Source organism: Myodes glareolus, chromosome 14 (assembly GCF_982192425.1).
Source record: "Myodes glareolus chromosome 14, mMyoGla1.1, whole genome shotgun sequence".
Taxonomy (NCBI): domain Eukaryota; kingdom Metazoa; phylum Chordata; class Mammalia; order Rodentia; family Cricetidae; genus Myodes; species Myodes glareolus.
This window is the reverse complement of record NC_142039.1, coordinates 58,270,353-58,342,441: the sequence shown is the minus strand read 5'-3', so window position 1 is coordinate 58,342,441 and position 72,089 is coordinate 58,270,353. Positions and strand designations below refer to the sequence as shown.

At 42.3% G+C, this 72,089-nt stretch overlaps 1 long non-coding RNA gene across 1 annotated transcript; it reads right to left on the bottom strand.

Annotated features, from left to right (window-relative positions):
• Positions 1-30,864: 30,864 nt before the first annotated feature.
• On the bottom strand, positions 30,865-62,746 carry LOC146892048 (uncharacterized). The gene is made up of 4 exons (XR_015734885.1): positions 62,277-62,746; positions 61,921-62,069; positions 34,689-34,750; positions 30,865-31,747 (listed from the first exon to the last, which is right to left on the bottom strand). It is a non-coding gene; the product is annotated as an uncharacterized LOC146892048 (long non-coding RNA).
• Between the last annotated feature and the right edge of the window lie 9,343 nt (positions 62,747-72,089).

Sequence of the window (72,089 nt, the reverse complement as noted above, 5' to 3'; positions counted from 1 at the left end):
CACCACCATTTTCTATCTCGTCTTTCTCATTAGCTCACCATTGCACCTGAGACATTTGCCATAGGAGCACAGGGCTGCTCATTGACAAACTGAGGGACCAATAACAGTTTTTAGACATGATATTTTGTTGTTGGTAGTGGGTAGAGTGACCCCCTTCATACTCTTGTCACCATTCTCTTCCGTTATTTTCATCCCTAGGATGAGATGAATTCACAGACATCTCCCACATGAGGGTTTTCTGACAGACAATTTGGATGAGCACCTGAGCCCGTTATACAGCATAATTCTTACCTGATGTAAAGTGACAGAAGAGAGGAAATCACATCAATATTCCCTTAGAGATGACAGTTGCTCAACAAGAATCATTCCGAATCAATTAACCCCGCCACAGTTTGGCTTTGATGCAGTGACACTCTGCCACCAAGGGAAAGGATCTGCTTGCGTATTCAGGGCGATATTGTTACCTGAGAAGGCTTACATTGCTGATCTCATTAAAGTTGTTAGGCGCCTGGCAGGATTCTTATCCATCTAACTCCCTTGGTATTCTGTAATGCATAGAGAGAAGAGTGGCTCTTTTCCTATGTCTTCTCACTTCTGCAAAGGGCATGGCAAATTAAATACACATATATTAATATATTATGAAAATTGAATTTTAGCAGGATTGTAAAAGTAGAAAGGAATGACAATAATTTGAGCAAAGGAGATGAACAAGAATCCCAGTTCAATGGATTCTGTCTTCTTTCATGTTATTTTCAGCTCTTGATAATGAACTTTGCTTCAGCAATCTTAGAAATACTCTTTATGATGTCTATTGAGCCCACTTATACCAGTGATTCCATACCAATGTCTGTATTGCTTCCCGGGAGACACCAGACTCATCCTTCTGGAGTGTGGACTAGATGGTGGTGTTTTTCAAGATGCTAACATGAGACCAAGATTAAGAAAGTTTGATTAAAGAAAAACATTCAAGAAACAAAGAAAGAAAAACGTTCAAAATGAATAGTAAAGTACAGAGTGTTTTTTGAAACTCCTTTACTTTCCCCCATGGCTTGTTCAATGCCAACGAGGGGAAATGCAGTTACCTACATGACTTTTACATTTACAAGTAGCTATGTGACCCATAAATTAGGAAAATAAATTTTTCAGGGCTAGAAAACATTATGTGAATAATTTCCGGGATGCTACTACTAGTAGGTGTTGTGAGGAGGCCATCTGGCTCCTTGTTCATTTCAGACCCCAGATACAGAAACCATATTATTTCCAATACTGTTCGGCCAATAGTTCAAACTTATTTCTGGCTATCTAATATCCTAAACTAACACATCTCTATTAATTTATGCATCACCACGAGATCATGGCCTACCAGCAAATTTTCAGCGCGTCTGTCTCCAGTGGCAGCTCCATGGCTTCTCCTTGACTCTGCCCTTCTTTCTTCCAGCATTCGGTTTAGTTTTCCCTGCCTAGCTAAATTCTGCCCTGCTATAAGTCCAAAGCGGTCCTTTATTAACCAATGGTATTCACGGCATACGGAGGGGAATCCCACATCAGGTAGGGTCAATCTAGGATAAGGGCTCTCAGACTTTGCTGCTCATCAATCTCCTGGGAGTTAGATAAAACTCACCACTCATCTATGGTTGAGGGTTTCAGCTAGGGGGACCTTTTTTGGTGTGCACCAAAAAACCATGGGCAATTCTTATATGAAGGAACCCTGGATCACATTTGTCAACACTGAACTGTAGAGGCCAGTCCTACTCTGCAGACTAGATCTTTTTCTTTCAAGAAAACTTCAAGGGTTTCCTGATGTATACACACACACACACACACACACACACACACACACACACACAGAGAGAGAGAGAGAGAGAGAGAGAGAGAGACAGAGACAGAGACAGAGAGAGAGAAGAGAGAGAAGAGAGAGGGGAAGGGAGAGGAGATCTTAAATGTTTGAAAGGGTGAAGATTTGAGTACAAAAGTAATATTTTGAGTATGACATGATTACTTTCAATTAGTAGAGAAACAAAAGACAATGACAGACAGCAAGGAAAATTCAATGAAACTCTGGGACTATTAATGTGGCCCAGCGATAAGAACTTGCCTGGCATGCATGAAAGCCCTGGGTTTTGTGCCCAGCAATGATGCGCATGTGTGTGTTGAAAAGTTAATGTAATGACTTAATTATGTGCAAGCTTACGGACAAAGGCATCTTTAGCCACAGCCCACTTTAGCACAGCACCCCAACTGAATCCTGTCGCTCTTTCCTCTATAGTTAACCCTAAGCTGGACTATGTATGAGGCGCCCGTAGGCTCTGTTTGGACGCTTCAAACAGGCACAAGTGTTAATTCTTTAGCCCTTCAAACCTCATGGAAGGGAAGATATTTGGTACTCTGGGCTTCCTAAGGTACTGCTGGCCATGGATTATAAACTTATCACTATAACCAGGTCCAGGAGGTCTGCTTCCTTTTCTCCAAACCAATGCGATCCCTTTGGGAAACTGGGAGAGGAAGTCCCTCCATCTTAAAGCACATGTGCTGATAGGGAGGGTGGTGATTTGGGGGTGAGGGGCAGGACCGTTGGATAAGGACCAAGCTGCACAAGTGGGCTACTCAGCCATCCCTAGAAAACTGTCTACTAGAGACAAAGACAGGATCTCCTGAGTAAATTGAGAGCACGGGGACCATGGGCGAGGGTAAAAGGGGAGGGGTGAGGAGAAAAATATATAGCTCAATAAAAACAATTTTAAAAAAAGAAAAAAAAAACCCTGTCTACTAGAAGTAATGCTTGTTAAAATCATTTCCCCCACACCGCAAAATATGCTTTGGAACACACTGAATTAAAAACATCAGCTACCACAAAAGTTTTTTTTTTTTCTTGCACAAAAATGATGAGGAAAATAGCAAAGCATTGTGGGTTGATGACTCAATACTGTAACTTGGTTTTGACCTCCCTGAGTAGATGTGGGATTAATTTAAATCCAGCAGGAGATAGGAGTTACAATAAATAAAGATTTCCTGTACCTAAAATGCCTGAAAAATCTAAATTGGCTTTTCTGTGGGCATGTTAAAATGTGATCTGTGCTCCCAATAAGGAGCTGTATCTACTGCCCCGAAGGGTGGCTGCTTCTAGAGGCCCCATATTCCCTACTCCCCCAACCTGTCTTCCCCCAACTGTTTCCAGAAGGCAGTTCAAAACGATGCTTCCTTAGAATGCTTTAAAAATAGGTTTCTGTTTTCCTTTCAGACCTCTCTCTCTCTTTCTCTCTCTCTCTCTCTCTCTCTCTCTCTCTCTCTCTTCTCTCCTCTCTCTCTCTCTCCTCTCTCTCTCTCTGCAGTGCTCATATGTGGCTTTGATGGTTGGCCTTTGCTGGTGACCCCCCCCCCCTCAGGTAGGGACCTCTCCCTGATCTCTATTCACTATAAGAGTGGTTCCAAGGTCTAACTGCTTTTGCCTCTTAATACAAGGCCAGAAGAAGTAAAAGTGGTCTGGGTGGATAAGGATAAGTGTTGGGAAAATAAAGAGGAGCCCAGTCCGCGATTCCTGGGCTGTGAAGATATTGCTGGTGACTTATGCATGTGACCTTGAACTCCCTAACAGCCAACACTGATGTAATGATTAATCACCTGTTTCATAATATAACTCAAGACACAACTCTTCCCAGGGTAGACTCAGTGTCCTTTAAGGATTAATCCAAACTCCCAAATCCAAAATGCTGCAAAATATGAAACATTTTGAGACCATTATGATGCCCCAGTGGAAAATTCCAAACTCTTTCTCTCACAATAAGTAATAGACAAATATGGGTGAACTGAAATTACTGTTCAGCATTCCCTTCGAGCTATGTCTATAAGGTGTATTTGTTCTGCAGACGGGGTCTGTTTGTGTTTGGATCACATTTCTAGCATATTCATTATGTTTGCGCAAGTATTCCCAAATTTAAAAACATCCTAAGTCTGAAATCCTTTGTGTTCCAAGCTGTAAGACAAAGGGTACTCAACCTTCACTGTGTCTCGAGAATTTTCTCCCCTATGTTTCTTGCACACACGCGGATTGCTTTGCTAGTCACAGCAGCCAGCTGACAAAGCCAGCTTAGACGCACATCAGCAGAAGAATGGACACAGAATATACACAATGGAATTTTAGTCAACAATAAAGAAAAATGAAATCGTGACGCTTGAGGAAAACTGGTTGGAACTGGAAATCATTATGTTAAAATAAGCAAGGCTCAAAAAGACAAACATCATCTGTGTTTTTCCTCACACGCAGAACCTAGATTTAAAATTATGTCCAGTATATACGCATATGTATGTGTACACAGGTCATGAAACTCAAAATTGATCATGAGCGGGGAGAGCCCATAAGGGAGGCCGTGGGATACACATGGCATGAAACTTATGTGAGCGACAACTGAGATAAAGAAAGGAGACAGCTAGAGCAGGGCAAAGGTGAAGGCAGAGGGGGAGAGGAGGGATTAGAACAGACTCCGACGCGCATTCAAGAACCTCAACATAAAATCTATTACAATATGAAATCATTTTATGCTTACTTAAAACACATTTTTAAAAAGGATTTCCTCGTCTGGATTCTCTGCAGAAACACTGTAGAAGCAGAAGTAGGGGTCCTCAGAGCAGAAAGACTGTTTAACAACAAATCCCACAGGCATGTGTCTTCCAGCGAGCATCTGGGCAGGCTTATGCTGACATCTGAATCAACGGCAGCAACAACAAAGTCCGTGGAAGGAAGCAAAATGGAAAGAAGATGGGGCTCAGCCTTGCTTCCTCGGCTTCTTCCTGGAGAGAGTGTGGCCTAGTTGAGGTGTGGGTAGATAAACCCCATAGTAGACCAGGCTGTCTTTTGACAACACTGCATAGCAGGGAGTCTTGGGCTGTCTCTCCTAGGGCTTTTTATTAGTGATCTAGCGCATCCTGTTCTGCATGAAGAGCCTTCCATCTACTGTGCTGCTTCTGAGATTAGTTCTTCACCCTGCCTGTGAGTAGGACCGTTCTTTCGTCCTGAGTAGACACAACAAGGCTTGTACAGATCACTGGTTGATACATTCATTTTGGGTGCTTTCTGGGCCACCACTAGGTTTGGTTAGAACGAGAAGAGTTAAATGCCACATTCAAGTCCTAGGATGTCTTAGTTACGAAATGCAGATCTACTACTTTAAAAGATAGTCTGGCTGAGGATTTGATGGTTACCTTCTATGAACTTTGAGAAATCTGTCGCAAAGCAAGCTACCGCCATCATATCTCAGTGAACCAAATATTCCTTGAAAAATATTTTGGAAGCCAGGCTTCTTTCCACAGATAAGAGCTTTTGGAAGGGGAAAAAAAAAAAAGCCTTAAAGGTGGGTTTTTAAGTGGGATTTCAGGCTTCATGCTCAGCTTACACGTTTTATTCCCCTGTTAAATCTAGCAAGTTTTATCAGTTATTTTAAAGGATGTTTTTAAAATTCAGTCTGGTTATATATTTAGATTCAGTTAAAATGTTTAATGCTTGAAACACTTTCAATTTCTTTCATGAGTTTGATGCTTAATTTTGTCTTTCAAGATATATGTTAAATTCACATGTGTAAAATCTTACCAACAGTAACACTTTATGAGCATTTGCTCATGTTGTGAATTTTCCATGTTGTGATTTTTAGCTTAATATTAGATAAATATCTCAGTTCCTTATTTACAAAATTCGAGTTGAAGCTGCGAAGCTGTCCCTCTACTCAGTCAAATCCTCTCAAACGTGACATCAGCTTGAGCTGTGACGTGTCCTTACAGCCTTCTCCACTGAAAACCATGATGATGCTTCCGCTGGTCTGAAATATTTTATGCTGTTCCCCAGAATAAAGTTTATACACCACTCTGGTCCACTGTCTGGATATTCTTCTGAAAGCCCTGCTCCCAGTGCCTTTGCCTTCAGATAAGGTATTAAAAACTCAAAACACATTATGAAACATGCCTCCAAGATCCCACCATTAGCACATTACCGGACTTGATTTTGCATATTATAGAGTTAACGTGTCTTATAGACTCAATGTGAAATTATAGACAGTAGTGAGCTTCCTCCTAAGCATGCCAATAAATATTAAGTAGATTGGGGTTCGTTGGAGTATACAATCTCTTCTTTTCTGTGAAAGTGATGGTCGATTGCATATATTTTAAGTTTTGACCAATGGTCATGCCCACATAGCCACAGCCCCAATTGTGTGAGTGAGTGTGTGTGTGTGTGTGTATGTATGTATGTGTGTGTGCATGTGTGTGTGTGTGTTAATGTGGTGTGGTGACCAGAACAGGACTTCAGATGTCTTCTTCTATTGCTCATTTCCTATTCCCTTGAGAGAAGGTTTGCTGACTGTTTTGGCTAAGTTGGCTGACTAGCAAGCTCCCAGGATGCCCCAGTCTCTGCCTCTCATTGCTGGAGATTTGAACTCAGGTCTTCTTGCTTATACAGCAAGTTGTCTTATCCCCTGAGCCTTCTACAAATCCCAACCACTATCATTGTGAATGAACCTGACCCCCTCTCCTGACATTTCTCTTATGCTGGTCCCAGTTAATCACTGCCTCCACTCACAGAGACAACCACAGCTTGGCTTGTTTTTTGCTATAAATTCTTACCTTTTTCTATAATCTTCCATTAATGGAGCTCCTATGTGTCCTATTTTGTTCAAGGCATTACACACCTGACACGAAACTTGCCTCATCAGGAGTTTTTCTCTTTTTACTGCCAAGGAAAAAGGACTGGATGCCTCGTTACAGCCCACCATTCACAGCTGGGCACTTCCTGGACCGCCTCCAGGTTGGCCTCTAAGTACAGCAGTTGTGAAGATGACCTACAAATCATACTGCCATGTGCCGAACCCCTCCTGTGATGTACTGTGCCATGGCTGCACAGCTCAGAAGGATGCTGACCTTCTCAGTGCACATTACCTAAGTGGGTACCCACAGACACCTACAGCTCCTACCTTAGTTAACTATTTATTTTCTGGGATCTTATAATATATGTATATGATTTACTTTTAGCACTAAAGGCTTTGGAAAACTGGATATTAATGCAAATATAATGTGATCTGTGTTTGACAAAGTGGGCTCTTGAGATCTTTCATATCCTCAGACAATATGATACAGATATTCAAGGTGGAATCCACAGACATTCAGACATTATCAATAGAGCCAAAAATTGTGTATATATTTGATGGATTATTTTGGACAAAGAAAAGTCTGGGGGGAAAGAAATGTTCCAAAGACTTTGAAAAGTCTACTAGTCAACTGTCTTTCTCTCGAATACAGAAGGATTTGTGCAATCTGTGACAGTTATTGCCATGCACCTTTGATTTGCTTGCTTTTTTGTTTTTCTTTTCCATTAACTTCTCATACCTGGGTTTAAACCCAAGGACTAGAATAAGCTAGGCAAGTGTTCCACCTCTCAGTTCCAGCCTGAGACCTTAAAAGAAAATCTTCGCTTTCAGTCAGGATCTCACCAAAATGCCCAGGCTGGCTTTGAACTAATTCTGTAGCCCAGGCTGGCCTCAAACATGAGATCCTCTGATTTCAACCTTGGGGACATGGGATTACAGATGAGTGACAACACAGTTGGCCTCCATTCTTCCTTTCATTTTTAATATTTTTATTGTATAATTATCATACAAAATGCTGGGCTTCATAGTAAGATTTTTCAGGTCAAATATATCAACTTCTTTAGCATGTACATACCCCATTCTTTCCTGTCATATTCCTCCTGTCAATCTCTTTTCTCTTCTCCAGTAATTCCCCCTTTACTTTCGTGTCATATTTATGTGTATATATGTGCATAAATATAGATATCACAGATTCTGTGTGTGTGCACACATGTGCATGTGTGTCCATGTGTATGTGCATAAGTATATATACCATAGATTCTGTGTGTGTGCATGCATGTGTGTCCATGTGTATGTGCATAGAGAGAGAGAAAGAGAGAGAGAGAGAGAGAGAGGAGAGAGAGAGTGTGTTTGACTACCTCTCATGTGCATCTATGGAAGCCAGAGATTAATATCAGGTATTATCCTCTGCTACACTCCACCTTATTTTTTGAGAGAGGGGCTCTTACAACCGCAGTCCCTGTGAGTTTACATGTGAATCCTGTTGTTTCTGGAAAGAACTGGTACCTTGAACTCACCCACCACCTCTGACTCATTCTAGAAATATTTACAAAGAGCAAAACCTTATTACATTAGAAATCTGCAGCCAGTAAAAGCAACCCAAGAAACAGCTTCTGGCATCCAGTCCCCTTCTTGTAAGGTGGAAGTGCCATTCCAGATGAGTGTGCCACCATCTGCCTCTGGTGAAGTGCCTTTCCCACTGTGTAGCTCCGCTGGGAGGAGGGGCAGGCCTCCTCTCTCAGCCCAAGAGCACAGTTGAAATAGATGGCGTAAGTGATGAGCGGATGGCTGGTCATCCCCTGATGGACATCCTGTGATGGTCAACAAATTGAACTATAGACCAGCTAGAAGCTGAGAGTGAGACAGGGAAAAAAACTTTCCAGAAGACTATTCCTGGATATCAAAACACATCGTTGCCTGGCTGGCCTCAGAGACTGTTCTACAAGTGGGTCTGAATCCAATCATAGATGATCTAAGGTGGGTGGAAAAGAGACATGGGTTAGAGATGGGCTTGTGATACCAACAGAAGCAAGTAAGCTAGAAACTCATCAGAAAGACCAAGTTATCTTCAAGATAACTCAAAGAGAGCCCACTAAACCAATGTCACTCTAGGGTGAGTCTGCATTCCTGGTTGGACTCTTTGAAGAGAAATATCACACTAGTACATGGCAGGGGAAATAGAGATTGCTGAAGCAATTCAGTTAAATAACTAAACAAGCCAACCCCAACTAAAAATAAAATACTAAGAATTGTGGGGAAGGGATGGTATCCAGTGATCCTACAAGATGTTTGGTAAAATGTCTTGTTTTAAATAAAATGTTCACACAGGCTAAGAAAGAGGAAAAGTATGGTTTTTTAATCAACTAGGAAAAAAAAAAGAATCAAAACCTGCTTTTAAGAGGAGGACTTCTATGTCAGAATTCAAAGCAAATAGAAATATATTTGGAGAAATAAAAGAAACCATGCTTAAATATTAGCAATAAGAAAGTAGATGTTGTAATATACTGTAAATACAAATCATTACATTAAATATGAATGGGTTATATAATCCACTGAATTTGGAGATTGTCAATTAAAATTTTAAAAAATATATATAATATTAAATTCTACATATTAAATACACACACATACACACACACACACACACACACACACACACATGATCTACAAGTATGCCATCTGCAAGAAACACACATTAGAGCAATGGTTCACAACCTTCCTAATGCTGTGATCCTTTAATACAATTCCTCATATTGTTGTAACCCCAAGCATAAAATGATTTTATTGTTACTTGAAAACTGTAATTTTGCTAATGTTATGACTTGTAATGTAAATATCTGATATGCAGAATAACTAATATGTGACTCCCATGGGGGTCATGATGCACAGATTGAGAATCACTGTATTAGAGTAAAAAACACAAGCAGATTGAATATGAAAGAACTAAAAACTGGCATATCACCCAAAGAGCAACCATAAGAGAGAGAGAATGCCCTAGAATCGCATCAGACTAAATGTAATATTTAAGCAAGTGATAATGCAAAAAATGGTGAGAAACATCTTCTAATAATTGTACCACAGTACAGAAATCTCTGGAATTTAGACACATAATTGCCAACTTACTGTATGACCCAGTAGATGTCTATGTAACTTACACATGAATGCTCATAGAAGCTAACATCTAAGAAGTAGAAGTCATCTAAATGTCTATCACTTGGTAAGTAAATAAAATATGGGAATCCACACTGGAATATTATTTGACAAAAAATTTAGTAAGTATTTGTGACAAGATGTATGAATCTTGGAAAGTTAGAAGCAAAGGAAGTGAGTCACAGAAAGCCACATGCCATTCGTGAAGGCCCCAGGATCCGACAAGTCTCACAGACAGGCAGTTGGCCCCTGGATGTCTGCTGAATGGTAAAATGGAAAAGAGAAAACTGTTACCTTGTGAAGTAAATCTTTTGTGGTGACTGCAGCAAGGATTGCATAACTTTGTCAGTGAATTAAAATCCAGTAAATTATACACTCAAAATAGGCGGATTACACTCTGTGTGACTTACATTGAAACAGAGCTGTGAAGAAAAAGCTCCTCAATATTGAGAATAAAACAAGGCAATGATGAGGCTTTTGTATATTCAAGGCAAAGCTACATGGTACGCACACATACACACATACCCCCCACAACTACACATATACACACACCACATACACACCAACACACATATACCCCACAAACACAACCAAAAGACTACAAACGGCACACTCATCAGTGGCAGCAGAAAAACCAGGGTTAAAATCCCTCCACACAGACATTTTCTTGTTTAAATATGTGCATGGCTGCCCGTTTCCTGGCCCACAGGGGAAGATCAGAGGACAGCTTATGGGAATTTGCTCTCACTCTGTGGGGCTCAGGCTGTCAGTCTTGGTGCCAAGCACCTTTACCTGCTAAACCATCATGCTGGCCAAGACATACTTTTAAAAGCACAATTCCTTGGCCCAGTCACTTGGTCAGACAATAGCCAAGAAGATGTAAGGAGAATCTGATCAGGAAGGACTTAATTTTCACGTTCAAATGGCTCCAACTTATGTCTTGTTACGTGAGAAAATTGCTAGGATGGCTGTCTAGTAGTTGAAGATGAATGCAATCCTAACTGATAAGAGAAGAAAAATGCCAAGGGTGTGTGTAAGGATGTGGGCCAGACCGTAACTATGGAGCTACTCCCTGTTCATCATGTAAGAAGAAAACTGACTTTGCCCCAACATCTGCTTCACGTTAATACCAAAGTCTTTCATTTATTTAATCTTTACAATATCACAAAGCAGTTATGGTTATGTCATTAACATAACCATACAAGAATACATAACCAGACAAGGAATTTAAGTCTCAATGGAGACAAATAACTTGCTGGAAATTACAGTAAGAACAGAGGATTTCAATGCTGGTTTTTCTGTCTCTCATGCCTCTGCTATTTATACCCTTGCGTTTTTCCTTTGTGTATTACATGGCCTTGTCTTGTATATACAAAATGTCTTGCCATTACCACATTCACCTCTGAATATTTAGGAGGTTTTTTTTTTTTTCAATTGGAGTTTTTCTTTTCTTTCTTTGGAGAACACTACTGGAATTTCTGTTTCATTTCTAATCATTGCCTTAGCTGGGCTTATATAAACTCATAACTCAATGCCTTAGCAACCCATTCCACCCCAGGATTAAATACAAAATGGGTTTAGTTACAGATTTTAAAGTATAAAAACATTGGTTTACATCAGAACTTTTTCCCCAAGGTTCAAAATCTCCCTTAAAGGAAACTCCCTCCGCTTAAAATTTAAGCAGAAAATGTAACCTTTTTAAATAAAAAAAAGAAATCAAGACAATTGCATTTTACGTTATACAAAGATAACCTTTTATTAGGAAAAAGAAAGGCAAATCATTCCCCAAAAGTTGTGAAACCACAGAAGAGCAGAATAAACAAAAAATTCTAACTTTCATCCAGTAGTTAGACTGTTTCCTTCTTTCTGCTAGGGAAGGCTGACAGCTGGGTAACTCAACTTGCCTTCCCTGACCTTTGTAACACTTCGAGATTCTGCTTACGCTAAGCACGGTCTCAGCTGCTTCCCGTGGGTTTGATGAGCTGTGTCATCTCTCACTTCCTCCTCTAAGCTGCTGATCCACTTTTGTAATATTTGAGAATAGCTATGAGTCTTTTAAAATGCCAATTAAAGAAGAATAATGCTAATTATTAATGTGTGCCAATAATTAGTAACGTGTGCCTATTAATAATGGTGGTGTTTACTCAAATTCTCTATCTGATCTCTTTTGGCAGCATGGGTTTGTAAGATAGATCAAGTTTACTTTTATAGTTCTCATATGTGTGTTTGCCTGCACTTCTGTTTGTGTAGCACATTCATTCCTGATGTCCTTAAGTCGGCGGGCGTCAGATCCCCTTACTTAATCGAAAACTGCAGGCCTTTATGAGTTACCACGTAGGTGCTGGGACCTGAACCCTAATCCTCTGCTGTAACGGCAAGTGCTTTCAGCCGCTGAGCCCTCTCTTCAGCCCCAATGGCGATGTTTTAAGTTGTGCTCGAGACGCCTTTCTCCGTGCGTGCGTGTCACCAACAGGAGCAGAAAGCGCGAGCGGAATAGTAAGCCGAAACAGAAACCGGTCCGCAGGAGCCTGATGCTCTTTCTTCCCCAGTCCAGAGCAACGTTAGGAAAGTGGGGTGACAGCCCTTCTGCCTGTTCCTATGCAGTGATGCAGGAAGGTTGCTAGAAAGGTTAGACCCAGAGAATGTACTTGAGAAAATGGCTCTTTCTGCAGGACCCAAGTGCACTTCTATCACCAGTGAGTCAGGACATAGACAAAGAAAACAAAAACAAACAAACATTAAAAGTCTGGCATGGTGGTACACCTGTAAGCCCAGCACCCATGAAAGAGTCAGGAAGGGCACAGATATGAGGCTAGACTGGGTACATTCCATCTCCAAAGAAAGATGTTGTGTTTTCCTAACAGCTATGGCCTGAGTTTTGCGACGTTTTTTAGAAATTTTTGCAGATGAGCTGAAAATGGACACTGTGGTGTGTGTGCGTGTGTGTGTGTGTGTGTGTGTGTGTGTGTGTGTATAGCTCTGTCTCTGTGCGTGCATGCACAGCCATGGGAGTGCCTGAACTCACTGATTCAGATGTTGTGTGTAGTCACTGGTGACTAAGGGAGTCATCTGTAGTCATCACCTGGTGACACAGGCCAACAACGTTATCATCCTCACTCCGGTTAGAGTCACACAGATGTCATAACCACAATAACCGCTGCATATATCTAGATATACATGTACTTAAATACAGGAGAAAAGTTGTACAATTGTGCACATGCCTATACTATTTACTAAATATGATATAAAGTAAATATTTCAACCTCAGTCATCGCTACACTGTCAGAGTGAGATGAATTGATCTTCAGTCAGCCAGGCATAGAGAGGAGCTTGCCTTACTCACAGAGAGGCAAGTGTTTAGTCTGGTTTGAGCACCAAGTACTTGATAGGAGTTAAAAAAAAAAAAGTCAGCTAGAAGAAATTGGGTGCAGAATAAACGATAAAATAAAAGATTGTCTCTGGGGAAATGGCTCAGTCAGTAAAATGCTTGTCCTACAAGCATGAGGATTTGAGTTGAAGTCCCTGGTACCAAATGAAAAATGAGATGCAGCTGGGCATGGTGGTGCATGCCTTTAATCCCAGCACTCAGGAGGCAGAGGCAGGCGTTATCTCCGTGAGTTAGAAGCCAGTCTGATCTACATAGTAAGGTCCAGGTAGTCGAAACTACACAATGAAACCCTGTCTCGAAAGACCAAACAAACAAACAACAACAACAAACAGGCATGTCAGGAGAGTCTCTAATCCTAGCACCAAAAAATTGGAGATGCCTGGAGCTCACTGGTCAGCCAGCCTCACTAATCCAGTGGCCTCTGTGCTGATTCAGTGAAAAAAAACATCTCTCCCATTGTAAGAAGTAATTAAAGACACCTGACTCCACATACGTGTACACACCCACAGAAACACATACAAGCACCACATGCAGCTCTCATAACTGATGATGAGTTCTAATTAAACCACTTCGATTTTTTTCCCTCTCACGTCTTTGTAGTAATACTTGTAATCTTCAAGCACCTGCAAGTCTTGAAAAGAGAACTTTGGTTCCCACAAAGGCAAACACAAACAAAAAACAAATCTAGAGTTCTGTGCTTGCCTGAAGTGGGCCAGTTCCACACAGAACTTTCCTTGCATTGTTACACTTGCAATGCCCACTAACCAGCATGAAAGCAGGGGAGACTGGGTAGTAGGAACAGGGCCCAGCTCGGCATCACACAGCTGTCCGAGACCTCCACTTCCCTCCTCTGGTCTAGTCTCTTTCTGGTTAGCACCCCCTCTAGTTTTTCTTTCTATTTCTGTCTTCCACCTACTAACGCTTCCTCTCAGAACTCTCAGCCTGCCTCTGCTTCCCACGGTGGCCTCCCATGGTGACGAATTACATACCAGAACTCGTGTCTGCATTGGTTCCTCCAGGTTGTTTCTGATGGCCAGCCTGTCCCATCCGTCATCAGTCAGCTCCTTCCACCCTCTCACTTCTCGTCTCTGCTCATGTGTTGTGTGGTTCATATGTTCTTTGTGCCTTTTTTTCACCCATACATTTAGAAGCACGCTGTTTGGTTTCTGAGTGTTGAAAGTTTCTCTTTTTTTTTTTTTCAAATCGGGGGATACAGAGAGCAATACAAACCTTTGCTACATGAGTTGCAACGGATCCTGTGTCCTTGATTTCCTTCCCGGGGCTCTCCAGCTCCTTGTGTTCCTGCAGATAGGTGTAGCTTGACCACAGTGGCCCCACCGTGGTCAATGTACACAGGAAGCTTGCCCTACTCAGCTGGTTCTCAGGGAAGACCACAAATCTATAGAGACCTCTTTTCTTTCATCTTTTTTCTTTAGAATTTTCTTAGATTTTTTTTTTCCTGTTGCTTAAAACCTTTTCATCCTCAGGACTCACTTGGCCCCTCCCTTTGCAGACCAGGGCAGTACCAATTGAGACTCTTGATTCTGGCCATAGGATATGCTGTTAGTGGGTACCACTTCCCCCTTCATTGGGATTTTGGTGCCAATCAGTTCATCATTGGATGCACGGTAGACATCATCAATGCTCCTTACCATGTGAGGACAAAACTCAAAAGCATAGAAGTTTCTCACATTCAGGCTTAACACCTGGTAGGCTGTGTGTATGCAGTGGTGGGGAGCAGCCTTGGTGTAACAGTGGGTCATCCCATGCCCACTTCTACTTCCTGGGGCAGGCGCTCCCTTGCCACTCTTGAAATGTTGATAGCCAGTTGTCCCGAGAGATGCCCATTGCCTAGTGCTTACTGAGAAGAACACGCTAGGAGGACTTCCTACTGTTGTTTGATTTCATCCCATAGTCCTCTCCCGCTCATGTCACCGGTGAGTATAGTTCCAGGGATGGCCAAACATGCCACACTTGATGACGGCAGGTAAGAGTAAAGGATGTTTCCTAACTGCTTATTATACTCGTGGGTACAGGGCCTGAAGGAACTGCACTTCAGAACAAAATAAATAATGATGGGCTATGGGAGGCAGGAGTTTCAGGGTCAGCAGGGTAGGATACAGCCAGGCACAGTGTCACGTACCTGTATTTTCAACCCTGCAGAGACTGGGGCAGTAGGATCATGAGTTCAAGGCTAGAATGAGTTGCTTAGTGAAATCCTGTCTCTCCTTTGCTACTATCCAAGTGGTGGGTAGGATGGTGGCAGAGAAGGTAGGACGTGTTCTTCCTGTTCCCTCCAGTGGGCGTGCAAAGTTGTTTGAATAATTCTATAGCCGGCAGGGAACCCTGTTAGGGCTACGCAAGGACTGTACCGTCTTTCCAAATTCAACAAGATAGTTTGGCGAGGGAACGTTGTGTACCATAGCAGACTGGGCAGTGGCACCTGAGGCTAGGCTGCACCAGATCCGTTAGTGCCACCAGCTGTCCTGGCAACAAACCTGCTGGGTGTTCGCTCTCATTCTCGGGCTTCATTTCTGTTGTTTTAAATTGGTTAGCTTGTTCTATGAATCAGGATGGGGTCTGTCTAGGGACACGTTGTGTGAATGGCGTATCCTGCTCCTGCCCAGTCAAGTTTTCTGCAGACTCTTTTAGATTCTGCTTGCTGATGTTGGCGAAAGTCTCAAAATCTATGCTGAGTTGTATCTGGCCACCACTGACCGCTGAGAGAGAGAGGCAGAGATCTCAGCTGTAGTTGCTCACCTGTTCCTCTTAAGTATTTACTTGAGACATGGTCCCGCCATGTCGCCCTCAACAAATGTGGCTCAAACTTGTGATCCTCCTGTTTCAGCCTCCTGAGAATAGGCACGGCCTTTCGGTGTTAGTCCTTCAACCTGGAGTAAGATGACATTATGATTCTGACTTGCATCTCCCCATAGCGATATTGAACATTTTTTCACGTGCTCTTTTGCCTACTTTTTTTATCTTCTTTTGAGAAGATTTATTCACACCTGGGTATCTTGCTCCTCTGGCAATCAATGTCTCCGCTTTCTTTCCTCTTTTCTGTGGAGTTGGAGCTCCTCGTGTATCTTCATAACGCATCCCTTGTGTGATGAAGGGTTCACGGATAATTTACTCAACCTGTAATTTGCTTCTTCGATCCTTTGATGACTGCTTTGATTGTTTCATGCTATCCCATCTGTTGTTTGACTTTTTTTCTGCTTTTGGGTAATGTCCAAAAGTGTCTGATCTTGGCCCAGATGAACACCTTCAAATACCTTATATATCTCAGTTGTTGCATAGTTTTGGTCCCACATTTAAGTCTTTGATTCATTTTGTGTTGCTTTTAACCACATGAGAGATGGGAATCTTGACAAGTTCTTTCTGTGTGTATGGATATTAATTTTTCCTGGCATTATTTATTAAGAGCAGGTTTAATGTACTGTCTTTCTACCTTTGTTGGGAATCAGTTGACTATAACTACCTGGGTGCTTTTTACATTCTCTAGTCTGGCTCCATTGGCTTGTGCACTGTGGCTGCTTTTATTTCAGCGTCACACTGTCAATTCTTACTATATTGTTTTGGAGCATATTTTGAATGCCTCCAAATTTATTCTTTTTGCTTGGAGTTATTTGGTTATTTGGCACGCTTTGGGTTTTCCTACAAGGTTTTGGAATGTTATTGATAGTTTGGCAGGAATTGGATTGGGTCCGAGGACTGCTTTGTATAGCATGAGTAGTTAACAATATTAACTCTTCCAACCTGCAAGCGTGAGATATCCTTCCAGTCTGTGTGTGTGTGATTAATCTCCAGACTAGTCAATCTTTGCAATTTTCATTGTAGAAGCAAATAATTCCTTTACTGATTTAAATATTTCATAGTTTTTCAATATTGTTGTTCCTGTGGTTGGAATTGCATTTATAATCTCTTTCTGATCAGTTTTGTTCTTGATATATTTAAAAAGTGCTGATTTTTATATGTTGGTTTTGTATATTGCAACCTTGCTGAATTTGTTTATCAGTCCTGGCTGCTTGGTAGTGGAGCCCTTGGGGTTTTAAATCTGTAAAACCACATCATCTGAAAGCAGGGAAAACTTGGCCTTCTACTTGGCTATTCGGATATTGTTGATTTCTTTTTCTTGAATAAAAGCTATGAAAGTTGACATTCTAGTTTTGTTCCTGGTTTTAACAGAAATTATTTTAGCCGTCAGTCTTCTAGTATGACACTGGCTGCGGGTTTTCCTTATGCAGACTTTATTGTATTAAAGTGTGTCCCTTCCAAATGAATTTTTAGGTATTTTATCATAAAATATTGTTGACTTCTATCAAATGCTTTTTTGTGTCTATTGTGATCATATTTTATGTTCACCATTCTGATGATAGGATGTCGAACACCTACTGATTCCCATCCAGATCATGATATGTATACATGCTTTCGGATTTGATCTGCTGAAAATATTTGCAATTATGTTCTTCAAGGACTTGTTCCTATAACTGTTGGGAGACATTTATATTCCTGATTCACTCTACTCCATTATTGATATTCATTACTGAGTCACTTCATTATCTGTTATTGATCTTTATTGCTAATTTACTCTATTCTGTTATTGATCTGGCATGATTTTCTATGTTCTCCTGGCTAAATTTCAGCAGGCTGCATGTGCCTATAAATTTATTCCTGTCTTTATCCCCCTGATGTCGCTTTTCCAGTTCCCTGAATCTCATTATCGGGTAATTAGCTAAAATATTTTTTATGTAGGTTGACAATGCTATAAAGATCCTTTTATTACTGTTTTGCTAATAGCTCACGGGTTTTTGATACATTGTTGTTTTCAATTTAATTTCGCTTCTCTTCTTCAGGAAAACATTGTCTCTTTTTTTGTCTTTTGTAGTTTTAAAGTTCTTATTGTTTTCTAGTTTTAAGCTATTGTGTTATAGAAAGCTATGCTTTTATTCCAATTTTTGATTAGTTAGCTGTGTACTTCAGCATAACAAATAGCCTACCCACTCTGGAGAATACTCTGTGGTCTGGTAAGATAATATATGGCCTACCTCTTCTGGGTATGATGGTTTATGAATGTCTGTCAGGCCCTTTTGTTAACTTTGATGTTTCTGTGATCATTGCTTTTGTCTGAATGACTTGTCTATTAGTGAATGAGGATTGTTTAGCTCTCAATATAGGTATGTTAGAGTTCATCTCTCTTTTCGATAAAATGTTTATTTTGTGTGATCGAGTCCGGCTTTGACTCTGTATTTATAGTTGTTTCTTCCTGCTGATCATATCCCACCATCATTAGACAGGGATCTTCTTGGTTTTAACCTTTTACCTTGTGTTAATATGTATGTCTTTGCACATACACAAGTAGGAACACACACGTGTTAGCGTGTGTTTGACTGTGCACTTGTGTGCTTGGAGGTCACATTCAGCCACTGTACTAGTTATGCTGGGTCTGGCTGGCTAGTGAGTCCAGATACCACCTGTCTCTGTTTCCTCAGCAGGGGTTACAAGCACTTGTTGCTCTTCTTGGTTTTTAAATGTGAATTCTGGGCATTGAACTCAGGCCCTCATGTTTCCACAGTCAGCACTTTCCCAGCTGAGTCATCTCTCCAGCCTCCCCACCCCCCTCAACTTTTCTCACAGGATTTCACCCAGGCATGCCTGTTTTCTTCTTGGCATTTTCTTCTCAAATGCTCTGAGTCAACACAACTGTATAATTTTTATTTTATAGGTTGATCTAAGCAGACATACTCATACATATGTATCTGTAGTATCTAAGGTATAATACTATAACTATACATGTAACAATATATACACAAACAGGTATATTGCAGGGTAGTTTGACAGCCAAAGATGTCATGGCAATTCTGATGGGGGTGTGGATAACGTGACTCACCCATTCACTAACACCTAAGTAACCATTGCCTATATATCTATGTGAATGGTATGGTTCCTTCACCATTACAACCAACTAAGAACAAAGGTCTTTACAGCCTTTGCAGACAGAACATTCTGAAAACCAGGAAACATATTATCTCTGCATGATTGGGATAAGCTGGCCAGTCACTAGCAAAAGATGACTCTCAAATTGTTGTAAGGAGGCCACTTGTAAGTTCCCAGCTAATTAGCCCTGAAATAATCACATAAACTGTATTAATTAGATCACTGCTTGGTCCATTAGCTCTAGCTTCTTATTGGCTAACTATTACATATTAATTTAACCCATCTCCATTAATCTGTGCATCACCACATGGCAGTGGCGGCAGTTCATGACTTCTCTCTGACTCCACCTCCTTTCTTTCTCCTAGCATTCAGTTTAGTTTTCCCCACCTCGCTAAATTCTGCCCTGCTATAGATCCAAAACAGTTTCTTTATTCATTAATGGTAATCACAGCATACAGAGGGAAATCCCATATCACCTCCCATTTTCTGTTTAAATAAAAAAGAAAGATTTTAACTTTAACATAGTAGAATTACATATAACAAAACTGGTATCAAGCAAGAATTATAGTTACAATATTTATATCTACTTTATCTTTTATCATAACTAAGGAAAGCTATAGCTATCAATTCTTCAACTCCATCAAAGTCTCTAGGAGGATATACTATAACCTAAGTAAACAGGAAGTGTATTGGAAGCAACTTTCAAAACTCTAGAAATGACAAAGGCATATTGCTGCCTGGGCAGTCACCCAAAGTTCTTCTGTAACATTGGGACATCCATCTTTAGCCTACAGGACCATAGCTTCTGGCAAACTTTTCCACAAAGCAGGAAATTTCAAAGACAGTTCTGCCTATATTGGCAGTTTGTCAGTCACTTTCTTCTGTATCCTGCAGAATGTCTTGCAGACTCTTTCATGAAGTAGGAACCCTGAAGGATGATCTCACCTTTAGGCAAATTCAGTAGTCATTTTTCTGTAGGTCCCGCATATCCAGTTCATATAGCATACTATCAAACAGTCCAATCAAGAGCAATTCCTTGTCCAATTGGCTAACCAATTCCATAAGAATCCTCTTCAATGCCCATCTTCCTCTTGAAGTAGATTGGTGCTGCCAGGAGCAGATGTGTCTCACTGTCATAAAAAGTCCTGAGTTCTTAAAACATTTTAAATGCCATATTCTAAAGGTCTCTGAAAGATTTGAAGAATAACCTAACTGAAATATATCTCTATATATCTAGAAAACCTAACTAAACTAGCATGACTACAAACTTGACTCTTATAGATGATTATGTATTAACCTATATTTCTTAATTATACATTAAATTTTTAAATGAGCTTCACAAACACAATACCTTAATCAAGAGCAGAAATGTACATATAACAAAATTGATCTTAAATTTGTATCAATAAACCAAGATCCATACCAACGCAAATCTCTATAGCATATCCCTCTTTAAATGTAAACAAACATTTATGGACAATATTTGGGAATATGGGCGAAGTTCTCTCCATATTGCTTCCTGTTGTTTATTGGGCAAAGTAATTTTTTGAGGGTTGTTCAAGGCAACCTTTCAGGGAGGTCTTGATCCATTAAACCATATTAGTCTAGAAGCAATTCACATGTTCTCATCCTCTGTGGAAACAAAAGAAGAATCTCTTTTCCAAAGCAACATATCCTTAGACCCATATTTTGAAGACAGGATACCTTTAAAGTATTTTTGTTGGCTATTTAGCTCCTTCACAGTAAAAAAAACTCAAAGAAAACACAGTAATATACCTAATCCAGATTCTGTATGTTTTCCATTTTTATGTGGCTTATTATTTTTTTTTTACTCTTTTAATCTAGGGCTGTCTGTATTGTCTCTTTAAAGAGTTTACCCCATTTTTAAATACCATTTACTTCTCTTTTTATAACGGTCTATACTCTTTTTCCTCTCTCTCCCATGCCTATGTTCATTTTTCCGACACTGTGACCCATTTAGAGGTCTTTTACGTCTGAATCTGTCCTATTGTGCAGCTGTAATTCTTTACTGTCCAGGAGCGCTTCTTAAAATGCTAAGTGCTCCTTCAAAACTTAAACTGTGCCATTACTAGGGTTTATACGGCCCTTTCTGCTTGCCCCGCCCAGCCCAGCATGGTGGAGCTTCTCTCTGCCTCCGAGAACCATGCATAGTGCCCCATCTGCAGGCACACAGCTGGTCCATGCTGCCACCAAGCAAGCAGCAGCGCATTGCTCAACACCCCATCCATATGCTCTGTCTCCTGAAACAGCCCGAGGTCATGCTGGTAGCGCGGCCCAGAAGTTCAGCATTTCAAAACAGTGCAGCTTTTCTCTGCTACTGCCGAATCAGGAAAACCTCTCTTAAAGGAGCTGCGGTGTGCCGTCACTGCAAGGCCCATTCAGGAAAAAAAAAAAATGCAGCTAAACTTTGTGTTTTAGTGTCTAGAATTCCTTTTCAAGCCCTCTCAGGTTTTAAGTGAATTTTAGTTGGTGCCAATTTGGGCCACTAGTTAGTTCCTGGCAGCTCAGACCCAAAATATCAAATCTGCCAATTGAGGCTATTGTACATATGACATGTTTGTTATTTTAGTGTTTAAGGCTATTTCATTTTAATTTACAAAGGTTTAGATTTAAGTAATCACATAGTAGCTGACCTACTGCAGAGTATAGGTGACAGTATGCTACAAATCTTTACCTTAGCTTTTGTCCCCAAGACTGCAGCAAGATCATCATTCTGCCATTCCTAGACCTTTACAAGCACTCTCTAAATAATTTCTGTTTCCTTCCTCCTAATTCCCATTTGATATTCAACTTGTTACTTAGTTAATTTTTCTAAAAACACACAGCAAAAAACTATTAAGCCAACAATGGCCATACTTTAACTGAAAGGTGTTCAGGAGATGGCTCCTTTAAATTTGGGGATTTAACAAAAAATAATGAGAGACTGTTTTTGGTAGATGGTTCATTGCATTATGATGGGCTGACCCAATTTCTAAGCATCCTTCCACTGTCACCAGTGAAGTGCCCAGAAGCAGGAAACACATCCCTGCGTCTCTTCCAAAGTGACCTTCTACAAAACTGCAACAGTTAAAGGTGAAAGACATTAGCTTCTCAAGAATGAAAGAAGTCCATGTACAACACACTGGACACTATTTCTCAATCCAGGGGACTTCTTCATGATTTCATTAGAAAAACTACTGTTTCCTTTTCCTTGCAAGACAAAGCTTGACTAAAAGGAGGCTCGCTGGTCAATACCAAAGCTTCTTAAATTTGCTCGTTGCCTTGAAGCCAGTATTCATGTAGGAACAGTATTCCCTATTTTCACACATGCTTGTGAGTACACACATGTACTCTTGAGTGTGTGTTTGGATCTCTGAAATCCTCAGGTGTGTACACATGTGTTTTTTTTCTCTTCCTCTTCAAATCCCTCCTACCCTTGTCTCATCAGTGGATCTTCCCGTCAGACAACACATCTGTTCTCTCAGCACAGACTTCTTGGTAAGGAATGCCCTTGGATTTCCAGCTCAAGAGAAAGAATTAATTGCAGGGTTTCACATTTTCAAAGAAAAAAAAAATGTTTAGACTGGGAGGGATCAGCCTCATTAGGGAAATGCAGTTTGCTGAAAAAAATGAATGACAAAAAAAATCCTCATTTCTTTGCTGGCAATAAACTCTGAAAGAAAACTCTGGGGGTTAATAAAATCATTTGTATTAGATTATGAAATTTTTCTAAACAGGTGTTTGAGTCACTTGGCTTGATGCATGGTCACAGGAACCTGCAATTGCATATGTTGGTCACGTGCCCGTGATTGGATAAGCAAAGCGGTCTCCTAACTATTTCCGCACACAGCAATAGCATTCCGTTATTTTGCAACTTACAATTATGGTCCTGGGTGTTCTAAATCATTATAGTTAGTGATGAAATTGTACAGTTTTAATTCAGTTTGTATGGAAGCTGCTGCTGCTGCTGCTATTATTATTATTGTCATCATCATCACCATCATATTTGATATTTCCTTGACCAGAGGCTAAGGAAGTCACTGGTCAGATAAAGCCAGCTACACACTGCAGGAAATAAGATAACATCTATAGTGGACTGTTTGTGGGAATATGCTAGCCGAGGTTAGAAAGACCAAGCAATACTGGTGACTGCACAAAGGGCCCCAGTTTCCGTTCAGGGATAGTTGCATCCCACTAGTAAATCTCATTTCTTTGGATGCAAAGCCTCATTTTTATGCTTCAACTCAATGAGAAAAATTTCCCAACTGCCATTTAACTTTCTTTCATGGCTACCCAGATGACTTTATTTCCCTCCTTTAGAGAAGGCTTAGTAGACCTTCCTGCTTCCTGTGTTAGAACCGAGCATGCCTCCTTAACACTTCCGGTGTGTAGCGTAGCTGGGTATACATTTATTTCCATCAGGAACATCTTGGAGAAAGCCAGCCGTTGGCAGGTCATCGCTTCCTCATCAACACGGTGGTGACCTAAAGACTTCTAAGAAGATAAATTTGTTAAAAACAGACAAGTAAACAAAAACTTTCATCAAGTTGAAGAAGAGGCAGATGCAAAAGAATATATACCGCACTCTTCAGTTTTGTGTGGAGCGTGAAGCAAACATTAGAATCTCGGGTGTGGGAAGTGGCTACTCCTGAGGGTCTAGACTGGAAGATGGGGTGAGAGGATTCCAGCCCTGGTCTTGGTTATGTGGATATGTTCTCTGATGGTGGAGAAGTGTGGTCCTCACTACAGCATGATCTTTCTTTCTGCATCACACACTTCTGTCCGAGGGCCATGGGTACTAAAGTCCACTGCCTGTGTCTCTGTGGGTCATCACAACCAGTGCATTCCGTGGGTCATCACAACCAGTGCATTCTGTGGGTCATCACAACCAGTGCATTCCGTGGGTCATCACAACCAGTGCATTTAGTGAACGGAGCCGGAGCCAGGCTGTTGTTTTATTTTCTGTCTTTACTATGTTCCGTGGTTGTTTAATGCCCAAATGGGATACTTCAAGCAGCCAGCAGGGCCTCCTTCTGAGACTATATGCTGATCCCTTGCTTTCCTGGAACTTGAACTTGAATTGAATATGATGGATTTTCCAAAACTCACGCTACCTCTATGCCAGGGTCAGACAAATACCAGGGGCTCTGCCCACAAAAAAAAAAAAAAAAAAAAAAAAAAAAAAAAGCTTTTTAAAATGATACTCTCAGTCACCCCCACAATCCAGCTACCACCCAACAGTCTAGATAAAGGATTAAAAAATATACAAAACCAACAAGGAACCCCTAAGTGCACCTCAAAACCCTAGAACAGGCAGTCAGAAAGCAGGGGTAATGGTATTAACTCAGGCCAGATTCACAGCCTACTTAACTCTACAGGAATTCTCAACAGTTGGTCTTGACAACCCCAGGCAATTCCGAGGCTCATTAACCTATTTACAGGTACAATGCTTTCTGGGCCTCCTGTGTTCAGAGAGAACGTCCTGAAATTTCTCTGACGCAGCCAGCAGCCTCAGTTCAGAGTTACTTCTGGGGTGTTTGGGGCCTCAAGATAGGAAATGGAGGCTTTGGGAGATTCTCAAGTGGAAAGCTTTTAAATTAGTAATATCCCTTCAACCATTTCACGTCAGCCTGCTGTAATCAGAAGGGGATACAAAAAGTAAACAGCTGGCTTCCATGGCTTAGGATGTGTCCGAGGACGCCATTTGTGAAATGAGGCTGGGCTGAATGCCACATAACTGAACTATCTGGGAAGGGCAGAGTCACCCAGACTGCCTCCTCCTGTCCTTCGTGCAGTCCTCAAGACAAATGCCTCTGGTTTTCGCTGAGTTGCAAAGAGGGACTTCTGAGTTAAATTGTTCAGCCCAATCAGGATAAGCCCTGGGGAGCTGGACAACCCCATTGTTGAGTGGTTTCTATTATGGGCCGCCTTTGAGAATCCCATTATTTCTAAAACGCAAGTACTGCAAAATCTTTTGCTGGGTGCACTCCTTTCTGAGACATTTCAGGGTTTGCAAATTTCCCTTCGCTCCTCTCTTTTGTAAAAGGAACCTCGGATTCATCTTGCAGAGAAGGGTCTCTGTTGTGTGATCAATTTGTTATAATGAGATCTTTCCAGGCCTGGCAGGTCGCTTCCCTGGTCAAGATAAACCTGCTGTAAGTTGGCTTCTGTGTTGCCCAGAGAGCTGGAAACAGCCGCTTGGGTCGTCACTGTCAGTGTGCTCTAGTTTTCAAATCTCTATTTCTGAGAGTCATCTCAAATAGCCTCCCCTCAGGAATACCCAGAAGATAGAAATCTTAAGCTCACATTGGAAAGCCTCCAAGTAGATGCTCAGGGCATCCCAGGTAAATGAGGGATCATTTTTTGTCAGTGTTTGGGAAGGGTGCATACCACATCTGTTTAGACTAAAAGATGTGCAGTTCATTCTGTATTCTAGTATTTTGGATCAACAGATTCAGCTGAACTATTGGGGGAAACATGATTTGTGATAGTTCCCGCCAGAACAGCAGCAGCCCGCCTCTGCCGCCAAAGCAGTTACGTCATCACTTGTTGCCAGGTGCCTTTCCACCCCCAGCCATGCGACCTGTGCACCCCTTAAACGTGCCCGCCAGGAACACTTTCTTTGCCTCTTCTTTCCTCTCTTACTTCTTGCTCCTCTCTTGCGTCTCTTCTTCCTCTTGTTTCTTCCCTGCCTGCCTCCCTCAGGTCTTCACTCCGACGTGACTTTTTACTTTCCCCTTTCTTTCTCCCTCCATTAAACCTCTTGCACAGAGTTATCTGTTGTACGTGGCATGTTTGCTTACCGGCATACCTTGGCAGGGTCTGCCGAAAGGTACCCACTTTGCCTTTCTTTTTCATCCTTTCAGTGATGACTGGTGCAGATGAATTTTCCTGTTGTTCTTTTTTTTTTTTTCTTGTTTTTGTTTTTCAAGACAGGGTTTCTCTGCAGAGAGCTGGCTCTCCTGGAACTTAATCTGTATACCAGGCTGGTCTCAAACTCGGAGATCCACCTGCCTCTGCCTCTGCCTCTGCCTCTGAGCACTGGGTTTGATTAAAGGTGTGCACCAATGTGTCCAACTTCTTGTTATTGTTCTTAAATCATATAGTATACAGGCCACTTAGCAGCTACTTATTATTTAAATAATAAGTATTATAATCCAGAGAAAACAGAGTATTCAGTATATTGTGCATAGGTTATATACAAATATCAAGCCATGTGTTATAAAGAAAATGTGAGTGTATCTGCATATCAGAATCTATGTGAATCCATGGGGGAGGGGATTCTGAAGCCCATCCCCAATGTGTTCCAAGGGACGACAGTTCTCTATTCTTAATAAAACAAGTGCTGGGCTACAGGACTTCTGATTCTTTGCCATCTCAGACCCTACCAGTTCATACCACGCAGTTATTGCTAGAAATCAGCCCATGCTGAGCTAAAAGGTCATAAGTGGTCTACAAACCCTGAGCAACCCCAGGAACAGAGAGTGACAGGATCAGAGCAACAGAGTCAGGGGCATCTGTTTTTGAAGTGTTGACATTTTTCTAACATAATTTTAGAAAATAGAACATAGCATCTTTGAAAGGCCAGGGAGCATAATCCTTTGCTTCTTTGTCTTCTACTCGACTGGAAGGTACAGGACCTGTCCTGCACACAGTCTTTAACATAGATAGTACAACAAGTAGCACTGATTGAAGCAAGGGAGCTTTAATCTTTCTTCTTTCTTCTCCCTTTCCCCCCAAGACAGAGTTTCTTTGTGTAGCTTTGGAGCTTGTCCTGGAACTTGCACTGTAGACCAGACTGGCCTCAAACTCACAGAGATCCACCTGCCTCTACCTCCCAAGTGCTGGTATTAAAGGCGTGTGCCACCACTGCCCAGGGACCTTTTTAAGTATCTTTTTCCTTTCTGTTAGATGACAGTCTGCTGCTCACCAAGGTTGCATCTTAACACCTGTGATTTGATCTTGATAGCACATTTGTAAATTTTATCAGGAAGAAAATTTCTGCTGGGCATGGGCATCTGAGGTAGGAAGGCAAGAAAATTAAAAACTTGAGGTCAGTAAAAACTGTGTGGGAAGACCATGTCTCCGCATCTTTTGCCCCAGAGAGAAAAGAGAATAAGAGAAACTTCAGGGTCTGTGCTAAGAGGGCCGTAACTGTGTGTGCTTGAGACTGCTTTCCATAGAAAGAGAAGAGAGAAATGATGTATAGGATAATGCCATCATAGTGTAGACTTGGTGCCTAAGAAAGATGGGTATCTTGAGCCAATGGGTTGAATGTAGAAAGATACATTTGATTTGACATTTCATCTACTCCCATAAATCTGAATTAATTCCAAATTTGTGGTGTTAACAGTAACTTCGGGTCTTTGCTTATTTGAAATATAAGCTAGCATTTTTGCACAGTTGAGGGCGACCTGTTGGTTGAATAGTTAGTTTCCCCATACCAACCAACAAGACAATTAACCACAGACATGGTCACAGGCCATGATTGATACAATTCCTCAGCTGAGGTTCCCTCCTCCCAGGTGGCTCTAGGTTTGTATTGAACTGAAATAAACACTAAGGAAAACATGAGGTAAAATGGAAGACAAGGACAGAAAAATCCCCAGAAACTTGTAGGTCTGAGAGCCTGGCACAGCAGCACAGAAAAAGAGTCCGTCTCAAAGAAGGTGTAAACCGAAGATTCACACCTAAAGTTTTCCCCTGACTTTGGCACATGCATTGTGGCCCTTGAAGGCCTGCTCTCACACACAAACACAGGTGCATGCAGGCACATGGGAACACATACTCATGTTCTCACACACAGATGTTTAAGAATGATACAGACAAGTTGATTGATTTCAAATAAAAAAAAAATTCAACTACCTGTTGACTTCCAGAAACGTATTTCCCTGACAAAGTCACTCATGGATTTCAAGAAGGGATGAAAGTTGGGACACAAGGCAAGCGAAAGATAAAAACAAGGTAGTGTAGACATTCTTACAGCTGACAAAGCAGACTATAGGATGAAAGCAGAAGACACAAAGAGGACAACTACATACTAAGAAGGGAAACAATCCATCAGGAAGATAAACAATGTGGTGGCAATGAACACACTGAATGTTGGGGCGCTCAGTTTTATAAAACAAACACAAACGGGCATAAAAAGAGAGACAGGCCCCTATACAACAATGTGGATAACTTCAGTAGCTTACACTTGTCAACAGATAGGTCATCCAGAGCAAAACCCAACAATTAAGCTTCAGAGTTAGTCTGCACCAGAGATGAAATAAACTCAACAGAAATCTACGTGATGTTGCAACCACACATCTTCTTGGCAATGCTGAATGAACTTAGTAGAAGTGTGCCCCTCATGCACACAAATAGTGATTGTTATTAAAGAAGCCACAAGGTTGGGAGAGGTAGGACCTAGGAGTTGGAGGTGGGAAGGAAGGGAGGAGGTATTGTTGGTACAGTTCTCATGTATGAAATTCTAAGAAAAAAATTAGGTTGCAAAAACCTCATGCAATTATTATCACCTTATCAAAGAACCAAGATGCAGTCTGAGAAAGTAAACATAAATCCTGACTCAGAAGTGATCAATGTTTACGTAACAAAATAACATAAATCATGTTCCTAGAGAAATACGGAATCAAAAGGCAAAGGTCATGCTGACCTAAGGCCACTGTGTCCTGATCCACTGTATCAAGACGTTGATAGGTGATGACAAAGATTGATAAATTAAGAAACCACATAGAACGTATGTTCTTTAGAAGTGTGACTGCAAGGGCTAGCCATGTCACTCAGCGGCAGATTACTTTCTTACTATTCTCAAGGCTCTGGGGTCAATCCTCAGCCTTACAAAAATGAAAGGAGGAATGTGAAGTTGGATGCCAGGAGACATCATGAGAAATAGCTCTGGGGGTGGTGGTGAAGTGGAAGAGGAACTGGTTTTCATTATGAAATATATGACTCTTTCAGCATGTTCTTTACCTTGACGACAATTGCAAATCTAAAAATCTTGTTAAAGATACATTTCCCGCAAGAACCTTTTTGAGAAAGTTGTATTTCTGTCAAATTATGTTTAATTTATTTCCTTAAAGAATGCCTTCAAAATTTCACGATTTATTCTATGAAATATAATATTATGTTTCATGAAATATTAAATTCAGTAGGTTATGAAAGTTATTAACTTGCCATAAATGTGATTCACAGAGCATGTCTGTCCATTTCCAGTTCTGGCTATAGGTTGAAACTTTAAATGATGTGTTTGGGGAAAAACATTTCAATTTGTTATTGTTAACATCAAGAAAATGAGCATGCCCTGGAGACAGACAAACAAATGGGGTCAGAAAATGCAAGGATTGTCTTTGACTAGGAGTTACAATGTCATTTATGTAAGTTAATAACTCATTTTAGTTATAGCCATGTAGCTTGTGAGTGTACTTTAAAATAAAACAAATAATAGCAATAATAAAAAGCCATCAAATATACACATAGCTTATCAATATAATTTATAATAATCGTATATGCACGGTTCTATTCCTAGCTGATGAGTTCCAAGTACAGAAAAATGAGACTCAAATTATATTATCAATAAAATGCCTTGGTGTGCCACAAAAAAAACTTCAAGATAGTCACCCCAAATTTCTGATTGCTCACAGGTCCCTTCTGTTGAACACCTGGAACTTGAGTCATTTATCCGATAGCATGTGATTAACTAAGTCACTTTAGTGGTTAACCAAGGCCATGCCACTACCTTCAAAGGGCACCACATATTTGCAAGTTCATAATTCTCTGTATTTATGGGAACTAAAAATAGTTTGATTACTTGTAACTATTAAGATCAACACGCATGCATGTGTTTATAGACATGTGGACATAATTGGGAAATACCAGAATACACATTTATCTATATGAAGACCTGTGGATAAAGGCCTTCCCTCTTACCTGGTAATCAAGCGACATGCAGTGTAACTTCTAATTCATATTCTAATTGTGAATATGATTAACTTGTGTACAGGGAATGCAATTACATAAAATACATTACTCATGATAATTACAAAAATAATCGCACTTTATTTTGAAGTAAAATTAGCTTAAAACTTGTCATAAAGTCTTGATTCTAACTTGTGCTGGTTCCTAGTATAGTGTTCATTCCCTACTATTATTATTGAACTCTTCTTTCAGTACCTGATTCATAGACATTATTCAAATATTAGAAAGAAAAAGTTGAATGAAAAATAAACAAATGGATCGAGAGGAAAGTCCAGAATGAAAAACTTGAGTATCTTGTTTAATAAGAAGCTAGGATTACATGGTTAATGCAAAAACATAAAACTTTGGGGGCAACAATTGTTTAGACTGTTTTGCTAACAGGACATCATATTTTTCTGGAGACTTATGAACAGCCTCTACCTCAACCCTGGTCCCTGACAAAGACTCCAGACAAATTGAGTTAGAATGAAAACCAGGGCTATCCCTAAGGATCTCTCTAAAACAATTACAAAAGTTGCCTGTGAGGAGTGCCTGAAGCATGTCTTCCATTGACGGGAGAGAGTGGTCACTGTGGCACCTGGCAGTCTAATCTGGGATGATGTGGATGTGGCATATGGGATGGGCAGAGGTCTGTGAGTCTACCGGGAGCTTTGACAAGAGTTCCACATTAGGCGACTGCTCTCTAGACTTGGAGTAACCCAGGCTGGAATTTCACCAGCACAGGTTGAGTCAATCCTGAATCCACTAGTGAGAAAGACCATGGAGTTATTCAGGGAACGGGGGGGGGGGGGGGGGGGGGTATCAGGTGTTTCCCACAGACCAAGTGAGCTAGACCCTGGAGCCCAAAGACAGTGATGAAGGACCCGGGAAAAGTTCTAGGAACACAAAAAGCCAGGAACATGGCAAGTGGCATGTGCAGAAAGAGCGAAGCAAGGCATCTGAGCTTCTCCGTGCATCTTCCCAAAGTCTGGATGGTGGCTGAGGTGGACCTGTCTGTAAGGGCACAGAACATGGACGTGCTGAGAAAGCCCAGTGCTACCATGACACTCTTCTGGAAGCTGAGTAGATTATATCGTCATCCAATGTTAACCCAGAGGGAGCTGTGGAAGCAAGGGGGCACTCTTTCTGCCCCTCCATTGAGAAGACTAATGGTATGTGTGAGCCAGTTCTGAAGTTGTGAGCATGGGAGAGCTGTCCCCAGTACTCGTCTGTCTTACAGTGGTGTGGGTGGGGAAGAGGCGCCTCCCTCACCCCTCGTCCCTCACCTCCTATGACATTAGCAAGCTGATCCTCCCCCTTACCAGCTGCATCACTTGGGGGAAGTGAACCCTGCACCTTGCCTTGGCAGCACAGTAGAGCTGACCCTGTTGGCGGAGGTGTGAGTGAGCCAGCCTGGCTGTTGTGAGCATAGGAGAGCCGAATGACCAACCCTGCAACTACCCAGGCTCGGAACCAGGGTTATGTGTTGGCCCACCCCAATGTCTACTCCCATCTGTGATCTGCTGGAGTGTGGGGGTGGGATCAGTCCTGTGGGCCCAGGGCTACAGGATCTCCATCACACAGGGCAGGAACAGGATATCCAAAAATAGTCCCAGGGAGGGCCCAGCATTGATGGTGTAGCAGAGACCAGGGACTTCGAACCAGGCCAGTGATTCTTTGTGATGAATGCCTGCATGTAAAGATCAAGGGGTTTACTGCATGGAAAACAAACAAAAAAACCAAAAAAAAAAAAATACAAAAAAGCCCATACATTTTCAACTCATCCCAACCTTCAGCAATCAACACTGATCACTCCACAACCATCGATTTCAGTGGAGGCAAAGCCGTCTACAACCAACAGTACAATCAAGGAAGGTTCAGATGATCAAGGAAGGAAGGAAGGAAGGAAGGAAGGAAGGAAGGAAGGAAGGAAGGAAGGAAGGAAGGAAGGAAGGAAGGAAGGAAGGAAAGAAGGAGTTTCCCTTCCACATGGAGTTCACCCATTGCCCCCCTTTGACCCTTTCAGATGACTGATGGTATCTCATGAAAGTACAAGTCAAATCTGTTATAGCAAATTCTTGGAGATGCTCCTACAATGAGAAAGCATTGAATATGAACGAATGTGGATTGAGGAATCTCCCTCATGGGAGGACAGCTCCTATACAATTGAATACAAATTGCTACAGCGGTCAGGCAGAGGTAACCTTCACGGAAGATATTGTATGTCATCATTTACTGTGCCCAGATGGAGTTAACTTATTCTTCCTGTGTCAGAACCTGGAACTTATCTAGCTTTGGATCAGGTTTTCTTCCTAATTTCTCAGACAGTGTTGATCCCACTCTGTAGGGCTTGGGATACAGATATTGAGAGAGAATGCTTAAGTAAACAAAGTACCTCATTGATTAAATATCAGGATACAAGTTGCTTCCTGAAACACAGGCTCCACACCCAGATCTTTGACTGACATTCAGGGAGACCTTGGCAAAAATGATTTAACTCTTTCATGCCCTGTGGTTTAAGACATTAAAAATACACACTTGAGGTCTATATGGTTATCGTAGAAATTTGGATCAATAATGGGGATTTTTTCATTTTCTTATCTCTGTTTACCTATGTGAGTACCTGAGTCCCTTTGTAAAATAAACTGCAGTTCAGGTACTAATAGAACCATGACTTTGTCATGCCCTAAGAGAAAGAGCAAGGGGAAAATATATGTAGTGTTTTTCTTGTATGTATCCCTTTAAATGAATTTATTAGAAAACCTGTTTTTTCTTATAAAATAAGTGAGTCTTTTCAAGACGTCTGAAGAGATAAGCGGATTGGCTGAGAGACTGGATTCCAGGGAAACCGGATGGGTAACTAACCTTATCCTCCAAGCCTTTGACAAATGCTTGCTCTCATTATTGTCATTTATCTCAGCTGCAGAGAGTTGTGTGTCCAAGATAAACAAAGTCAAAAAGTGGGTTAATCTAGGTGTTGTGGTTCACATCTGAGATCCTGTGACCATGAGAGCTGAAGCAAGGGGATTATACGTTTGAGGCCACCCTGAGCTATACAGCATGACCTTATCTCAAAATAAAATAAAGAAAGAAAGGAAGGAAGGAAGGAAGGAAGAAAGAAAGGAAGGAAGGAAGAAAGAAAGAAAGAAAGAAAGAAAGAAAGAAAGAAAGAAAGAAAGAAAGAAAGAAAAGAAAAGAGAAAAGAAAAGGAAAGGAAAGAAAAGAGTGGTTGAGCTTTTGCAGCATATATGAGACTCTGGACTCAGTCGCTAGTGCTAATAAAAATGTTGGTCACAAAACAGAGACGTGTGGCTTGAATTCAGAGCAAGGTTGGAACAGATTGTTTGTCTAGACAGTCAATGGAGCAGAGCTACACAGGCAGACGTCCTGTATGGGTCATACAAGCAACATGAAAGGCTTTACAATATTCTACCTGCTTTAGAAAGTGTATTCTGGATGGTAAAAAACAGGAGCACAGCTCTGACCAGGAGGTAGGCATTCATTTAGATCAGGGCTGTAGTCCAGCAAGTCAGGGACCTTCAAAGCAGAGTGTTGGCTCACAGCCATCCAACTTCCCGGAGGCTGGGAGGCTTGGGGCCTACATTTGCTCTCACCGCTGTAGTCTTTATTTTCAGGGGTTTTGTTGTTTTTGTGTGTGTTTTCAGCTCTACCTGCAGATTTTATATCTAATGGGTGACATATGCCCTATGTATAAGGAAGGACTTTCATGCATGAGGTTGGTATGCTAACAGAGGTGGCTCTAACTGCACCATAGCTCACGCAGAAAGAAACTTCCCCCTGGGTTTCCCAACAGACTGTTTCGAAAGGCTGTAAGACCTTGAGGAGGTAGACCCTCACTGAAGAAACTAGGTTATTGGAGGCAGGCCTTCTGGTGGTATAGCCCATCCTCACTTCTGTCTACTGCTTGTTTCCTGACTTTGGTAGCTGGTAGCTACTGCCATGCCTTCTCCACTGTGATGAGCTGTAGTCCTTATTACTGTGAGTTGGGATAAACCTTCCTTAAGCTGCTTCTCCCAGGTGTTTGGTCAAAACACTGAGAAAAGCAGCAAATGTTCATATGTTCTCCAGGAGATGGGATACAGTGATACAGTCTCCTTGCTTGCTTGGTTCCTTCAGCACTTTCCTTGGGGCCAAACAATGAAATCACCAACACACACACACACACACACACACACACACACACAGAGAGAGAGAGAGAGAGAGAGAGAGAGAGAGAGAGAGAGAGAGAGAGATTGATTTACAGGTAGATGAGAGATGACGGATAGATACATAGAAGATTAAGAAGACTAGGTCCTGAGAGAGGCACTATTTATAGGATGATAGTTGACAAAAAGTGGAGCATCGCCTTCGTTTACTTCAGCTGGGAAGCTGTGTGCTGGAGAACAAAATTTTCACCTCCCTATGCCTGTCTAGTGTCTGTGAATCACTTCCAGAGTTGATGGAGACATCTTTCCCAATAGCCGCAAATAACATAAAATATATTGGGGTAACGCTAACCAAGCAAGTGAAAGACCAGTATCACAAGAACTTCAAAGAAGATATTAGAAGATGGAAAGACCTCCCATGCTCGTGGGTTGGTAGGATTAACATAGTAAAAATGGCCGTCTTACCAAGAGCAGTCTTCAGATTCAATGCAATTCCCATCAAGATCTCAAGACAATTTTTCGCAGACCTAGAAAGAACAATACTCAACTTTATATGGAAAACAAAAAACCTAGCATAGTTGAAACAATCCTGTACAATAAAAGAACTTCCAGAGGTATCATCATCCCTGTTTTCAAACTGTACTACAGAGCCACAGTTATAAGAACCACAAGGCATTGACAGAAAATCAGGTTGATATCCCTGGGAGGCCTGCACTTTTCTGGAGAGTAAGGTGGAGGAATAGATCTTAGGGAGAGGGGATACAGTAGTAGTGGTGGTGGTGGGGGACTGGGAGGAGAGAAGGGAGGGAGAACTGAGGTCAGGATGTAATATGTGAGAGAAAAATAAATAAATAAAAACACATGACAAGCCATGACTTTAAAAAAAAAAAAGAGTTGATGTAGGACTACAAATCAATCTTAGCTACTATGGTAGTATACATGCGAACAAATACAGAATCTACAGATGAGAGTGTTTCCCATTTCCTTTGCGTAGCTGGGTTATGCAGATGTGACAATGAGGACTGAAATCTCCAGGAACTTCCTCGATGGGATAAAAGGTTCCTGGGGGAGGGTGCAGTGGACAGTGAGTGGCAAAATGGTGCTGTGTCCTGAGAAGGCTCCGGTAAAGACCTCGCACAATCACATCTATCTCAATGACGGTAGCAGTGACGGCTAATCTTGGTCATCAACTGACTGCGTCTGGAATCAACTAAAACCCAAGATGCTGGACACTCTATTGAGGGATGTTTCATCAGATGTTTGAAGCAGGAAGACCTATTCGAATTGTATCTTCTGGTGGCAGTTCATATAAACGGTTATGGAAGAAGGAAACTGCTTTTCTGCCTGTTTGCCGTCGCTCTCTCTGGCAAGTCCATTTATCCTGCTGCTGCGGCATTCACTCACTGATATTAAGACTAAGTCCTTTGGGATCTCAACATAGACTGAAGACCAACAGCGCTTCAGGAATCCTCCAGGCCTTCTGACCGTCTTAGGACTGCCGAGACTTGCAGCCTCAGGGACTAAGCAGCAACGGTATTCTAGTCATCTCCAGCGTGAGACAGCCATTGTTGGACCACAGCCTGTAAGTCAGTCTACTAAATCCCTTTTTAATATGCATATTCATTCTGTCAATTCTGTGCCTTTAGAGAACCCTGACTAATGAGCAACAAATGCCTATCATAATTTGTAACTGGAATATAACAGTTGTTGCTGAAGTTACATATTTTGGTATGTTTCATAAATTTAAGTAAATGTCATAAGAGACATAATTCATTTCAGAATAGACTTTTAACACACATTGATTTAAATGCTAATGAAAGCCTCCTGCAGCCAATGCTCGAAGAGAAAAAGTTTTAAATGATCCAAAAATTCATTGTGTTGTTTTTCTTACCGAATCATAAATCTCAATATTAAATGAATGTGTCTTTTGATACCAGTAACATAAGAGCGTGTTTAGTACTCAGAGTGAGGAGACACACACACAGCTGTTGCATTTCAGACAATGTGAGCAGTTTTGTGCCTCTGAGTGGGTGATAGATCTCTTTAGATGCTCAGATGGACACAAGGGATTAGGAGAAGATACCTCTGACCAGGTTCTCCAAAGCTGGTGGGAAAGAACGTCAACTTCTCAACAGACAGCAACAAGGAAAGGAAGTTTAAATCAAGTAGTTCTTCAGAGGCTATTGTATTTAAAGCCATGGTAATATAAAGTGTGTATGCATTGTGTGCTTGTGAGGGTGTGTGCGTGCACCCGTGTGTGTGTGTGTGTGTGTGTGTGTGTTGAAAACAGAGAGCTGGAGCAAACACAAATTGAGAGACTGGTAGATGTTATGTATAGATTGATGACCAGACAGATGTTTTAGGGGGGAAAAGATGACACCTCTGGTCTAATTTTTCATTTGTTATCGGCATTTTGGTGTTATATCCAAGGAGTATTCTAGGCATTGAGGGAAATAATTGAAAGAATGAAAAGAGAAAAATAAGTACCTGGAGGTGATATATCTGATATCCTACAAGTCAATAATAACAGCAGCATCCTCAAATAAGTGGATTAGAAACTGGTCAAAGGGCTGTGTTCATCATCCTTGCTATTGGAGAAGCTGAGGCAGGTGGATCATAAGTTCCAAGAATGTTTGGGCTATGAACTTAGTTTGAGTCTATCCTGGACATCTTGATGAGACCCTGTCTCAAGATGCAAAGTACAGTCAGAGCAGGGCAGAGTCCAGTCATACAGCCCTTAACCAGCATGCACTAGGTGCTGGGTTCATTCCTGAGCACCCAAAGAAAGAGAAAAGAAAGAAAATGAACAAAGGATTTGAACAGATACTTTTCTAAAGGAGTTATGCACATGAATAATGAGCTTATAAAGTTAACTGCCACTAATAGCCAGAGAAATGCAAATCAAAACCACAGCGAGCTGTCTTTATACCCTCCCATGGTGTTTTGAATAAGAACACCCCCAATAGGCTCATAAATTTGAGTGTTTGGTCACCGAGAGATGGCACTATTAGGAGGTGTGGCCTTGTTTGAGGAAGCATGTCACTCACTGGAGGTGGATTTTGAGGTTTTAAATGTTCAAGCCAGGCCCAGTGACTCTCTAGATGTGGGAGAATTGTCTGTATTCTGTCAATCATGTATTTTGATAAAACGCTGATTGGCCAGGCAGAAAATATAGGCAGGTCAACCAGACAGGAAGTAGAGGTGGGGCAATGAGAATAGAATAAGGCTACGGAGGAGGAAGGTCCCTCTGCCATTCCTGCACAGACCACCGAAGAGGCAACATGTAAGCTGTTACACTGAGAAAGGTACTGAGCCCATGTGGTTAACGTAGATAAGGATAATGGGGTAACATAAGTTATAAGAGCTAATAAGTAGCCTGACCTAATGGGCCAATCAGTTTATAATCTTATGGAGTCTTGTGTGTGATTTTCCTTGGGAGTTGCCGGCTGTGGGGTACCGGGTGGGACAGAAACCCCAACAAGTCGGCCCTCATGCTACATATGATGCCCAGACGTGGATAACTGAATCCACAGAAAGCTTGAGAAAGCTTGGGAAAGAATGTAAAGCATGTTTTCTTGGTAGCAGCAATTTCTCGGGTCTGCTCTGCTTGCTAGAGGCAAGCAAATGCTCTCATCTAAGAGAGGCTTCCCGACTCAGCTTTAGCTGAAAACTTTGTGGCTCATTAAGAGGTCCTGTCACGAAACACTTAAACGGTGTTGGTGAAAAACTGAATGCATGCTTTTCGGTTTTCAGCCGTAGGAGGAAAAAAGCTGTGCTGTTTTAAAATGCTGGCTTTCTGGGCTGTCCTGCCAGGGCAAACTCTGACTCTTTCAGGCAGGCAGTCCAACTGAGTGTGGTCTATGAGCAGAATGATGCGGCTTGCTTGCTAGCAAGGACCTTGAAACGCCATAGAGTTGTGGCAGTGAACACAGCTCTGGCTGGTATCTCAGCCATGAGGCTGGAAAGTTAAGAAATGGGCTGGATCTAGCCATCAAAGCCACAGCTTTAATCCTCTCCTTAAAGACTCATGTGGTCAGAAAAAGAGAGATATACAGTAAAGAGAGATTCAAAGATGAAGAAAACTTCTAAATGTTTTACAGTGTGTTAAAAATATATGCAGGCTAAAAGTTAAAGTTCTTAAAGTAAAAAAAGGAAGAAAGAAAATAGTTGGGTGTGGTGGTACACACCTTTAATCCCAACACTTGGGAGGCAGAGGTAAATTGACCTCTATGACTTTAAAGTATGGTAATACACTCCTTTAATCCCAATGCCTGGGAGGCAGAGGCATATTGACCTCTGTGACCTCAAGATGTGGTAGTACACGCCTTTAATCCCAATGCCTGGGAAGCAGAGACAGATCTCTGTGAATTCAAGGTGTGGTAGCATACACCTTTAATCCCAGCACTGGGGAGGCAGAGACAGAGGAATCTCTATGAGTTCAAGGACAGCCTGGTCTACAGAGTTATTCCAGGACAAAGATATATACAGTGAACCTGTCTCAAAAAGCCAAAAGTTAAAAGTAAAATTAAAAGAAATAGAGGTTGAAATAAAGCCACATAAAGATGGAAAAGACACAGAAAATCTTGATACTGTATGTTATTATGCTCTCTTTGAATTGTTTGAGTGCTGAGGAAGGAGCAACAGCTGCTAAAAGTCTTTGGTTTATAAATGCTGCTGAACTAACCCAAGATAGGTATTTTGAAAATACCTTGGCTTCAAAATTGAAGTCAAAAGGTATGTTACTTTGGAGAAGAGATTTTGCTTTTGTTTCCACAAAAAACGAGAGGCTCTGGATTTATTCAGAGTTAAGAAAAATCACCTTTGACCAAGGGAGGCCACCTAAAAAATCTCCGACAGGAATAAATGGCCCAGATGTCTGAGTTCTACATCCAGAACAGATTCAAGACTGCTGCCTGATATGATCAAGACTCACAGGATACTCCAGTCAGGACTTGATTATAACTCTAAATTTTCTTTAGGTCCCCATAAAATTATCAGCGCCCCCAACCAGCAGGAAGTAGCCTAAAATACTACGCCCACATTCCCAACAAATGGACTATGGGTATTTTCCTTTGTTTAAAAAAAAAAAAAGAGGGAAATGATGCGGGAGAATTGTCTGTATTCTGTCAATCATATTTTAATAAAACACTGATTGGCCAGGCAGGCAGTATAGGCGGGAAAACCAGACAGGAAGTAGAGGTGATGCAATGAGAACAGGAGAATTCTGGGAAGCAGGAGTTCCTCTGCCATTCCTGTGCAGACCACCGAAGAGGCAACATGTAAGCTGTCACACTGAGAAAGGTACTGAGCCTGTGTGGCTAACATAGGTAATGATAATGGATTAATATAAGTTACAATGACTAATAAGTAGTCTGACCTAATGGGCCAATCAGTTTATAATCTTATGGAGCCTTGTGAGTGATTGATTTTCTTTGTGATTTGCCGGCTGTGGGGTACTGGGCGGGACAGAAACCCCAACAAGCAGGCCCTCATGTTACACTCTCTTTCTCTCTCTCTCTTCCTGTTGCCTGAAGATCCAAATATAGGACTCTCAGCTACCTCTCCAGCATCATGTCTGCTTACATGCCATCATGCTTCCTGCCATGATGATAATGGACTAAACTGCTGAACCTGTAAGCAAACGCCAATGTTTCCCTTATAAGAGTTGCTGTGGTCATGGTGTCTCTTCAAAGCAATAGAACATTAACTAAGACATCACCAGAGCGCCACTGTCAAAGAAACAGAAAGTAGCAAGTGTTGGTGGGGAGACCAGGGAAACTGGAACCTTGTGCTCAGCCAGCAGGAATATAAAATAATGCAGCTGCTATAAAATATTCTGTCAAAATTCCTTTGGGAAAAAAAAACAGACAAGAACTTAGGATCCCAGTGTCTAGTTATTTATAAGGGCAAAATATGTAAAAAATAGAACAAACATGTACACTCAATACAAAAGCATTATGGTCAATAACCAAGAAGTGGAAACCATGTAACTCCCACTACCAGAGAAGTGGGTAAACAAAATGCATTGTGCACATGAAATGGACTCTGACTTGCCCCCGGGAAGGAAGTCCTGATGCATGCTAAAGCACAGATGAGCCTCAAGAACACATGCTAAATGGAGGAGGCCAGTTGTAAAACTCGCAAACAAGAGATGATTCTGCTTTTGTGAAGCATCTAAAGTTGCCAACTTCATTGTAATAGAATAGTGACTGACAAAGGCTGAGCGAGAGAGACAATAATGGAGATTATTGTTTAACATGAAAAAAGTAACTGTTTTACAAGCCTAGAACATTCTGGAGATTGCTTGTGGGGCAATGCAAACACACTTGACATTTCTGAACTATACAGGTGCAATGGTTCAAGTGGTAAATTTTATATTATGTGTTCTAACCACAATTAAAATTTTCGAATGACTTTGAAAAAAATCTACTTGTAAAAGATGAAGTCACATTGGCCTGCCTCCTGTTTCACTGCTCATATGAGGAAATGCATCCTGTGGCATCGCATTGATTCCTAAGCTACTGTGACTGTTAAAGGAGGGATTAATGGAATCCAATGAAGAGCAGGACTGTCTGCTGGAGATAATTAAAAACAGGTTAGAAGACCAATCATGGGAAATAGGCAAACTGGGTTTTAATTGTGTCAGGCATGACAGTGCACACCTGCAATCCCAGCACATAGGAGGCCAATGCAGAAAAATTGTGCCTTTGAGTCCAGACTGGGTTGTACAGTGAGATCCTGTCTCAGCAACAACAGTGAAAAGAAAGTGGAGGAAAAGGAGAGGAAGCAAGGAAAAGGGAACAAGGACAGAGGGACCAATGATTGAAGTATACGGATGGGTAAATGACTGACTGCTATACAATGTTCAAAATCAACCCTGTCATTATCTGTATAGAACTATCATTTCTCCTAGCTGTTTACTTCACTTCTCATGTATCATTTTGAAAATTATCTTAATACTAACTTGATTTTCATAATGACACAAAACAATGCCAATCTATCTTTTATACAAATGCCATCCTTCACATCTTAGATACCAACACAAGTCTATGCTCTTTAGAAAAAAAGCAAGATCTTAATAAAAATGTAAACTTTATATGGAAAAAATTGAAAACAGTATGAAAGTTAAAAACGATAATTTCGTTGTCTAAAATGGTGACATTAGGCCATTGATATCATACCTAGAACACATTTCATGACAGTTCTTTCTATGTGGCAGAATACAATTGCTGACTGATGTTTCTGTCCCACCAGGTCTCATAACCATTTAGTCCCAAATAAACAAATAGAGCTACATTAATCATAAACTGGTTGTCCTAGTAGCTCAGGTTTCTTATTAATTAATTCTTATATCTTACATTAATCCATTATTCTTGTCTGTGTTAACCAAAGGCTTGGTACCTTTTTCATCAAGGCAGTCACACCTTGCATCCTCTGCATCTGGGTAACAACTGCAGACTGACTCTTTCCTCTTCCCATAATTCTCCTGTTCTCCTTGCCCCACTTCTACTTCCTGCCTTCTCTCCCTGCCTATACTTCTTGCCTGGCTGCTGGCCAATCAGCATTTTATTAAACAAGTACAAGAAACAAATCTTTACAGGGTAAAACCATTGTCCCACAGCACTTCCCCCACCCTTTTTTTAAAAAGGGGAATGTGCTGTGGGACAATGGTCTGTACCCTGACAATTGTATTTTAATAAAATGCTGATTGGCAAATAGCCAGGTAAGAAGTATAGTCAGGGCAATGAGAACAGGAGAATTCTGGGAAGAGTAAAAACTCAGTCTAGAGTCATCACCCAGCTGCAGAAGAAGCAAGATGAGAGGGCCTCCCTGATATAAGGTATTGAGCCACATGGCTAGCACAGACAAGATTAATGGGTTAATGTATGGTGTAAGAAAGAGTTAATAAGAAGCTTGAGCTAATAGCCAACCAATTTATAATTAATGTAGACCTCTGTGTGTTTCTTTGGGACTGAATGACTGTGGGACCAGGTGGGACAGAAAACTTGACTAACATACAACAATAATGAAAGAACCAGGAGGGAGTCACCCCATATGAAATGGGGGAGAGCAAGGCAGATCCCAGATCACAAGACAGATCCCAGATCACAAGGCAGATCCCAGATCACAAGGCAGATCCCAGATCACAAGGCAGATCCCAGATCACAAGGCAGATCACCGAATTGCAGTCCCTCTGGGCTGAGCTTATGAATCATGTGAACCACGGAGGTGATGACCGAATTCTTTTCTATAATTGACCCCTCCCCCAGCACATGTTTGTTATTATTCCATATGAAATTGCCCTAAATGGAACGCCCAGCCTTTTTTAACCTGAGTCTCTGGGTCAGGAAGTCCCCACCTACAACTTCTTTAATTCTGCCACTCTGGGCCAGTTCTAGAGCTGTAGTCCAGATGTAGGGTGAGCCAGGCATGTTGACCCACAGCTGCCATCCCGGGACTGCTATCCCAAGGCTGGGACAAGAGGATTGCTACAAATTTGGGGGCAGTCTCTAAATAGTAAATTACAGGGCAATCAACTATGTACACAGAGATTCTGTATCAGACAAGCAAGCAAACAAAACAACAAGTTAAATAAAATAATTAATATGTACACTGGACTGTCTAAGTTCAACTAAGAGGGAAAAGACTTACTCCTTAGGTGGCTCATATGCTCGAAGGCTGTGGGCCCACAGGAGTACTAGGGGTGGGGGTTGTCAAGCTTATTTGAGAGTTGGGCTCACCAGGAGAAGAGGGGAAAGCCTGAAAGAGAATCCCTACAAGACGGAAACTAGAACTTGATCTTTTCTTTGGATCTGTGTGGTACTGGAGATGGAACCCAGTGCCTCCCACAGACTACGTAGACACGCTACACAAAGCCACCTCATACTGAAGAGGAACTGTATTTACTTTTCCTGTTTCTAGAAAACAAAACGGGACTGATGAGCAGAAGTCTCCGGGCAACATAAGGGAGGGTGACAGTGACGCTGGGGTCAGGTGCTTCAGTGGTGGCTGTCTCTCTTGTAATGGAATCACTCAGGTGGAGGCTGGTCAGCAGCACGCAGGCACTGTGTGGAGCACAGCTGCAGTTCTTCGTTTCCTGCTGCTCCCCTGCAGGGAAGGATTCCTGTAGGCATAGGGGATCCAGATGAAAGAGGGGGTGATGTGTCAAAGGCTGCTGAAAAGCAGGATGTAATGACCATACTCTTGTAACCCCAGAACTCTAGAGGCTGAAGCCGAGGATTACTACGTGTTTAACACAGGTCTAGACTGTGTAGCAAGACCCTGTCTCAAAAGACCAAAGCAAATTCCCAAAAAAGAGTGAGGGGAAGACCAGTCATGAGCAAAGGGCTGCTTCGGCATGAGAGTAAAGCATTGAGTGAAGCAGTCAAAACTGGCCTAGCTCACCTTTACTGTGTCAGAGGCGGGGTCTGCTGGCAAGTGCAGACCATGAACGGACCAGCTCCTCTGAGACCGGGTTGAAGACAGTCTCTTGGATGCCCTAACCTGCATCTTTCTAGACTGACAAGAGGGAATCACAGATTTACCTTTCACTTAGCGATGGCTGTTTACTATTCCAGTTTATCTCCTCAGTCTTGCAAGGGTGTAGGTGCTTTTTAAGACTCTGGGACAAGGGGGAAAAAAAGTAAGATTTGCACAGAAGAAAAAAAAAATCACATTGCAGAAGTGATCCAAGAAGAAGTCCAGATGGCTCTTCAGAAATGACTTGTTGGGTAATTACATAATATATTTACATAGTTCAAGAGACATATGTTGAGTGGTGTCTCTCCCAGTTCTGCAGCCTCTGCTTACAGTCCTGCCTTCATTACCAGCCAGTTTCTTTGGATATTATGCTGTATAGCGCAACTGGGCATATTGGTGGTTATTTCAGCGCTCAGGGGGCTGAGTGGAGAATCCTGAGCTCAAGGCTAGTGTGGACTACCCAACAGGGCCTTGTCTGTAAGCAAAGCAGCAATAGGATGCCAAACACATCAGGAAGCATTTGAACCATTTTAAGCACAGCATCATAGTGGTACAGACAGTACTGTATCTCATCTGCAGAATCACCACATCTTCCAAGACCGGGGATCTTAGCTGGACTTTCCAGCTCCTTTCAGCCTCCAGTGCTTTCTGTCTTATTTTCTGTCTATGAATTTGACTATTCTAGGTTCCTTGCATGTAATGGAAAACCCTGGGGATGTGCTTGATTGGGTCTGGAATCAACTAAGATACACACCTCAGGGGGATCTTGGGAAGCTCCTTCTTGGTGAATTGTCTGGGGGTGGCTCAGTCATAGTGGAATTTGAGGGACAAACAGGGATGACTTGCCTGTCTGCTTTCGTTTCTCGCTGTGCGTGCAGATTTTCTGCCACCGCGACTGTGTTGCTGTCCTTTAAGCCATCAGAACCCAGCCTCTCTGGCCTTGAAAAATGGATTAAGAACCAAGAGCTCTTCAAGACTTCTCCAGATCTTTTGTGCTAGATTGGGACTGATGAGCTGTCCAGCCTCAGGGACCAAAGAACTACTGAGTTTTCTTTCAGCCTTTGCCGTTAGCAGCCAGCCACTGTTGGATTACCCAATCAATGCGTGAACCAATTGACTAAACCCCCTTGCATGTATTCATTCTATCACCTTCGTTCTTCTGGAGAAACCTGTCTAACACATTATATAAATAGAATCCTGTCATAGTTGTCTTTCATGTGTTGTTTATTTCACTTAGCGTAATGCCTTTAAAAATTCACTGAAGATGTTATCAGAATTTCCTTACTTTCCAAGGCTGAATGATAGTCGTGTGTGTGTGTGTGTGTGTGTGTGTGTGCGTGTGTCTGTGTTCTACATATATATGTATATTCATATATGTGTGGATATATATATATATCCACACTATACATAAGTATGTAGTAATATTTATCTTTCTAATCACTGGTGAGCATTTGTGATGTTCCTACCTTGGGGTTATTGTTCATGATGTTATGAACATCAGTGCAGAAGTATTCATTTGAGTTCTTCCTTCCATTCTTTCAAGTATATACCCAGATAGAATTTCTTTTATTATAGAGGAATATTAGCATCCAATTTTATTAATTTCTCATTCATTGCATAGACTTTTGTGCATAGGCAACTTTTTGTGAGTATTTTTGTGCTCGTAGTGATTCTTTGTTCAGACAGAGCAAAACTAAACTGTGAAGATATTTCTTCCTTTTATAAATTATATATATTCATATTTATTAAAAGTATTTCTGGATAGTTCCACATTAGTATCCAAAGAGTGTTCTTTTCCTTTTCTTTTATTGTAAATGTATAATAGTCTGCTGAATGGCTGTGTTTTAATTTATTTAAGTTAATAACAATGTTAAATGATGTTGCAATCTTTTACGATAGTAGAAAAGTCATGATAAAAGTCTGTTGATACATGATTGTATAAGTATGAGATGCATATAACATATCATCCTAAAAACGAGAAACCAGGTCAGCAGGTAAATGCATTTTTCCAAATCCTGAATTCTGCACCAATTTGCATGGCATCGTGTCATTCTGCTTTTAGTAGATGAACTGCTGAAGTGAACATGGGTGGGCATGCTTTTAATTTTGATTTAATATTGGTGGATTGCTTTCCCTAGGAGACGTGGAATTAATAGTCCTCTCTGGCAAGGGGTCTGCCCTGTCCTATTACGGATTTACTCTGGGCTTTTAGGTTTAGCTAAACTGCCAGATTAAAAGTGGCACCACAGGGAAATTTTTATTTGGTACTTCTTTTACAAGTAAGGCCCAGCAACTTTTCATGTTTACAAGCTAGTTTATTCCTTGGGAACTTTCTGTTGATGTCCTTTTTCCAATTTTCTTCAAATGACTGGCCATTTTGACTAGAAATGGTCTGTGCACTTGGAAGATTAGCTGATTCTCTGTGAAATGAGCTAGAAATATTTTTCCAGTGTGCTGTACTTCTTGTAACTTTACTTATGGCACCTGCCTGAAAAGCAATAGTGATTTTACAGAATTGGAAGGCTCCACCTTTTCTCTTTGGCATCTGGACTCTGGGTCACAATTAGCAAAGGCTTCTGTGTTCCAGGGCTCCAAAGGACAGTGCTGTTTTCTGCCAGGTTTTTTTTTTTAGATAATAGTAATAATAATAATAATAATAATAATAATAATAAATAACAATGTTACATGCACTTTCTTCCTAGTTACTTTTTGAAGTTTATGCGAGACACATTAAGAGACAGAGAGCTTCCTTCTACTCCAGTTGGCCACTTGATTGTCTCCAAAATGTTTGTTTAAATATCTTCCCGATGCGTTCGTCATGCATCTCAAAAGAGCTAGAAGAGATGATTCCCAGCATAGTCATGAGAAAGAGATGAAAATGTCAGCGAATGGCTACACTAATGAATCATCTTATCATTACACAATTTACACAAAGAGCAGCATCACATTGGAGGCATCTCTGCGAGCTGCCCATTGGGTATAGTGTGGACTGTGGCCTCTGTCACTACCCTTTCTCTGTCTGCTCCTAACATGGTGACCCGCCCTGCTAACTGTTTGTAACATGAGGGAGCCGGCTTGTTGGGGTATCTGGCCCGTCCAGTATCCCACAACCGGCAAGCCCCAAAAGAAAATCACACAAAGGACTCCATAAGATTATAAACTGATTGGCCCATTAGGTCAGGTTACTTATTAGCTCTTATAACTTATGTTACCCCATTATCCTTATCTATTTTAGCCACATGGCTCCATACCTTTCTCAGCTGGGCAAGTTACATGCTGCTTCCTTGGTGGTCTGGACAGGAATGGCTGAGGAACCCCTGCTTCCCAGAATTCTCCTGTTCTCATTGCACCACCCCTACTTCCTGTCTGGCTTTCCCGCCTATACTGCCTGCCTGGCCAATCAGCGTTTTATTAAAATATGATTGACAGATACAGACAATTCTCCCACACCAACTGTTGAGACTGTGTACTGCATCTTCATTTCCAATATGAATGGATATTCTTTATCCCACTAGCTAATGTCTAGATTTGGAGCATGTTACATTTACGTGCTATTTTGTCTTCTGGATGCTGGGACAATGAACAAAACAGCTTAGTTGAGGAGAGACTTATTTGGGCTCATATTTGTGAGAGGTTTCAGTCTGTCCCTATAGGAAGACACATTGGTAGGAGCGACACAGTCTGTGTTGCTGAGATCTAGCAGTGACGTTTTTGGTCACATTGTGGCAGCTGACCAAGTAGCAGTTTTCTTCCGGCCCCAGCAGTAGGCAGATAGACTCCTCAAGATGTGTCCCCCAGCACTCCTGCCAGCTGAGCCCCACCCCATGAAGGTCCTACAGTGCTACTAGCTGGCAACAGTACGTTCAAGCCCATGACACATGGGGGTGGGACATTTCACATGCAAACCAAAACCTTTTGTAAGATAGCTTGGGCCACGCAGACACCTTCATGTTCTCAAGTCTTTCCACTTCCCGGCTTTCACTTCGGTTCTGTCAGGGATGATGGATGTCAAGTTTTCTTCAGGAAGGTTTTCTGCATTTCCCGTCTAAGTTTCTTCTTGGTAATTTACCTTCTGCTGTTTCTGCAAATGTTATCATTCCTTATAATTTATTAAGACTATCAGTTTCTGACACGTTCTGCTCATGCACAGGACCCATTTCTGAGAAGATTCTCAACGGCACTGCCATTATGGGGACTGTGTTGTCTACGAATAGCAATCATTTCCTTGCCTCCTTTTCAACTTTGGGTTTATAACTTATTGGTCTTAGCCAACCTCATTGCCTGAGTCCTCTGGGAAATGTCAAAAGTAAGCATAACGAAGAGCAGCTATCCTAAGTCCCGTAGTCCTGTATCCTTCATCATCTGTTTTAGACACTATCCTTGCTTTCTACTATAGAAAACTGAGACATGTACTTACATATTAATTATCACTCTCTGACCCTCTCTACTTCCCCATTTGGGTTAGTTTCATTATCTTTCATTGCTAGGGTTTAGAATGTTAAAATTCTATGAGCAAGCTTTAGTTAGGTCTTGTAGACTTTGCCCTTAGATATTATTCTAAAACACTATGTAACTATTACGATTCGATAAATCTCACTCAAAAAGGAACCTGCTGGAGAGTCATGGGATCCTGTGCTAACCGCTGTTGCTCCAAACGGGGCATCTGGTTAAGTCTGTTGGATTCTGCGGTTTGTCTCCTGACCGGCTTGCCCCTGTCTACCTCTATTACATGTCCTCATGTCTCACGCTGCTTGCTTGAGCCAGCTCATAATAAAACTGGTCTCAGTGGTGTGCACCTGACAACCCAACACGTTAGTGTAACATGAAGGGCCGGCTAGCTTGTTGGTGTTTCCATCCTGCCCAGTACCCCACAACCGGCAAATCCCAAAGAAAATCACACAAAGTCTACATTAGGTTATAAACTGATTAGCCCATTAGCTCAGGCTTCTTGTTAACTCTTATAGCTTATATTAACCCATTATTTTTATCTATGTTAGCCATATGGCCTGGTACCTTTTTCAGCTGTCAGCTCACATGTTGCTTCTTCGGTGATCTGGGCAGGAATGGCGGAGGAAGCTTCCTGCTTCCCAGAATACTCCTGTTCTCTTTGCTCCACCTCTACTTCCTGTCTGGTTTACCCACCTATACTTCCTGCCTGGCCAATCAGCGTTTTATTAAAATACATGATTGACAGACTACAGACAATTCTCCCACACCACATTAGAGATGAAGGCAGGCCTATCAGGAGTTCTAGGTCATCCTCCACCACATACTGAGTTCAGGGCTAGCCTCGGCTACATGAGACCCTATCGCAAACAAACAAGAAACCCAAAGAAACAACACTTCCTTTATTTCTAGGTCTCCAGAGCAAGCCCTTCAGGCAACATTAACACACGGGATTTGGGAGTGGTGTGTTCTTTGTGCTAGTGCATATTCAGGGGAACTATTTTTCCAAGACAGGGTTTCTCTCTATAACAGTCCTGGAACTTGCTCTGTAGACCAGGCCTTGAACTCACAGAGACCTGCCTGCCTCTGTCTCCTGAGTGCTGGTCTGCGTGACCACTGCCCTGCGCAGGAAATACTTTTTTTCTCCCCATTGTACATCACAGATTTCTCAGCTGGGTGTATAATTCAAGGGCAAACTTTGCTTTTCATTTGAACTCTGTAAACCTTGGCGTCTCGCCTTCTGGGATTATTGTTGCTAGTGGAATGTCCTTTGGCACTTCAGGGCTATTAGTCCTTCTGTGTGCATAGTGACTTTAATGCTGCCCTTGGTACATTTCTTAGGGTTTTCTAGTTAGTCTCTGAAATTCTGACATCTAAACTGTTTGGGTCCCAGGGTCCCCATGGATATGCTTAACCCTGAAATGATTTTAAGATGAAGGCATTTTCCTTAATTCACATCACCCCTGTTACTATAATTACAGTTAACAGTGTATAAATAAAGTTCAAAGAGATTGAATAATCTACTGCGGGCCCCTGTCCATCCTCTCCGTTGGCATAGGCTTAGGGTGATGAAAACATCTGAAGGCTTGGTACACAGTACCAACCACTTTGATTTTACTTTGAAAGTTGAATGGTTGCTCCCTTGAAATTCGAGTTATAGCCTGGCAGTTATAAAGATTAAGCTGATACATTTGCCTTGGCATGTTCCCTGAGTTATAGAAGAGAGAATGAAGAGGTGTTTCATTAATTCTACCCCTATGGGCTCCTTTCTAGGCTCGACCACAAGCAAAGGATATCTTTTATGGTGCCCAAAAGCTAAGAGGGGCTTCCAAGCTGCGAAAATGGGATCTATGTGTGTAACCAGCCGAAGAATTTGAAGGTTCCCTCAACCTTGATTAAGCCCTTCCTGTCAATGTTTGGAAAAACCAGAATTGAAAAAATATGAAGGTAGCTTTTAAAAACAATCTAGACTCATATACGGACAGAGACAGGGCCTTGTGTTCTCAGCATGTAACAGGCCATCCAGAACCATGAGTCATAATGTTGTTGAGCCAGGAAGTTCCCCAAGGTTGTGCTGCCTATCAGAGCTAGGGTAAATATCCAGATCATAAGGGTCCCCCCCCCTCCTGAAAATCAGTGGGAGGTGGAGCTCCTTGTAGCTTCTCCATGGACATCTGGGACCGCTGCTATGACTAACAAAGAAAGCCCCAGCTCCCTCTAACATACTGCGCTCCGTAAGACCCGCTACAGGGTGAGTCTCCCTCGCAAATGGAGGACATGCGCACTCACAGCAACACAGGGACACAGGGGCCTGCTCGGCTCTGTTATAAGCTAATTCTCCATTGGATGGAACAAAGTTGCATTGTGATATGCAGCCAAAATATCTACAGGAGGGTCAATCATAGTTTGACTGACACCTAGGCTGCATAATGCCTTGCCGTAGGTCTGTCCCAGACACTTCAAAGAGTCCTTGGCCTCTGTCCTCTAGATACCGGCTGTGACCACTTATATCTTCAGACTTTGCCTTATGACCTCTAGGGAATGAAACTACACCCTCTTAAGAACCACTGATTTACATATATTTGTTATAAAAGGTTCCCTTTCTTTTGTAAATAACTCTGGGATACAGATAACAAGTTTTTAAAAATGCATTCTTTTCACACTGGAGTCTTTGAAGATGGCGTGTTAAAATATCAACATTCCAGGCTTTGGAGAGGCAAAGAATCTTTATATAAATACAGTGAACTCTTGAGACCATCAGAGAGCAATACAGAAAATAAAATTCTGCGTGTGGCGTGAGAAAGATGTTCTGAGCAGACCATTTATCTCGGGCCTGCTTTGCTAATGGTCACAACACAATTAATCTTACTGTGCTCGCCTTTAAGCTATACAATGTCTAAACACGATTGAAAAAATATATTCTTTTTTTGAAACTAGAACAACTGTTTGTAAAGATGGTTCAGTCGGCAGGAGGCCCTGCCGTCACTCCCTGGGTTCTATTTTTGGTGAGAGGATCTACTGAGTCTTGTGCTCAGTTAAACAGCTCTTGCTGCTCAATGCATTGATATAAATTTGCTTAATGGTCAGACTTGTGCCCTGAAAGATAATCTTGGACAGAATGTTTAAAAAGTGCCTTGAAGTCAGAAACACAGCAATTTCCACAAAGACTTTGGAATTTTTTGACTGATGGCTAACACTGGTATTTCCGACTGCTGGTACTGAATTGGCGACGGACTGCTGCCTCGGTTGCCTATAAAAGGAATTTCCCATCACCTCGACACTGACCCCATCTATCTGCCCTGTGTAGGGGTGAAAGTGGGAGTAGGGGGGAGGGGGTGACAAAATGTCAGGATTTTCTAGTGAAAGACAGGAAATTGTTCAATGACAGTGGGCTATTTCTAAGTTCAAAGCATTCGTCTGTGCTAAGCTTTTAAAAAATGTTAGATGCTCAGACTTATATAGATAAGGTCGTGTGTGTAGCAAATTCATGCTATCTAGAAAGGAGCTAGTTCCAGGACCATAGACCTCCTCCTTCTCTTCTTCCTCCTCCTTCTCTTCTTCTCTCTCTCTCTCTCTCTCTCTCTCTCTCTCTCTCTCTCTCTCTCTCTCTCTTTCTGTAACAGAGTCTTGCTATGTAGTCTCTGGCCATGGGAAACTTATTGTCTCTGAAGCTGTCCTCAGATAGCATGTGATTCCCTGGCCTCAGCTTCCCTGCTGCTGACTTTACAGATGTGCACTGTCATTCTCTGCTTGTACTTGGTCTTTTTAAAAATCATGTTAAGTCCTAAAACCCCACGTCACAGTGCCTGTGGAGATGGGTGAATCTGTTTGATTTGGGGGCAACTGTTTCACTGCTTTGTAAATATTTCAATAGGGGCTTCCATAATACGGTTCTAAGACAGCTAGCTGCAGCCTTGATGAATCGGCTGGGTAGTATCAAATGGTCTGCGGGTTGGAAAGAGGGTGAAAGCTAATCCTTCTGAAGGAACAAGGGTCTAAAGCTCCAGTTGGAGAAAGAAAACCACATTGATCCAGAAACTATGAGTCAAGCCTCTTTCTTGAGTAGATTCGTTGTTGTTGTCTGGAGCCAGGTATGGTCCTATACACATGCTAGTCCCATGCTGTGCTTGTGAATTCCACCATAGGTGTGTTCAACCTTTGTGGATCTTCCTTCCTTCCTTCCTTCCTTCCTTCCTTCCTTCCTTCCTTCCTTCCTTCCTTCCTTCCTTCCTCTCTCCCTCCTTCCCTCCTTCCCTACCTACCTTTCTCTCTCTCTCCCTCTCTCTCTCTCTCTCTCTCTCTCTCTCTCTCTCTCTGTGTGTGTGTGTGTGTGTGTGTGTGTAGAGGCATTTTGCCTGTGTGCACATGAGTTTGCCACATCTGTGTAGTGCCCAAGGAGGCCAGAAGATCCTGCTGGATACTCCGGAACTGGAGTTACAGATGATGTGAATTGCCAGGTGGGTGCTGGGAGTCAAACCTGGACCCTCTGCAGGAGCAGCCAGAGTTCTGAACTGTTGAGCCATCTCTCCAGCCCCCTGTGTAGAGGAGGAGAGGGATAATTCAGGCACACGTGTCTCCCAATAGACTTGGAATGATGCAAAAATGCTATTTTGCAATAGAAGGTCAAAGAAGACTAGGAGAAAAGTCAGCCTGAAAGGCAAAGAAGGGTTAAAGGGGCCTGCCAAATGTCTAAACTAAGGCAGCTATGTTCAGGCCTCTGTTCCAACCTGTTAGAAAGAGAAAGGGCTGCTTACCCTTTCTTTCAGCTCAAAAAGTGGGAAGTTCAGAGAGAAATCTTGAAATAAAGAAGTTCCCAAGGGTCACACTGTTTCCTCTCTCATTGATGCGTTATTATTATGCCAGGCCAGACATGTTCTCCCAAACAAATAATTAAATACACTTTCCTTGAGATGACAAACCCCCCCCCCCCCCGCCTTGAAATCAAGAAAAGGATCCAATTTTGTTGGCAATTGGTCTTTTGGGCTAATGAGATGATGCAGCAGTTAAGAGTGTATGGTGTTGTTTCTCCAGAGGACCAGAGTTCGGATCCCAACACCCACCCCAGTGGCTCACAACCACCTGTAACTGTAGCTCCAAGGGTTCCAATCCCTCTGGCCTCTGTAGCACCTGCGTTCCCATGCTCATGCCTCCACGCAGGCACACAGGCATCCACCTATAATTAAAATAAAATCTTTAAATTTTGCAGCTTGTCTTTGAACTTAGAGGTGCACAGGGACTTTGGGAACCGGGCCTGATCACTGAAGCAGGACGGCAGCTGGCTTTCCCAGCAGGAGAAACTGGTGCAGAGTCTTTTATTTATGCTCCCTTGTCTCCCTTACCCTATGCCCCCAGCCTGCCCTGATGCAGCCAAGTGGAGGGAAGCCCTCTCCTGCCTGCACACCGAGCCAAAAAGAATCTGCGGTGCATACCTCCACCGAGTGTGAAGTCCTAACTGTAAATGCCTAGATGAACGGATGCCAAAATGATTTAAACCAAGACGTGTGATGCAAAGTGGAGTTATTAATATCAAGAGAAAAGAACGTGCTCGGAGACCCGGGAATCTAAAGTTTCAGTCTGCCTCTGCCGTGAAGGGGAAACATTTCAGGAGGGAACCTAGAGGTGCAGCACCACGTTTCCTTTGCTCTTTCTGCTGCTTTCTCTCACTCACCCAGTCATTTCAGTAATGACCCATGTTACCCGAATCTATCTCTCATGTCTTTTAAAAAGTCTTTATCCAGTAGAATTGTCTTTGGTCCCTCCATGTTCCTACACTTTCATCCTATCGCAGCCTACCGTATCAACTCCATATACTAAAATAAATGTGGAGTCCATCTTGAGTGGGGAAAAAAAATCCCGAGCAAGCACCATCACAGGGCTTTCAGAACAAACAAAACCAAAGCCAAATATGGATGTACCCTCCTCCCCACCCACCCCCAAGCAACAAACAGGGTTATTTGGGGACAATATGATATCTTATTATCTAGGACATACTAGGTTTGGTTTTGTTGTGTTTATTTCCCATTATAAATACAACTCTGCTTTGTAATGAATTAATAAAATTTTCATTTAAGTAATTTTGAATTTTTTGTTTAAGGTGATTTTATTGCTCTTTATCAGAATCAGGCAGAATTTGGCATCCTTATCCTTTCTGCTCCTCTCAAAACACTTGCAGACAGAGAACACCTTCTCAATCAAATGGCAGTGATTGTCAGGGAGATCAGGGGCAAGGTCTTTGGACGTAAGGATTCTCAAGATTTTATTAGCAGTCACCAAACAGATCTGTGTCACAACATGTGAGTCCCTCAGGATCATGCCAGTTTGAGAGGAAGTTGGGTCTTTCTTGGCCAATTTGTAAATATGTTCTTTTATGTCATCAGATGTCAGGGTCAGCCAGAAGAGTGTGCTATGGTGGTAAGACAGTGCCAACTGGAACAAGCCCCTCCTTGTAGTATGTATGCTACCCATGATGGTAGAGGTCTGGCAGCAAAGAGAGTTAGTTCTGAAAACTTCAAAAAATGTTTCATTGGTCCACTGTAGTTGCACATATTTGGAAATGCCATATGATATTCAATATATTTATATATTGTGTAATGACCAGAGAAATTGGTATGCCTATTACCTAAACATTTACCCTTTCCTTGGATTGAGAACATTCAAGATCTCTCTATAATCATTTTAAAATGTAAAATTGTTGTCAACAATAGTTGCCCTTCTCAGACAGAGTATGGTAGACCAGGTTTTGTTTTCTCATTGGCTTCAAGACAACCAGAACTGCCCATTCTTGGGCCTAGGAGGTCTGTATGTCATACATCCCTGTTCCTGAGATATCAGCAAGGAGCCTGTGCCCAAGACTCCTTCTACATCAAATGTGGGCAGTATCCCCTGGAAGCCAGTGGCTCTATGATCCACACCCCACCAAATCCAGAGGAAAAGGAGACTGGAGCTCCTCCTCATGCCAACTGTGTGAGACATTTCCTGGGGAGACGGCAACAGACGTCCATTTACTCCAGACAGAGAGCCAATGACAGACCAAACAAGCAACGGCCTGTGTCCAAGTTGGTGCCCCAGTGAACATATCGGGGTTACCTACAGGAGCATGGATGGGTGACTCAAAGGCAGCTGTGCCATTGGAAAGTGAAGCTTGGTCTGAGTGACAGCTCAGGAAAGCTGCAGTCTCTGCACTCTGCAAACTTGTAGGCTATTTAACAGGTCAGAGAGTCTCCTCGGCTAGAAACTACTTTTGTTGTTGTTGTTGTTCTTGTAAGCTTAGGAAGTGGCCCTGTGAATCTTGTGAGTTTCAGCTTTCTTGGATTTGGGTCATTTACTTCCTAAGACTCACAAGTTTCCCTCCTCCCTCTCAGAGAAAATGTCTCAATTAGGAGGAATTCTTAGGTAACATTCCCTGGTCATGACCTCAACAATGGCCAGTGGCAGTGTAGACAAGGTCCTGATGGTGAAGGGTGAAGATACATGCCATTGTGAATTCCCCGGTTATGAAGTAAGCCTATGAGAGCATTTAGTGTTCCTAACACCAGGGCTGAAAGATGTTAGTTACCCATGCCACAAAGGACTCACCCTGGAGGAGATCAAGTACTCTCAAGTGGCAGAAGCATTCCATGAACTAGAGCTTCAGAGGGGACACAGAACAGCACCATCACCAGCCCGGGCCACCCAGGAAGTACCTCTCAATTACCCTCTAAGCAGAAGTCAGAGGTGGCCCAGCTCTGGCTCATCCATAGCCTAACCCAGCCCATATCCTGATACCTTAGAGCCTGAGAGTGGAAAGAAGAAGTCGTGAGACACATGGACTCTCTTTGGGCCCAGCCACCTTCCAGATGTTTCATTCCAAAGGTTATGGCATTCAGACCTACAAAGGAGCCCAGAACCCCTCTTCCACTAAGATCATGTGTGCATCAGCCATGCAAATGACTGAAGATCCTCTGACCTCCAAGACCTACACGATGGACACTCCAGTGGTAAAAGAGCAGAAACGACTGCTTTTATAACATGGTCTGTAACAAGGCACACGTGTGCTCACTCCACTAGCTTCTGGAGCAATTCTATCCCAGGGACTTGTCTTAAAAACAAAACAAAACACAAACAAACAAGAGCCACCTTGCCTCTGATATAGGAACGCAATAGCTAAAACAAAATAAAAACCCTTACATAGTGGTGAGAGCTGGAAACACCGGTGATTTTTGAGTAGCAACAGTGTAAAGTTTACCCTGGTTTCACATAGACCATTTTGCATTGTGTTGAAACTCTGTGGGAAATGATAGCAGTTGGGATGTTTGGTGGGCCTTATAACCTATTTTTATATCACTTGCCCTGAAGGAGAATTTTGATCAGTTACTAGGCAAGCGATGTCTATGACTGTCCCAAGTTGAGGGTTCTTGATTCTTTTACCACAATTAACATGAGCATTGACTAAGAATGACCTTGAGATGGCCACTAGCTAATGTGGACAGCCCTGGTCCTTCTGACATGCTTTACCTTGTCAGTTGGGGAGACTAAGGCCTGTTTGAGTGCTGGGGACAGCAAACAGCTAAATCTGGTCGAAACCACTTTCTCTAAGTAAAGCCAGAGGTTCCTTGCTTTTAGGTCAGCCTGGACAACATTGTCCTATAGTTAATTCCCTCTTCCTCTTGCTGCCTCCTGGACCTCTTCAGTTGGAGGGTTGCTTCTCTTCCTATCTCCAAGAAAATCTCTAATCTTGCATAGCCTCCCTTTAACTTGAAAGTGAGATTAGTTTAACTCACCATTTGGTTGAAAACATCCTAAAGTATATTAATAAATGGGCTCCACACATTTACTTGTTTGTTGGATTTGGTTGGAGACAAAATGTGGGGCTCTGCTCATGCCAGATGTGGGCTCTACCTCTGAGTTCCACCTTCAACTCCTGGGTGGTAAACTGTTTGATAGCAAAGAAGGTAGCGAGTACAGGTTCATCAGAGAGTTGAGGAAACTGTGAAATTGGTGTCGTCTTATTTGGAATCTTTTTTAGATCAGGACCTGAGTGTTTGTCCAGGGAATGGGTCAGGGAGAAAGTAACAGTGTTTCTAAAATAAAAGCATTTGCATCTAAATGAGTGCCTTGCTTTATGGAGTACATCTTGCCAAGGACAGGAAGAAATAAACTGCCTTTCTATCTCTTATCCTTGCTGGTGTGTCCACTGCCTGGGCCACTTTCTCAGATGCTTGTTGGGATGTTTTTAAGGATGCTGTTTTGTTGACATAAGGAGTTGACCTTCTCATAGAAAAGCCCTGCAGTCTAAAAGTCAGAAAATGATGCTGCAACTCTCATATTGATTATATATATATGGAGGGAGAACTAGAATCGGGGTCACACCTTCAAACATTTTTATACTGTGCCATTGTGGCAACAGCATATTTCTAAAGAAGACCTTAGAATGCCCACTTGCCGTGTATTCAGGCACAGCTCCCAACAAAAGATTCCCATTGACACACAGCAGTAAGTGGCTTTTCAATCATAGCTGTGATTATTTTAATCCCTTGTTTGTACTGAAATACCATTGCACCTGCGTAACTGCCATCTACTGTTGCCACTCGTAGGACTAGTCCCACAGACCCAACAAGATGTCTTCTTGGGACAGCCTTTCTGATAGGGAAGGTAATTAATTGCCTTGGCCCCTGCACCATCCCCTTGCCAAGTCATTCACCTCAGATCTTTCCACTGCTTCTCATCTGATAAACTTGCAATGCCTGAAACTATTTTATATGCATTAGCACTTTCCCAATTCAAAGGCCAGTTCTAACATGAGCCCAAAAGCAGTTTTCCCAAAATGTGATCTACCAACATGCAGAAAAGAGAACTAGTTTTGCCTTCATTTATCTATTCTTTGGCTTTTTTGGAGAATGCTTTAGGTCACCCTGTCAATTCATATCGTGTGGGAAGTCACAAGTTCCTCCAACCTGTACACAGATGCAATTTTTGGAGAAGATGCAAATCCTAATATTTCATTTTTGTCAGGTATCTTCTAACAGTATTGTTGCCATTTTCCCCTATTGTTCAGTGTGCTCAGAAGACTTCTCTCAATTCACATTTTGTTCTGGACGACAAAGAAGTCATCCAAGACTCCAGCCTATGTGCTTCTTAAATTTCTGTCCAAGTCCTGGATACACTATTGACTAGCACAAGGCTGGGGTTGAATGAAGTAACACACTAGGAATCCACTTCGTTTTCTCCAATCTGCACCAAGCTAATTGATCCAAGGGCACTCTCGTCTTGCTTTTGCTTTTCTGTGCTCCCTTTACTTCAGAGTGGACTACTGTCAAGTCCAACTCAGTGGTTTCTATCTCATTCTCTACATTCATCAGATTAGTGACCCACAAGAACTATGACCCATGCAAATTCCAGTAAGAACAATTGCCCTTTTATTAAATCTTTCTAAAATATCTCTTCACTGTAAGGGCATTTGAGATTGACACTCATCTCTTTAGCCTACATTGAAACCATGATACTAATCATTTGTGAATGCCTGATATGCCTTTGGTAGTCTATCGACAGTTGAGCCCTGAAGGACACTAAGAGTGGGTTCAGATGGCTCTGTGGGTAACTCTCCACCTTCTGGGATGTTACTCCCAGTGATCATTGGACTCACTTATTGATCACTACTCAACTGGATGTGCCCTATTCATGCTCAGATATCAAAATTTTCACACAAATTTAGTTCACCAGTCAATATTCTTTAAAAAAATATCTGCTATATCTTATGCAATCCTAGAGACTGAAGGTTAAGTTTGGATAAGGCTTAAAAGGCTGTATGTATTGTTGACACAATGTCTATGGGGAAGCCATTGTGAGGGATGAGTGTGGGCTTGAGGGAGGTATTGCAAGCGTGGGAATAGTGGCGATTGTAGAGCACAGAATGTGGAAGGTAGACTCAAAATGCAGACTTCAGTATGGTGAAGACTGTCTAACTTTGTAAGTTTTTAATTAAAAATTTTATATAAAATATAAAAGTTTTATCATGTATATTATGATTATTTGAAACAAGAATATACTATTTAATATCAGAACTGAGTTTATTCAACTCAGAGATTTCATCATACACCTGTAAGAATGGCCAAGATCAAAAACACTGATGACAACTTGTGCTGGAGAGGTTGTGGGGTAAAGGGAACACTTCTGCATTGCTGGTGGGAGTGCAAGCTGGCACAGCCCCTTTGGATATCAGTATGGTGATTTCTCAGAGAATTGGGAAACAACCTTCCTTAAGACCCAGTAATACTACTTTTGAGTATATATCCAAAGGATGCTCAATGGTGCCCCAAGGACATGTGCTCAACTATATTCATAGCAGCTTTGTTTGTCATAGCCAGAACCTGGAAACAACCTAAATGCCCTTTGACTGAAAACTGGATAAGGAAAATGGGTCCATTTGCACAATGGAGTACTACACAGCAGAAAAAAGTAACGACTTCTTGAAATTTGCAGGCAAATGGATGGAGCTAGAAAACATCATATTGAGTGAGGTAACCTAGACCCAGAAAGGCAATTATCATATGTACTCATTCATAAGTGATTTTTAAACATAAAGCAAAGAAAACCCACCTACAAATCACAGTCCCAGAGAATCTAGACAACAATGAGGACTCTAAGAGAGATATACATAGATCTAATCTACATGGGAAGTGAGTAAACTGGGAGCATGGGGACTATGGAAGAGGGTTGATGGGGAGGGGAAGAGGTAGGGAGGGGAGTAGAGAAAAATGGAGAGCTCAATAAAATCAACAGTGTTCTGCTTATGTGGTTGCTGGGGATTTAAACTCAGGGCCTCATGTTTGTGTAGCAATCCCTCTTACCCACTAGGCCATCTCCACAGTCCAAAGAAAACAATTGCTTTAGATCCTCCACATGTTGTATGGTATATTATCCAGCATTTAGTTTTCTGTGCTTGGCTTCTTGAAATGTTACCTGATTTTGATAGTTCTGTCATAGCATTTCTATTCATGGCCATCTGTGAATGAACATTGCTAGTGCCATGGACCTTTCCCATGGCTGTGGCTTGGAATTATCATGTCCCTGAAAGGTTCATATGTAAAGATGTGGTCCCTGAGGTGGCAGAACTGGGAAGTGCTGTGGACCTCTAACAGGTGAGCCTAGTAGGTAGTCCTCAGATCAATGAAAGGTACTATTAAAGAGAGCTATGGGACCCAGCATCTCTTTCTTTCTGTCTTCCTGGCTCAAGGTGTGACCGCTCCCTCCAACAAGTCATCTAGCCATTGGCAGTTTCCACCCTCACTGGAGGCCAAACCAACGGAGTTGCCTGATCCTGAGTGTTCACCATCAAAACGGTCATCCAGAAGTACTTGTGTTTATAAGTGAGTTGACTCATTCTTTCCAGTAATGTGAGGCTTACTAGTGCACAGGTGACCCTATGTTTTGAAATGTTTTCTCTCTGGGTCCTTGACATACTCCTGTGAAACCAGAAAACAGGATGGACTTCCTGTTGCTTTGACTTCCTTATGACAACTGAAATCCAACAAAATTAACTCCCTGCTAGGGAGAGCTCTCTGGTTGGGCAGCAAGGGACACGAGACTCCCGTGCTCTTGCCACGTCACTAACCCAGAATCTTCCTGCTAAATGTGATTTGGTATCAGGGCAATAATCTGAATGCAGGCATGAATGATGGAAGTCAGGGTCCTCAAATGTTACCTTCTATTCAGCTAGTGCCTCATCCTCACCAAAAGTTCTTTGGCAAGAATGGGCACAGATCTGGGGAGAGATGCCACAAGTCACTGGCTCCCTTCAAAAAGTATTGCAACAAATACATTTTCTTTTTAAAGAGAATCTGTACAGTCTTTCGTGGTGGGAAAAAAAAAAGGGGTTAAGTTTTTCTATTACTCAGCCTCCCCTGCCCCCACCAAAGAAGACTAATTTGGTTTGAGTTTGGGTTTTTTTTTTTAAAAAAAATATGACACCACTCATAGCTGCGACTTCTCTAAACTTGCTCTACTGTGTAAGCTCTGAGCCACTGTAAGCTTGTCAGTAGGATGCCCCAGGTCTACGCCCATGCAACCTGAACCTGTGATATATTGCATGCCTGGATGCTTTTTCAATGGAACTGGTCCTACTTGTCAAGGTAGCCGAGGTTGTGGGACCAGGCATCATGGATCACACAGTTGTCAAATGAAAATTGGCTTCAGGTAGTCAGAGTAATTCTCTTTCTCACTCGCAACATGGATCTTAGATCTTCTTGTCCGGAGAGTCTATGACATATTTTAGATTTTTCATGAAAATAGCCCAGGGTGCCTCGGGAAGGGAACATAAACTCGAACAGACTGCCTTTTGGTTTCTGTTTGTTCACTCTGGCCTCCAGCTCTACTAAGGAAATAATCAAATGAGACTATCTTAGAGTCTTATATTTGTACAGTACTGGATAGCAACCACCTATTCATAAAGCAGCAGACCTTGGATACATCCGCCAGCCTGGATGCCCAGTTCATATCCAATCCCAAGCACCTGTATCCTGAGAAGCATAGCTGATTGGACTTTCCAAACGAGGCATTCTGTGCAAGTCGGAACTGTTGAAGCTCAGCCAGGGTGCCAATGTGGGCTTACGTGATTATGAACTCTTCCATAGGTGTACCTAGCCCTAACCCTAACCTACCCCATGAGAACCTTGCCATCCACCCAAGTCTGGGTGTCCTTTGAAATCGCCTTAGCCTATGGTCCAGAAGGCATTGCTCTTATGGAGGAGTCTCCACTTGCTATGCATTCAGCAAAGAAGCATATCAAAGGACTTACCTGATGGATCACTCCTCTGAAGCTCGTCAGAGAAGCTTCAGAGAGCCTTGTGGTTCCCAGATGAAAGGGACGACAGAAGTGCAAATCGCTGGCATTCAATGGGAAAGAAGAACACTGGAGATTCAAGTGCAGTTGGGGCCAAATTAAAACTAAGAACAAAGAGAAGGAAATTAAAGTCAGAGCTGCTTTTTAAAAGGTTGGCTCCTGATTTTGATCTTGAAAAAAAAAAGTCTCCAGGAAAAAGCTGTTTCCAGCTCTGTCCATCCTCTAACCTTTTTATAGCATCTTTCATCTGCTCTATCCCCAGTCGGAGGGGAGAACGGAGTTGAGGGTGAACAAGTCACCGCAGGACTTACCATGTGGAAGTAACGGCTTATTTGTATGGAATGATGGCGGTAGTATCCATGGTTCACAAATAATGTAGGTCAACGCAGAGGTTCAAGAGAACAACTCGCCAACGTCTGATCAAACAGCAGCCACAAAACAGCCTTCTGTTTCTTATGTTCCCCGTTGGTTTATCTCTTTGGCAGAGACATCAAGTTTCATTGCAGGTTGGAAATATAAAAGGTGTCCACACTCAGAATGGCACTAATATCATCATGGAATTCTTTTAAGACTTCTTGTGTGACCTCTCACCCAACCCCGCAAATGCAACTTTTTGTGCCTTCTGTCTTGCTCTATGGGAGGTTTTCCAAAGAGCTTCTTGGTGATGTTATAGTTGTGGATCATGCAGGAACATTTAGAATGTAAGATAGTTTTGCAGGATTGCTATGGTGCATGCCCTTATTAGTAAATGGATACTGCACTAAAATACTAACTCAGACAAAATCGTGTGTGTGTATATGTGCACGCACGTGCATGGGTGTACTGGACATACCAGCTTGAACTCCTACCCCTTCAGAACAGGGAGGAATGGAAAGGATTTGGTTCAGGCCGCACTTGCACTAAAGACATTACCGACTTGGCACAGAAGCCTGTGTTTGGCCTTGTTGTCCCCATCCGTAGCTCTACCATGTGCACGGCCACAACATTGGAATCCCAGAAGAGGCACAGAGATGTGAAGAAACAAATCCCATGGCTGAGTTTCCAGAAACCTTGCTCTGTGTCAAATCAAGATGCAAGGGGTTTCAGCGGCAGATTGGGAAGGAAAAAGACAAAGCACACATTTTCCTCTAGCAGAAAGGTCTGCCACTGAGAGGACAAACTTCTAGAGTGCTGAGAGGGTGAAGTGCAGTGGTCAGGGGAAGGGCGGGAAAGGGAATCTTCTCTCTTTTCCAGAGATACAGCAGAAAAGTCAAGATGGCATCAGGGGGGTCAATATGGCAGCAGGGGTTCAAGATGGCAGCAGGGGGTCAAGATGGCGGCAGTGGGAGGGTCAAAATGGCAGCAGGAGGGCTGAAGAATCTTTGAAATATGCGCAAACCAAACACACAAGGTAAAATCAGGCTAGACATGGAAGTGGAGGAAAAGGATCCTGGAGTCTGCAAGTGAGGATTCTGATCTTGGTCAGTTTCCCATCAGCTGCTGGTTCTTAGCTTAGGATTTGATCCACAGTGAGTCTCGTTTCCTTGTCTGTGAGGAAGGGAGGGTTTGGGTTCCATGACCTAGAGCGTCTATTCTTTTAATTATGTATGTGAGAGAAGCAGGTCCGTGAGGCTCCTATTCTCCGAAGCTTGATCGGGAGGACGGTTGCATGACACAGAACTCATCGGTCAGACCTTCTAGTGAGTGCCTTCACATCACCCCTTCAGGGTAAGCAAAGTCCAACGGTAAGACTGACAGTGTTTTCTCTTATAATAGCTTGTATCACACCCCACTCCGCAACTCTAACATCCAGAAAAACAGACACGGAACATTCTGCTCTTCCCCTGTTAGGTTGAGCAGTCTCTGCCCCCATTTCTATGGCTACCAGTGTACAGCTTGTCATCTCTCTGAAGGAGGATGGGCAAGCTGGATTTGGGACGCTACCCCTTTACCCCTGTACCATTCCCGCGCATATAGCTCAGAATCCTGTTTGCTGGGAGAAGGAAGGTCATAGATCACTGCTCTCCATCTTGTTGGGCAAGTTTTTTAAGGAGTGTTCTGCCGCTCCAAGCACTATTGTTCAGAGGTTGGTTGCTGTGAAGCTTCCAGATCTGATTTGGAGTTGAGTAAAATTAGCTAGATGAATCAAATTTGTCCTGTGCCGGTGGAGTATTATCCCTAGAACTCTTGTAAAAGTGGAAGGAGAGAACCAACTCCACAGAACTGTCTTTTGTCCTCCACATTTGCCATGCATGTACGCACATATGTGCACACATGCACATACAATAATAAAATACATTTCCTTCTGTCATGTGCAGTGGATTTAGAGATTCTGACCCTGGTGTAGAAACACTGATAAAGACGGCCAGCTTTGCTAAGTCTCCCAGAGGGCTAGTAGACATTGTCTATTGTCTAGCAACACAGAGTGAATGTTCAGTCATCTGACCAAGACCCCCCACAGCAGGGATTCCCAGGAAAGTTAAGACATAGTCATGATTAGTGTGAAGACACAGTTTGGTGGACAAACTAGTGCACAATGAAATATTCTCTAGATATATTGAAGAACTTCTTTTGGAAACATTAGAACTATAAAATTATTCCTCAGTTTGAAAGGGGAATTTGGGCATCAGAAAAAAAAACATTTTGATATCCAAGTTGAAAATTGATAAAGACCACAAAAGTCCTAATATTATTATATGCTTCCTCGAAGAAGAAGCTGAGGCACAGCAATGGAGAGAGGAGTCCCCAAGAAACACAGGTGGTTAAAAGCAGAACTGAGGCTCAGTCTGGGGCATGTGACTCCTAGACAGTTCCCTTTTCTCTTTCCCGGTCAGTTTCTTCTGAACAGAACAGATCTGCAGATGGAAGACATGACTCTGCCAAGTGGTAACACCAAGCCTCTCAGCTGCCTGCAGGATCTCCCAGCAGCCTCTCTGGCCCAAGACTCACCATTTCCAGTTAGCTCTCTTTTCCTCAGGTTTGTGGATCAATGGAAGTTCTCACCTCCTGCTCTATAGTCATGCCTGCCTCGCTGCTGCCATGTTCCCTACCAGGAAAGTCACAGAACTATGATCCTCCAAAACCGTAAGCTCCAAATAAACTCATTCTTCTATAAGATGCCTTGATCATGGTGTCTATTCATGGCAATAGAAAAGAAACCAAGACAACAGCTTTCTCTAAACCGCTCTGAATAACTACTGTGAGTCACACAGACCCACGGCTACAGAGAAATTTCAGGGGCGCAGCTCCCATCCCCGTGACCTTCTGCTACACTTGAACTCCTGGATTGGCAGTTTCTAAAGTAATTTCTCTCTCTCTCTCTCTCTCTCTCTCTCTCTCTCTCTCTCTCTCTCTCCATCTCCATCTCTCTTTTCCTTTCTTGCATATATGTGTGTGTTCCTGTGGGTGTATGCAAGTACGTGCACAGATGTGCGCTCCTGTGTGTGCCCACACATGTGGAGGCCAGAGGCTTATGTCTGGCATCTTCCTCGGTCACTCTTCACTTTAGCTTTTGAGACAAGCTCTTCCCTCACTAAACCTGGAGCTCACCAATTTGGTTAGGCTGGCTGCTCAGTGAGCTCTATGGGTCTGTCTGTTGTCTCCTCCGTGCTGGAATTACAGATGCCCACACTGTTCCGTGTTTTTTATATGTAAGTATTGAAAACCTGAACTCAGCTCCTCATGCTGGCATAGCAAACACATTACTGACCAGTCGTTCAACCCTGCCCTGGCACTGTCTTCTACTTATCTTTTATATACAAGCCAGACTAGATCTCTCTGGAGTCACATGTCCTTGTCTTTGTGGCCTCCAGAGTGACAGAAATTTCCTCTGGTGATGCAGGAGAATTGTCTGTATTCTGTCAATCATATTTTAATAAAACGCTGACTGGCCAAGCAGGCAGTATAGGCGGGAAAACCAGACAGGAAGTAGAGGTGATGCAATGAGAACAGGAGAATTCTGGGAAGCAGAGAGGCTCCTCAGCCACCCCAGCGCAGACCACCGAAGGAGCAGCAACATGTAAGCTGTCACACTGAGAAAGGTACGGAGCCATTATGGCTAATGTAGGTAAGAATAATGGGTTAATATAAGCTATAAGAGTTAACAAGAAGCCTGACCTAATGGGCCAATCAGTTTATAACCTAATGTAGACTCCGTGTGATTTTTTGGGGGGAGTTGCCAGTTGTGGGGTACTGGGCAGGACAGAAACCCCAACAAGCCGGCCCCTCATACTACATATGGCGCCCAGACGTGGATAACTGCCTCCACAGAAAGCCTGAGAAAGCTTGCGAAAGAATAGAGTAAATCATGTTTTCTTGGTAGCAGCATTTTCTCGGGTCTGCTCTGCTTGCTAGAGGCAAACAAGCACTCTTATCTAAGAGAGGCTTCCTGACTCAGCTTTAGCTGCAAAATCCTGCAGCTCTTTTAAGAGGTCCTGCCACGAAATACTTAAACGGTGTTGATGAAAAGCTGAACGCATGCTTCTCTGTTTTCAGCCGTAGCAGGAAAAAAGCTGCGCTGTTTTAAAATGCCGTTTTTCTGGGCTGCCCTGCCAGGGCAATCTCTGACTGTTTCAGGCAGGCAGTCCGACTGAGTGTGGTCTGTGAGCAGAATGCTGCAGCTTGCTTGCTAGCAGGGACCTTGAAATGCCACAGAGTTGTGGCAATAAAAATGGCTTCAGCAGTACCTCTGCCATGAGGCTGGAGAGCTAAGGAATGGCCTAGATCCAGCCGTCAAAGCCACGGTTTTAGGCTCATGTGGTCAGAAAAAGAGAGATACAGAGAAAAGAGAGATTCAAAGAGGAAGAAAACCTCTAAATGGTTTACAGTGTGTTAAAAAATATATGCAGGCTAAAAGGTTAAAGCAATTAAAAATAAAAAAGAAAGGGAGATATAGGGTGTGGTGGTACACACCTTTAATCCCAATGCCTGGGAGGCAGAGGCATATTGACCTCTGTGACTTCAAGGGACAGAGGTAGAGATTGACCTCTGTGACTTCAAGGTGTGGTAGCACACGCCTTTAATCCCAATGCCTGAGAGACAGACAGATCTCTGTGAGTTCAAGGTGTGGTAGCATACACCTTTGAGCCCAGTACTGGGGAGGCAGAGACAGAGGGATCTCTGAGTTCAAGGACAGCCTGGTCTACAGAGTTATTCCAGGACAAAGATATACAGAGGACCTGTCTCAAAAAGTTAAAAGTAAAAATAAAAGAAATAGAGGTTAAAGTAAAGCCACACAAAGATGGAAAATACATCTTGATACTGTGTGTTATTATGCTCTCTTTGAATTGTTTGATTGTTGAGGAAGGAACAACAGCTGCTAAAAGACTTTTGTTTATAAATGCTGCTGAATCAATCCAATATAGATATTTTGAAAATACCTTGGCTTCAAAATTGAAGTCAAAAGGCATGTTACTTTGGAGAAGAGATTCTGCTTTTATTTCCACAGAAAACGAGAGGCTCTGGATTTATTCAGAGTTAAGAAAAATCACCTTTGGCCAAGGGAGGCCACCTGAAAAATCTCCGACAGGAACAGATGGCCCAGATATCTGAGTTCTACATCCAGAACAGATTCAAAATGCTGCCTGAGATGATCAAGACTCACAGGATACTCCAGTCAGGACACGATTATAACTCTAAATTTTCTTTAGGTCCCCATAAGATTATCAGCGCCCCCAACCAGCAGGAAGTAGCCTGAAATACTATGCCCACATTCCCAACAAATGGACTATGGGTATTTTCCTTTGTTTTAAAAAAAAAAAGAGGGAAATGATGCGGGAAAATTGTCTGTATTCTGTCAATCATATTTTAATAAAACGCTGACTGGCCAGGCAGGCAGTATAGGCGGGAAAACCAGACAGGAAGTAGAGGTGATGCAATGAGAACAGGAGAATTCTGGGAAGCAGAGAGGCTCCTCAGCCACCCCAGTGCAGACCACCGAAGAAGCAGCAACATGTAAGCTGTCACACTGAGAAAGGTACAGAGCCATTATGGCTAATGTAGGTAAGAATAATGGGTTAATATAAGCTATAAGAGTTAACAAGAAGCCTGACCTAATGGGCCAATCAGTTTATAACCTAATGTAGACTCTGTGTTATTTTCTTTGGGGTTTGCCGGCTGTGGGGTACCGGGCGAAACAGAAACCCCAACAAGCCGGCCCCCTCATACTACACACTGGGTTTATGGAAACATTCTCAGAACATGTGTGAGTTCAACAAGCAACTCCTGTTCCAACACCCAAATTCTGCTGACCTATACAGTAACCCATCCGGGACCATTGGCATCCAGTTAATGCTTACTACGGAAATGCATGTGATTGTCAGATTTTAACTGGCTGAATTAAACGAGGTGTTGGAGTAAAGACTTTATAGTATCTCCTTCCCACAACCACTGCCATTCCTGCTCAGCTGTCACGCTCTTAAGCCCCAAGGTCAACCCCAAGGCAGCTGGTGAAGACTGTAATCTTCACCCCTGTGCTCAGTCTTAAACCATCCCCTCTAAGCCTGCTGCTCAGGGGAATTCCTTTAAGATCTTCTCCAGATGGCATTGTGGTTAGAATTACCCGGAGTCTTCTCCACAGTGTTCTTTGGGTGTACTTTGGCTTGGAGTGATGGTCGGCACCCAATGTGTAAACATTGTTTCCTGATGGCTTGCATTTTCCCTTTGTCTCTGTTGAAAAGTTTTATTTTTTCTTTGGCGAAATAACTATATACATCTTTTGTATACTGTCAAGCATCGATGCATATGCACATTATATGTAATGATCAAATTGGAATGATTAGCATGCACATTTCTCATTTTTTCGTGGTAAGAATGTTTAAAATCCTTTAACTATCTTGAAACACATAATAAAATATTATTAAAGTCCACTCTACTGTGCAGCAGAATGCCAGAAAATGTGAAATGTGTTCTCGATCCAACTGTGACTTTGTACCTGTGGAATAATCTTCTCTCATTGTTCCTTGTTGATGTCTAATGTTATTGTCTGATGTTATTGCAATGCTATTTATAATATAATTTGTGTAAGTGTGCACTGGTGGATGACTGGCTCAAGGATCTCTCTCTCTCTCTGTGTGTGTGTGTGTGTCTTTCTGTGGAATATTATTCCATATTAAGAAGGGAAATCCTACCATTTGTGCCTGATTGACTAACTAGAGCATTATTTGGAGTGCAGTAAGCTTAGTAGAGAAAGACAAACACCACACCAGCGTGTGGAAGCCTTTGATTTTAATATAACATAGGATCGTCTTGTGAGTTACTGTTCCCTGAGTCTGCTAAAATTAGTTGGTGTTCTAGCCCCTCCCCCTCACTGCTTAGTGGTAAATAGATGTTTCCTCATTCACACCACTCAAGGCAGACTAAAGATTCAGTTTGGGGGATGACCGTGACATCTTAGTAAAACGATTAAAGAGTGGGGGAGAATGTAGGCATTAAACTGTCCCTAAAATGTTATATAAAAATGTATATGAAGAAATTCGTGTATGAACTATCACAGAGTATTCTATCTGGTGGCTGTAAGAGGTTTTAGATACGAGACATTTCTTTGGCGTGACTATATTACCGAAATAACCCATCTTTAACAGATCATTTTGTATGACTGTGGCCTTGGGTTTATTGCAGAGGTGACTAAGAATTAAATCACACCTTCTGTGGCCCTGGGCGACTTTCTCTGAGGGGATATCCTGGTTCTCAGGCTCTGGGCCTGGGACCCCTCTGTCCCAGTGACCTTTGGGAATGAGGATCCTGGAAAATTTCTGCCCCACAGCAGAGGTTGTCTGTCTGTTGAAGGGAGAGCTCAATATGGCTACCACCTCTCCCTTGCACAGGTCTCTGCACAGAACCGCAGTTTATTTCACCCAAGCAAGCTTCTTCTGAGAAGAAATGTTGACACCCTCTGCGTGAATGCGAGGGGAAACCAAAGACTTGAGCTAGGGTAAACAGGCAAATTTAAGCACAAAACACAATTAAACAAAATAATTGTTTTTAATTGAGTTTAATCAAACTGTTTCTCAACTTGAAGACTGGCAAATCCTTCTTACTTGGCAGTCACTTTTAACACTTTACCAGAAAATCCTGGATCGGCAGAAAGAATCTGCGAGAAATATCTACGGAAATTCAGTCGCTGAACTCTGTCATATCAAATTGATTTAAAGCGTCTACGAGGCCTATTATTTTCCGGCTGAACTCATTCACTGTCCTCATTGACTGTAACGTGGCATTCAGCAGATATCAAAATAGCAGCCTGCGTCACAAGCTTCCCTTTCCCCCCACAGTGACCTTGGATTAACCCTTCCCCCATCACTCCACAGATAATTAAATCCAGTGACAGCTCAGGGAAGCATTCTGCTGTGAAATATTCCGGGAGGGTCTTAAATTCCTTCCTACTTGTCCTATTCACTTGCTTGTTCCCCCACGGTCCATCCGCTCCAGCGTCTACCAGTATTTTGTCAAAAACCCGCAGTATTGCCATGGTAACATCGTAAACCAGTCCCTCACCCAACTCTTCAAGGAGTTTATAAAAATCCAGCTGTAAAAATTAGCCTGCGGCTCCATGGGCTGCTTGTTTTATGGGCGGTCGTTAACCTCTTTCCCCTTTCTTTTTTTGCGCCACACCCACGCCAAGTCTGTCGTTTCGAAATATGTACAAAATCATTTAGCAGGTATGTAGCCATCGGAGAGGAAACCGGGGCTGAGGAAAGTCAGAAAGTGACTTTCCAAATGGGACATTGCTAATTCTGGGGTCGAGATGGTCACACCCTGCCTCTCTCCGCCCTCTGAGTTCATTCTGCTGAAGGGAGCTGCGTTCAGCTGTTACCTCTCTCTGACTTTCTTCTATTCCTTGGAAGTCACCACTTCCCCAAGTGCCCTTAAACCTAAGGCCAGACCCACTGCGCATGCGCAGGCAGTCCCAGGCCTGTGAGGGAGGGAATTTTCTAGCGGTGAACCGCCATCATTCTGGAACCCAACTCACTAGAAATTGGGTGTGTTTACTACTCTTCGTTATTTTCTTCAACAAAACGTACCCTAGGAAATTTGTATCTGCAGCATCCCTCATGCCTGCTAGTTCCTTCCTTGGGTTGACGTTTGTGCGTGCGTGCGCATGTGTGTGTGTTGAAATTCCATTCGCCTCTATCCACTGGCTTTAGATTGGGGTAGGGTTTGTGTCATGGTTTATAGCCAGAGCTGACTCAGCTGATCCCGGGGCAAAGACAGATTCTTAACATCTGTGCATTTTTCAAGTTGTGTTCTGTTTTCACATAAAACAGGGTGTTTGAAAAGAAAGCCAACCTGGTGGCACATGCCTCTAACCCCAGCTGAGGCAGGGGAATCATAACTTTAAGGCCAGCACGAACTGCAGACCTGTTTCAATGTACGAATGAGGGGACATGTTTGTAAAGCTTTTAAATGGTTCCGTGAGGGAAAGAACAGCAAAATCCGAGGAATAGTTAAATAAAACCCAACTGGATTAATTCTGTGTTAGAATTTTCAGAGGGTGTTGAGTACACACATTCTCATGTATTCGTACCTATGACATTAGGGACTTTAGAAGCCCATGAGCAAAGTTGGACATTTCGATGCACTTTTCACCTGGGCTAATTTACCTTAGGACAAACATGGAATGCATGTAATTAAGGAGGTTCTGGTGAGAAGAACTTGCATGACCAAAGTCATGTAGCCATGATAAGAAAGGGGGTGAGCTGGACAGTGGTGGTGCACGCTTTTAATCCCAGCACGTGAGAGGCAGAGGCAGGTGGATCTCTGTGAGTTTGAGGCCAGCCTGGTCTACAAGAACTAGTTCCAGGACAGCCAGAGTGGTTAAACAGAGAAACCTTGTCTTGAAAGAAAGAAAGAAAGAAAGGAAGAAAGAAAGAAAGAAAGAAAGAAAGAGAGAGAGAGAGAGAGACAGGAAGGAGAGAGAGAGAGAGAGAGAGAGAGAGAAAGAAAGAGAAAAACAAAAGAAGGGGTGGTGGTGGTGAAGCATTAGCAAGTCTGTTCTGAGGTTGGCAAGCTAGGCCTTAGATCGTAGGGACATAGAGAGATCTGACTGTAATGAACAGCAATGACATCCCTACAAGCAGAACATGTATGAAGCAAAGAAGCTTGTCCCTGGGCCTGGCTATTAGCTATCACCCTTGTCAATCTCCTTT